Consider the following 57,805-nt stretch of genomic DNA (forward strand, 5'->3'; position numbering starts at 1 on the left):
AACACTTTACATGTTGCGTTTTATATTTTTGTTTAGTGTAGTATAGCTAACTAAGCCCTTGCCTGGAAACCCAAATGAGCGTTTGAATCAGGAAAGTTTCTCTCACAACCTCTACAAGCCGGAATGTTGATTTAAATGATATTTTAACGTACTTTACCGGTCGTCCGGGCGATGAAAGTAGGAATGTGAGACATATCCACAGGAAAGTCTAATTACAAACTTTTCAAAGCTCTGCTAGTGCTTCAGATTTCTATCACCTGAAGCATGCACAGAACCATGTAAACACGTGTACGAGCTCGGCAAGAATGCATGCGTCACGTGCATGCATTTTTATCTTGTGCACATGCTTCAGGTGATAGAAATCTGAACTCAATACCAGTGCTCTGAAAAGTTTATGTAATTATACTGTCCTGTTGATATACACTGAGTGTACTAAACATTAGTAACATCTGCTCTTTCCATGACCGGCTGACCAGGTTAATCCAGGTGAACGCTATGATCTCTTATTGATGTCACTTGTTAAATCCACTTCAATCAGTATAGCTGAGGAGGGAGGAGATGGGTTAAAAAAAAAGATGATTAAGCCTTGAGACAATTGAGACATGGATTGTGTATGTGTGCCATTCAGAGGGTGACGGGGCAAGACAAAAGATTCAAGTGCCTTTGAAAGGGGTATAGTAGTAGGTGCCAGGCACACTGGTTTGAGTGTGTCAGGAGCTGCTGTGTTTTTCACGCTCAACACCAGTCTCAACGTCAACAGTGAAGAGGCGACTCCGGGATGCTGGCCTTCTAGGCAGAGTTGCAAAGGAAAAGCCATATCTCAGACTGGCCAATAAAAAGAAAAGATTAAATTGGGCAATAGAACACAGACACTGGACAGAGGAACTCTGACTAGAAGTTGACATTGAGACTTGTGTTTTGCGCGTACTATTTAATGAAGCTGCCAGTTGACGACTTGTGAGGTGTCTGTTTTTCAAACTAGACACTAATATACTTGTCCTCTTGCTCAGTTGTTCATCGGGGCCTCACACTCCTCTTTCTATTCTGGTTATAGCCGGTTTGCGCTGTTCTGTGAAGGGAGTAGTACACAGCCTTGTACAAGATCTAGTTTCTTGGCAATTTCTCGCATGGAATAGCCTTCACTTCTCAGAACAAGAATAGAATGACGAGTTTCCAAAGAAAGTCCTTTGTTTCTGGCCATTTTGAGCCTGTATTCGAACCCACAAATGCAGATTTTATTTTTTATTTTACCTTTATTTAACTAGGCAAGTCAATTAAGAACAAATTCTTATTTTCAATGATGGCCTAGGAACAGTGGGTTAACTGCCTTGTTCAGGGGCAGAACGACAGATGTGTACCTTGTCAGCTCGGTTACAAGTCCAACGCTCTAACCACTAGGCTACGCTGCCGCCCCAGTTTTATTGCTTCTTTAATCATGACAACAGTTTTCAGCTGTGCTAACATAATTGCAAAAGGGTTTTCTAATGATCAATTAGCCTTTTAAAATGATAAACTTGGATTAGCTAATACAACGTGCCATTGGAACACGGGAGTGATGATTGCTGATAATGGGCGTCTGTAAGCCTATGTTGATAAAAAATCTGCTGTTTCCTGCAACAATAGTCATTTACAACATTAACAATGTCTACACTGTATTTCTGATCAATTTGATGTTATTTTTAATGGACCAAACATGTGCTTTTCTTTCAAAAACAAGGACATTTCTAAGTGACCCTAAACTTTTGAAGAGGAGTTTATGTAGATAATGGTGAATGTAATACAAATACCTAACTTACCCCACTCTCCCTTCAGGGTTAGTGTTTAGGGTAGGTATATGTCCCAAGGATCCCGGATAGCACTAACGTTTTCATTTCCCCTGAACAGTCGCTGAGATTATATTTGGTTGTCAATGCAAAATAGGCTGCTTATTTAATGCTAAGCTAAACCAAGACAGAGCAATGTTGAAGCGATTTTGAAGTTGATTAGTGACAACGGTCCAATTGATATATTTAGAATTATTTTATTTGTGCAAAAAGAGGAACAAAATAAATGTTCCTGGTTCCATTTTCAACCAAAGTGAGTTTGGTCTAAAATACAGAGCTTCATACTGCCCCCGCCGCTGCACAAGGAATTGCGCGGTCCATTTCAATATTTGAGTGAAAGAAAACTCTGTAGGAGGACTATGCAAGCAACGTAGGCAGGACTACGTACAGCAAGGGGCCAGCCATTTTGATTTAATACCACATTCATGTACTCCCTAGACATTTTCTGATTTTAAAACCACCTATACGTACTCCGTTGCGCTGCGTTTGCGTAAGATACACTATACAATTAGCACTCGCCTAGCCACATTAGCGTTGACCTCATGTGGGTGCTAACGTTAACAAGCTAGCAAGCAAACTAGGTAGTGCTACCTATCAACAGCCATTGTCAGCCAAACCATTTGGGGTTGGAGGCTATGGTGTGCTTCGATTGGTCACTTGCACCGCAATATCGGGCAGGATTTGCATAACGTTCAGCTTTCTCCAACTTTAGTCCCGCCCTGTTCAGCTCACTCGCCCATGCTCGCGTCGCTCAACGTTCCCCACCCACTCCATTTCTCTCGCTTTCCTTCCATTGAAAGTGAATGGGTGCATTTGAGCAGAACACTTTTGTCAACTCTTTTCAAAATTCGTCGCTTTATGGGGATGAAAATTGTCCGATCCTACATGTCGACTGCGTGAACTTTAAAAAAAATCGTGATCGAAGATCATGAAGTTTTGACTGCAGTCAACTGCACGTTTTTGCTGTTGCTCTTCACCAACTTCATCTGGCAGCCTTCGCCTGCATTTAGTGAGTGTATGACTACTTGCATTGCCCCTCCCCCCCACGCTGCTGCTACTCTCTGCTATTATCTATGCATAGCCACCTTAATAACTACCTACATGTACATAATTACCTCGTCACCGGAGCCCCCGCACATTGACACATTGACTCTGTACCGGTACCCCGTTTATAGCCCCGCTATTGGTATTTACTGCTGCTCTTTAATTATTTCTTATTCTTATCTCTTCTTTTTTTGTATTTTCTTACAAGCCCTAAACCAACAATGCAGTTAAGTAAGCATTTCACTATAACGTCTACTACACCTGTTGTATTCGGCGCATGTGACAAATACAATTTGATTTGATATGGGGGTTGCACTAGACAACTTTGATAAATCAATGGCAACACTGCCATATTGATCTTGGTCTTGCTGTTCGAAAACATCATTCGTGTTCGATAGCATGAGAATGCCTTTTTCCACCAGAAACAAGACAAGGTTTCCTGTTTCCTGTGGAAAATGTCAATAGTAAGCGAATCATTGGAATCGAATATACCCAGCCCTTGGGTTCTCAACTAAAGGTATGGACCACACTAGCTACGGCTTGTAACGCAGTATGTGATGGCTCCATAGTCAACCTTACTTACGGCTTAGCTAATGGAAAACGCAGATATATACATACATACATACATACATACATACATACATACATACATACATACATACATACATACATACATACATACATACATACATACATACATACATACATACATACATACACACATTGCATTACCAAAGGTATGTGGACACCTGCTTGTTGAACATCTCATTCCAAAATCATTGGCATTAATATGGAGTTGGTTCCCCATTTGCTGCTATAACAGCCTTCACTATTCTGGGATGGCTTTCCACTAGATGTCGGGACATTGCTGCGGATACTTGCTTCGATTCAGCCACGAGCATTAGTGAGGTCAGGGCTCTGTGCAGGCCAGTCAAGTTCTTCCACACCGATCTCGACAAACCATTTCTGTATGGACCTCGCTTTGTGCATAGGAGAATTGTCATGCTGAAACAGGAAAGGGCCTTCCACAAAGTTGGAAGCACAGAATTGTCTAGAATGTCATTGTATGCTGTAGCATTAAGATTTCCCTTCACTGGAAGTAAAGGGCCTAGCCCAGACCATTTTTCCTCCTCCACCAAACTTTACAGTTGGCACTATGTATTAGGGCAGGTAGCATACTCCTGGCATCCGCCAAACCCAGATTTGACCGTCGGACTGCTAGATGGTGAAGCATGATTAATCACTCCAGAGACCGCGTTTACATTGCTCCAGAGTCCAATGGCGGCGAACTTTACGCCACGCCGACGCTTGGCATTGCGCATGGTGATCTTAGGCTTGTGTGTGGCTGCTCGGCCATAGAAACCCATTTTATGAAGCTCTGGACGAACAGTTCTTGTGCTGACGTTGCTTCCAGAGGCAGTTTGGAACTCGGTAGGCACTTCAGCAGTCCCGTTCTGTGAGCTTGTGTGGCCTATCCCTTTGCGGCTGAGCCGTTGTTGCTCCTAGACGTTGCCACTTCACAATAAAAGCGCTTACAGTTGTCCGGGGCAGCTTTAGCAGGGCAGAAATTTGATGAACTAACTTGTTGGAAAGATGGCATCCTATGATGGTGCCACGTTGAAAGTCACTGAGCTCTTCAGTAAGGCCATTCTACTGTCAATGTTTGTCTATGGAGAATGCATGCTCGATTTTATACGCAGCAACTGGTGTCAGCAACTGGTGTGGCTGAAATGGCCAAATCCACTAATTTGAAGGGGTGTCCACATACTTTTGGGTGTATATATAGTGTACATATAACTATACATATGTTGTGAAAATGATACCAATATAGACGTAATTATATGCCTCACATAAAAGTGATCTGGCAGGATGGGGGCGTATTTCTAAAGCATAGGCTACACAGTTGTTACAGCCTTCGTGTTCCTGTAAGATGATGACGCCAAGAAGATCTACAACTACCGCCACTCAAGTTTTTTGGGGGTATATACCAAATCAAATAGCTAAATGGTCCTTGGTATGACCTTCTTAAAACAATTCATATATCTTAGTAGAAACCCCCCTCCCCCGGCATAGGCAGGACTTAGAATCTTTATGGGTTAAACTAACCTGGTCTTGGCGATACTTTCTTCATTCTTGTTTCGAGGAAAAGGTTTGTGTCCAGTTGCAGATTGTAAAAAAAGAAATGGAAAATTCTGAAAGATATTAAATCCCCGTTTTTTTTTTTTACTACACAACAAGATTCCTCGCCATCTTAACTGCCTGCCCGCACGTCTAGCATTTTCCAACATCTTTGCAGGAACTAGTCGTTTCAATGTGACTTGTAGAAGTAGACAGCAAGTCACACAGTGCCAACAAAACAAAGATCAATAGGCATTCCTCACTCGATACAAAACGTGGAATATTTATTGTTCTGAATGTTCTGTTTTTTGTAGAACCACCTGCAACTGGACAAACGTTTATAGCATAATTTTTCTCTCCAAATGGAGATTTCACATATTGCGTTACAAGTCGTAGCTTGTATTTTTCAATTATTTTTATTGGTTGCTTTTCTAAAGTATATCAACCTTGCTAGCAGGCATGCCAGCTCAGATAGTTAGACAAGCTAGCTACTCTAACTTGATTGATAGCCTGAAATGGCTTCTTGGTAGATAGTTATGAGGTTGGCAGACTGGGGAACCTAGCTAAAGCCAACTTTTTACTACGTGACTAGTAGTATTATAGAGAAATATTTGTTTATTTATTTAAAATGTTTAAAACCATAAACAGGACATATTATGGGGGGCACATGCCCCTGTAGGCATGATGCCTCTGCCAGGACTATTCACGGATTGTTGATAAACACTCTTCTCATCTTTCTATCTAAAACATAGTAGGGCAGAGTGGGATAAGTTTAACCATTTTTTTTTACATTCAGCATCACTCCGTCAAGGGAAAAATAAATATATATTATTAAACAAATATAAATGCAACGTGTAAAGTGTTGGTCCCATGTTTCATGAGCTGAAATAAAAGACCCAGAAATGTTCCATACCCACAAAAAGCTTATTTCTCACAAATCTTCTCCACAAATTTGATTACATCCCTGTTAGTGAGCATTTATCCTTTGCCAAGATAATCCATACACCTGACAGGTGTGGCATATCAAGACGCTTATTAAACAGCATGATCATTACACAGGTGCACTTTGTGCTGGGGACAATAAAAAGCCACTCTAAAATGTGCTGTTTTGTCACACAACACAATGCCACAGATGTCCCAAGATTTGAGGGAGTGTGCAATTGCCATTCTGACTGCAGGAATGTTCACAAGAGCTGTTGCCAAAGAATTGAATGTTTTTTTTTCTACCATAAGCTGCCTCCAACGTCATTTTAGAGAATTTGTCCGAGACCATCCACTGGACAGCTGATTTAAAAACATTTTTTTACCTTTATTTAACTAGGCAAGTCAGTTAAGAACAAATTCTTATTTACAATGACGGCCTAGGAACAGTGGGTTAACTGCCTTGTTCAGGGGCAGAACGACAGATTATTACCTGGTCAGCTCGGGGATTCGATCTAACCACTAGGTTACCTGCCGCCCCTGATGAAACTGTAGGTTGGCACAACTGAAGAATTTCTGCACAAACTGCCAGAAACCGTCTCAGGGAAGGAACTCTGCGTGCTCATCGTCCACAACAGGGTCTTAACCTGACTGCATTTGACGTCATAACTTTGATGGCCGCTGGCACGCTGGAGAAGTGTGCTCTTCACGGATGAATCCTGGTTTCAACTGTACCGGCCATGTATGAGATAAATTTCAGCATATATTTTCCAAGAGAATCTTAGCTAGAACACATCATTTTCAAGATATGAACAATTGCTTCAGTAAAAGCCTGAAGAATACATCTCAGAACAAGTTCAACAAATTTGGTGAATGCAAAAACTTCTGAAGCAAAGGTATGATGCATCAAAATGTAATTTTAACATTTTAGTCATTTAGCAGACTCACTTATCCAGAGCGACTTACAGGAGCAATTAGGGTTAAGTGCCTTGCTCAAGAATACATCAAAAGATTTTTAACTTTCCGTCAGCTCGGATTCAAAACAGCAACCTTTTTGTTACTGGCCCAACGCTCTTATCCGCTAGGCTACCTACCTGGATGTTACGGATATCATAACGCTGAAAAAGGATACTGACAATGAAAAGAGAGAAACCAATTGTAGAACTTTCAAAACCTTGAAAGTTAGCTTTACACAGTGAACGTTTCATGATGATCTGATGTAAGGTGCATGTTTTACAAAAACTTTTCCCAAAACATTTTATGGATTACCTGTCCCAGTCACCCCCTATCTTAACAAGACAGTAGAACACGCTAGGCTTGGACAGTATACCGTGTATACTGTACACTGGGGTATTTGGAAAAAGCCACGGGATGTTTTTTTCAATAGCGCTAATACCGTTAACTATTTCTCTACATTTTTATATTTGTAGCTACTTTTTAAGTAAATACCTGCAATCAACTTGTGCAATACATTAGATGCGTTCTTCATTTTACCTGTCACATTGTTTTACATTATGAAGTTTAACGTACAGTAGTCCCACAGAATAGAGCCAGTCACGTGTTTGCTTGTAAATAGCACAACGGGAGAAAGCCGGAACAGTACAGCTGTGTATTGACAGGTGTTGCGTTTTTATACTGTAAGTCAAAAGTTATTTTCTTCTTCAATAGAGTGATCAGGGATGTGCAACTATAGTTTTCCTTCATAGAAAATACATTAGTGCAACACATTTGGCAGAAAATAGCTTCATTGTCATCAGATGACAACGGAAGTGCAACACTATTTGGCTGGCAGCCACACAAGTAAATGAGCTTACAATGAAAAGCAAGGTATTTTTTGCATAAACGATGCATGGCCATCTGATTTCTGAAGCATCCATTTTCTTATGTTTTGCTCTGTGTTAACGTGGCCCCTAAGTTCAACTTGCTAGTTATCTAAGTAAGTGGCTGAATTAATAAGGTGATGGCATCTTATTGTGTTAGCTTTCTGCCTTCAAAGCCCTTTGGATGAGTTATCTGTACTGCTGCCACTGCAACTTGATTTTCTTGCATTTTTTTCTCCTCTGTTCTCGGCCCATCTGCTCCTCTCCCATCTTCTCCGTGCAGGCAGGCCCTTTGCCCTAGCGACTCCAGACTCCACCCAGATACAGCGTGAACACATGCTGCTACAGAGCCAGTACTTGTCTTCCTTAAGACAAGCATGTTTTTGAAACTTAGTTTATTTGCACAATGTCTCTTGTTCACATTTGCTTGTAAATATCCAAACTCACCAAAAATTACATTCGGTAGCTCTTATCTACATATGTATAACTTTATGAGCTGGATTGCCTGTCTTTGCAATTTCTTTATTTTTGTTTGTGCTCGTTAGCATATTTTGCAAGCAGCCTCAATTTGAAATTCACTAATTTTGGTAGAGTTCTGGAAATAGACGCCAAATGGTATCTTGTGCGTTTTTTGCCGCCCCCTTGTGTACTAAGCCGGCCAACCCTAGAACATGCAAAAACTCAAGACACTTTAATTTGGTCTGTATTGCTTCATTACCATCTCCTCTTTATAACTAACACTGGGGGACAGCTGTGAGTGGAAAAACAATCTCTGTGAGCCCATTCTAAAAGTCCAAAATCCATGCAATTTCCTACTTAAACTTTTCAAATAAAGCCTAAACGTATAGGTCTTAAAGGTCCAATGTAGCTGTTTTTATCTGTTGTTGACGTTTTTAGCACAGCATTTTTATTGGATGGGGTTGCTAGCCCCAAGCCCAACTGTCTGCCATTTCTGGTTTTGACATTGATCTGTTAGTCCCCTGCCCTAGCCTTTTGACCTCAATGGTAGTGGATTACAGTCTCATACCACATGAGACCAGACAGGCTTCGGGTTGTGTACAAGCTGCCCTGGCACGTCAAGCTCAACCAAGTCCTGCTACTGCGTAGTAAAGGCTACAACAGAATGCTGTCAGAATATGCTGGTTTTGGAGTTAGCGGTTCATAACAGCAGCCTCAGACGGAGACAGTCGGTAGAGTAAGTTCAAATGAAATGTTATTCAACATTTGCGAGGGACGTGTAGGTTTTCATCAATACAAATATATATATGTGACGATGTTGACCAAGGGACAGCATAGGAATGTCGGGGATAGGAACGGTCTATCTAAGAACAATTTGTCCTTGATTGCGGTACAGTTTTGGAAACTTGGAATGCGCAACTTAATTATCATAAAATAACTTTACAAAGGATTAAATCAAAGTTTGTGTTCCCTACCTTGTTTCCATTAGCTCAGGAAGTGTCGTAGTTCAGGTAAAGGTGCAACGCAAAGCACCTCTATGGGGAGTCAGTGTTAAAACGACACGCAGAAAGTGTATCTTTTTATATTTGGGTGAATATAGTATCCAAACCGTATTGAAAGTCGGGATTATTAACAGTTAGTGTCTGAACTTTTGGTACACATTAGCCATGGTGTGTTTCATAGTAGGCATGTGAACTGGCTATAGGCCTAGGGATTGTGCGACTGAGAGCAAATAGTCCGCTATCTGCCTTCAGGCACATCTAAAGGCTGTATCGATCATAGAGATCTATAATTCACCTGTATGATTCAAGTGTTCTATTTCATTCTGCTCTTCCTCTCCTTCCCTCCAGGCTCCCTGCAGCTCTCTCTTGCTGTCTCTGAAGAGGCGGTTCCCCCTGAGCAGCAGCACTGTGAGCAGGAGTGGAGCCACAGTCTGGGGCAGGAGGACCCAAAGCCCACACAGATTAAAGAGGAACAGGAGGAACTCTGGACCAGTCAGGAGGAAGAGCAGCTTCAAGGGCTGGAGCCTGATATCATAGAGTTCAAATTTACTCCTTCCTGTGTGAAAAGTGAATGTGATCAGGAGGTCTCACTTCAGTCCTTAACTCTTCCCCTAACCCAGACTATGGAGAACAGAGAGCCTGACTCTACACCAGTGGATCTCAAACTTTGTGGCACTGTTACCAACCTAAAGGGTCTTGACATTCCTTGTGACCGTCCAAGTAATCAAAACAATGCCTCCGGCCACAGCTCAGCCGTAAGCAGCCACCCAGTAGGACTTTACAGCAGCTCACCAATGGATGCCAACGCACCATTGGGTGAACACCGTTCTAAACCCAGCACCACATCTATACATATTCACTGCTGCCATGACTGTGGTGAAACATTTGCTCTGAAAGCTGACCTGCAGAGGCATTTGACTCACCCCAAGAAGAGACCCAGTGAATGCCGCTTATGCAAAAAACACTACAACTCCACCTGTAAACTGAAGACCCATATTCGACTCTGTCAGGGTGGGAAACCCTGCCTTGTTTGTGGCGAGACCTTCAAATACAAAGGAGATCTGTCCAGGCACATGAAGACTCACAAAGGAGAGAAACCATTCAGCTGTAGTGACTGTGGGAAATGTTTCAATCGCAAAGAGTACCTAACCGAACATATACGGACTCACACAGGAGAGAAACCATTTAGCTGTGGTGTCTGTGGGAAAACCTTCAGTCAAAGGGGAGCCCTAGGGAGGCATATACGGACTCATACAGGAGAGAAACCGTTTAGCTGTGGTGACTGTGGGAAAAGATTCAGGCAGAAGGGTGACCTAGGGAAGCATATGTTGACTCACACAGGAGAGAAAATATTTAGCTGTGGTGACTGTGGGAAATGTTTCAGTCGCAAGCATACTAACTGATCATATACTGACTCACACAGGAGAGAAATCATTTAACTGTCGAGACTGGAGGGTGACCTAAGGAGGCATATACTGACTCACACTGGTGATAAGCACACGGTTGCTCAGTTTGTGGTAGAACATTCATTCGTAAGGCTCATCTGCTGAAACACGTGAATAACGTCCTCAAAGAAAGAAGTCAGGACAAAAGCGGAAAGAAAGAAGATTAGGACATAACGTCTTCTGTCAGATGGGAATAAAAGTTCAAGTTTAAGTTTTTGTCAAAGAAGAAACCCGCGCACTGCTCTTGCTAGTATCACTGCTCTTTATTAAGCTTTACGTATCGGCCTCAAAGCTCTAACGAAGGGCCTTGACGCCGATACGTAAAGCTTAATAAAGAGCAGTGATACTAGCAGTTTTCCCATCAAGAGAAGAACTGTTCTGTAGCCTAGTATGTATTTAAGTGTTTGTATTATACGTTTTCCACGTGTTATGTATCCTAAGTGTTTTCTCGTGCTATTTTGTATGCTATGTTTGATTTATGCAAAATCTGCATTTCTTCAGTTTGTGTAACTGAACAAGAATGACTAAAGCCAAAGTCAGTCGCTCGCTCGTTCACTCGTTCGCCATTTAGAAAATATCAACGTGACCTAAAAATAGGATATGATAACAATGGTTTTTGTAATTGCTCAACAAACCATTGTAGCCTAATGGCAGCCAGTAATTGGGCTTCAAGTAGGTATACAGATATTCTATAATTAAACATGAAGTAGCAAGTTAAGCGACGTTGTCATAGACCTAATAGGTTGACCTTAAGGTTATTGGTTAAGCTACAGTGAAATGTGTGAGCTTTTAGATAACGGTACACTATAGGCCTAATAGATGCGAATGTTGGAGCGGCTCAGATGTAACCCGATGGCTTAATACTAGGTAGGTCTATTGATGACATCCCTTTCATGCATGTCCAAACGGTCTTAGCTGTTAGCCGTTGTCAGAGATGTATTGTGTTTAGCCTAGCTGTTTGCTAGCCCCATTGAAATGTAGAAACGCAGCCTCTGTTTTCGTTATGCTAGCTAGCTAATAAGTATGTGTTTTGTATGCAAATGTACAGTAAGCTCATAAGTATACTTACACATTCTACTTACCTATTTTGACCTGTTGCGAAGGAGGCCCTCGACATAAGAAGACTAGAGGCCATTGTTGGTAGGATTAACATTGTTTATCATATTTTTTAAATTTCTTATTTGACCTCTGTTAGCAGATCATTGATAATGGCTTATAATTGGTTGTTTCATGTGCATGTCTTTTTTTAATAGAAAATAAAATATAAACTCTGTGGATCTGGAAAGCTGAAGTTCTCCTGAGTAGAATGACACAATGTACAGGAAATTGTGTACGATGCAATATCTATGTCCATTATGAAAAATCTTCTTCATTTAAGCTAAGGGCCGCAGAATGAGCAGTGATGCTCCTTGGGTTGTACACTGTGGATTTGGAAACTAGCGGTGCTCCTGAGTAGAATGGGCCCCTCTTTTACTGCAACACAATGCACAGGAAATTGTGTGCTACGGAGCAGTATGTCCAATATTAAAAACTTACTAAACATCGTACAATGCGAATGGGCTAATTAACAATAGGATTTAAGTGTTTTCCAAAGTTGATTTTTATAATATTGTTATTACTATTATTAATAGTAGCATTAAATGTTTTGTTATTTATATTACCATGATAATTATCTACAATAGAAATCATTACTTTTAATGTTGTTAGTCCTAAAAATGTTAATGCTATATTATTTGTGCTTTAAAGGAGATTCATTTATCATTATTGAACAATATGAAAAATAATTCTTCCCTAAATGTTATACATTTCGACCATTTGTATTTCACCATTGCAGGACTTTTATTTTGGAGGAAAATCGCTGAGGTCATGGTCTTATTATTGCTGGTGAAACGGAGGTGCTATAGAGACTGCTGCAGACTACACCAGAGAACTGTGGAATAGGTGTGTATGTAGATCTACTGATCGCTAGCTATAGTTCTACTCTATTAATAAACTGTTTAGGCTAACAGGGATCACTATTTCATCAATTTTACAGAACAGTTTTTTTAATAACATTTAAATGTCACAAAAAAGATTATTGACATAAAATACACTAGCATGCTGAGAAATCTCAACTCTACACATACAATGGAGAACGTGTGTGTCTTGAACAACAGTGAACAACACTAGTGGAATCAACGGTTCATCTTCAAAATTAAAGTTCCCGATTTGAAATGGATGAAAATAGTGGAATCATGCCACAATTGGACAAGGTTGGAATGTTACATAAATTCAACAAAAGACAATTAGTTAATTGACAACAAAAAAATTCATGTGTTGAAATCGCACTGTGGATGTATAGACTTCAGAATTGCATTGGGGGCATACTTACAGTGCCTTCAGAAAGTATTCACACCCCTTGACTTTTTCCACATTTTGTTGTGTTATAGCCTGAATTTAAAATTGCTTACAATTATATATTTTTTGACTGACCTACACACAATACCCCATAATGTTAAAGTGGAATTATGTTTTTAGAAACGTTTGCAAATTATTAAAATATTAAAAGCTGAAATGTCCTGAGTCAGTAAGTACTCAACCCATTTGTAATGGCAATTCACTGATCGACTTAGGGATCTTTCAGATAATTGGTCAGAAGTAAAAATTTGCTTAACAAGTCACAGAAGTTGCATGGACTGACTCTGTGTGCAATAATAGTATTTAACATGATTTTTTTATGACTACATCATCTCTGTACCCTACACATACAATTATCTGAAAGATCCCTTAGTCGATCAGTGAATTTCAAACACAGATTTAACCACAAAGACCAGGGCAGTTTTCTAATGCCTTGCTAAGAAGGGAACTTACTGGTAGATGAAGAAAAAAAGCACACACTGAATATGCCTTTTGAGAATGGTGAAGTTATTAATTACACTTTGGATGGTGTATCAATACACCAAGTCCCTACAAAGATACATTGCACTTACTCCACAATACTAACCTAATTAACAGAGTGAAAAGAAGGTAGCCTGTATAGAATACAAATATTCCAAAATATGCATCTGTTTGTAAAAAGGCACTAAAGTTATACTGAAAAAAAAATTGGTAAAGCAATTTACTTTATGTCCTGAATACAAAGTAATATGTTTGGGGCAAATCCAATACAACACATTACTGAGAACCATTCTACATATTTTCAACCATAGTGGTGGCTGCATCATGTTATGGGTATGTTTGTAATCATTAAGGACTGGAGTTTTTCAGGATAAAATATTTATGGAATGGAGCAAAGCACACGCAAAATTCACCAAGAAAACCTGGTTCAGTTTGCTTTCCACCAGACACTGGAAGATGAATTCACCTTTCAGCAGGACAATAACCTAAAACACAAAGCCAAATCTACATTGGAGTTGCTTACCAAAAAGACAGTGAATTTTCCTGAGTTACAGTTTTGACATAAATCTGCTTGAGAATCTATGTTAAGACCTGAAAATGGTTGTCCAGCAATGATCAGCAACCAATTTGACAGCTTGAAGAATTTTGAAAAGAAAAATTGGAAAATGTTACACAATACAGGTGTGAAAATCTCTTAGAGACCCAGAAATACTCGCTGCTGTAATCACTGCCAAAGGTGATACTAACATGCATTGACTCAAGGGGTTGAATACTTACCTAATCAATATACACTGCTCAAAAAAATAAAGGGAACACTAAAATAACACATCTAGATCTGAAGGAATGAAATAATCTTAAATACTTTTTTCTTTACATAGTTGAATGTGCTGACAACAAAATCACACAAAAATCATCAATGGAAATCCAATTTATCAACCCATGGAGGTCTGGATTTGGAGTCACACTCAAAATTAAAGTGGAAAACCACACTACAGGCTGATCCAACTTTGATGTAATGTCCTTAAAACAAGTCAAAATGAGGCTCAGTAGTGTGTGTGGCCTCCACGTGCCTGTATGACCTCCCTACAATGCCTGGGCATGCTCCTGATGAGGTGGCGGATGGTCTCCTGAGGGTTCTCCTCCCAGACCTGGACTAAAGCATCCGCCAACTCCTGGACAGTCTGTGGTGCAACGTGGCGTTGGTGGATGGAGCGAGACATGATGTCCCAGATGTGCTCAATTGGATTCAGGTCGGTACCTATTGGCAGTCAGCCTACCTCTGGCGAGCACATGGAGGGCTGTGCGGCCCCCCAAAGAAATGCCACCCCACACCATGACTGACCCACCGCCAAACCGGTCATGCTGGAGGATGTTGCAGGCAGCAGAACGTTCTCCACGGCGTCTCCAGACTCTGTCACGTCTGTCACATGTGCTCATTGTGAACCTGCTTTCATCTGTGAAGAGCACAGGGCGCCAGTGGCGAATTTGCCAATCTTGGTGTTCTCTGGCAAATGCCAAACGTTCTGCACGGTGTTGGGCTGTAAGCACAACCCCCACCTGTGGACGTCGGGCCCTCATACCACCCTCATGGAGTCTGTTTCTGACCGTTTGAGCAGACACATGCACATTTGTGGCCTGCTGGAGGTCATTTTGCAGGGCTCTGGCAGTGCTCCTCCTGCTCCTCCTTGCACAAAGGCGGAGGTAGCGGTCCAATCAGTGTTGCTTCCTAAGTGGACAGTTTGATTTCACAGAAGTATGATTGACTTGGAGTTACATTGTGTTGTTTAAGTGTTCCCTTTATTTTTTTGAGCAGTGTATATTCTTTTTAATTGTCTTTTTTTTTTTTTTTTTTACAAATGTTAGAATCTTTCTTTCCATTTGACAGAGTATTTTGTGTAGATTGCTGATAAAAAAAAGACAATTAAATCCATTAGAATCCCACTTTGTAACACAATAAAATGTGGACAAAGTCAAATGGTATGAATACTTTCTGAAGACACTGTATATTGCAATGTACAGCCTAACCTATGGCGCTTGGGTCCATGAAATGGCATATCAGCCTTCTCTGTGACACCCACAGATTTCAATTCTGAAGAGTTTACAGAAATATTACCGTCATAGCCAGGGTTGCCAGGTCTAGCTAAAATTTCTAGGCCACTGACCTCTGAAAACCCATCCAGAAGGCCTGTAAACTAGCCCCCCAAACATTTGGCAGCAAGAGAGGACTTCCCATACTTTTTCCATAATGTTAGGAATATCAACGTAATTTTTTACAACGTAGGCTAAGAAGCAAAATCCTGTTTTCCATCAAAATAATAATTATTGCGAGTTTAATAATGTAGAAAGAGAAAAGATATATCACCCTTTATTAAACTCTCCATATCATTTTCAATCAACGGATGTCAATCTAAATTGTTTTGACTTCTATGATTAAGCAATAAGGCCAGAGGAGGTGTGGTATATTGCCAATTTACCACAAACCCCTGAGGTGCCTTATTGCTATTATAAACTGGTTACCAACGTAATTAGAGCTGTTTTGTCATATCCGACCCTATACCACGGCTGTCAGACCCTATACCACGGCTGTCAGCCAATCAGCATTCAGGGCTCAAACCACCCAGTTTATATTTGCGCATGTGCATAACTATAGATAAATCCAACAGCAGAGTGTGCGTGATGAAAGTTCGACAGAGGATCTCGAAATCTCTGCGCAAGAACCACTTGGATGAACTTCAAAAATGATTGTTGGGCAATTTTCTGGCAATTGTGCCAGTGTTATGTGCCAGATGTTAAGACTACAAACCCTTATAAATTGCCTATTGGCGAGATTTACTTGTTATTCCAATAGGCATAGGCTATTGACTAAAATCTGGGTTTATAATTGTCATTCAACTTTGCCATGGTTTCTGGGCTAAATAAAGGTAGCCTATAGCCCCTGATAGGCCAACATCTAATTTCAGAGAAAAGTCCACAATGAAACTGACATTAAATGTGGAGAATGATACATTTGTGATAGAGCTGTAAGCATGATCACAATTGATAACTTCCAATTTAATTAACTGAACATGACCATGAATAATTGTATGATAACACAAGGCTACAACAACAAACTTGAGTTATAGGCTATTTATTAAATCTGTTTGCCAGCTCCAGGTAGGCTACACAAGTGGCACAAATTGATTTGCAATGACTCCAGTGATATCGTCATTTCAACATATTTATTGTATCAACCAGCTTCATGAGGTAGTCACCTGGAATGCATTTCAAGGCACATTAGACTGAATTGTGAGGTGATTTTCCACACTAAAAAATCCCACAATAAGAGCTAAGATGCCAATATTTGTGAAAACGCTTTAGAATTGTAATCTGTGGGTGTCACTGAGTAGGCTGAGTACCCCATTTCATTGACCCAATATCCATAGGTAAGGCTGTACATAGAAATATGAATGTTCAACAGACATAGGTTGACTGGTGAGCTTAATGTTGCTCATTTCGTAGTGGATTCAGAGTCCTGCATTAAGAGCCACAACGCTAATATTTGTGTAAACTCTTTAGAATTGTAATATGCGGGTGTCACAGAGTAGGCTGATACCCCATTTCATTGACTTAAGATCCATAGGTAAGGCAGTACATTGCAATATGAATGTCCAATATGCACAATAGACTGAATTGTGAGGTAAAGTCCCACAATAAGAGCTATGACGCTAATATTTCTGAAAACTATTTACAGTTGTGTATTGTTGGTGTTACTGAGTAGGCTGATACCCCATTTAATGGAGATATGATCCATAGGTAAGGCTGTACATTGCAATATACAGTAAGTATGCTTCCATTGCAATTCTGAAGTCTATACATCCACAGTGTGATTTAAACAGATTTTTACTTTGTGTCAAATTAACTAATTATTGTCTTGCTGAATTTATATAACATTCCAACCTTGTTTAGCATTATCTAGTCCAATTGTTATATGATTCCACTATTTTTCTCCGTTTGCAGCAGTTTCAATAGGGGACATATTTCGAAGGCGAACCGCCAGTTCCACTATTGTTGCTCATGCTAATGTTGCTCACAACACACTGGTCAAGGGAGTTGCGTGGCAACGATTGTGGGTGGACTGGATCTCTGACTACATCAAGTCAATTTCAGTCGATGCTTGTAAAAATGTACAATTTTAAACCCTTATCATGTACCTATGTTTGTCCTGTGTAAAGTCTGGCCTTTCTTTGTTTGCTGAAATTCATACTTTTTAAACCTTTAACTACTTTGCTAGCATGTTACCTAACCCTCACCTTAACCCCTAAATCTAACCCTAACCCATAACCTAGCTAACGTTAGCCACCTAGCTAGACTAGCTAACGTTAGCCACAACAAATGTACTGTAATGTGCACGAATGCGTTATGAAGAATGAAAATCCTACAATATACATGAAATGCGTAGTGTATAAAATCGTGTTATACTTCTTGTTTGCCTGTCATGAATTTTGAATAAGTAGGCTAATTCGCGTCAATTTCTCAATAAGCTGTGATGGTGTGAAATATATTTTCACCCCCTGCTTGTACAGCATGTGTGAAATTCACTGCTGTTATCCAATGTATGTGGGTTCATGACCAATTGTTTTCTAGAAAATGTTTCCAATTCATCCATGACTTGACTCATCTCTTCAGTAGGTCCTATGATTGAGTGTAGTCTGGCCCAGGGGTGCGAAGGTGAATGGTAAGGCACTGGAGTGACGAACCACCAATGCTGTCTCTGCCTGCCCGGTTCCCCTTTCTCCACTGGGATTCTCTGCCTCTGACCCTATTACTGAGTCACTGGAGTGCTCATGCTCTCCAATGCCGTCCCTAGGAGGGGTGCATCACGTTGTGCCAAGCTTTTTTTTAGAGCCACTGACGTGATCTTCCTGTCTGGTTTTACGCCCCCCTCGGGCTCGTGCGGTGGGGGAGATCTTCATGGGCTATTCTCGGCCTTGTCTCAGAATAGTACGTTAGTGGTCTGTTGATATCCCTTTGGTGGTGTGCGGGCTGTGCTTTGGCAAAGTGGTAGGGGTTATGTCCTGCCTGGTTGTCCTTTCTGGGGGGGGAACCCCCCGTCTCAGTCTCCGGTATCTGTGCCGCAATAGTCTATCTGCCGGGGGGGGCTATGGTCAGTCTGTCCTATCTGGTGTAATTATCCTGTCTTATCTGGTGTCCTGTGTGATCTTAGGACCATGCCTCAGGAATTCCTGGCCTGAGGACTCCTGGCTGTCCCCATCCCCAGTCCATCTGGTCGTGCTGCTGATCCAGTTTCTGCTGTTCTGTCTGCAGCTATGGAACCCTGACCTGTTCACTGGACGTGCTACCTTGTACCGGACCTGCTTTTTCGACCCTCTCTCTTCCTCCCTGTCTCTCTTTCTCTCTCTACCGTACCTGCTGTCTCGACCGCAATGCTCGGCTATGAAAAGCCAACTGATATTAACTCTTGAGGTGCGGACCTGTTGCATCCTCTATAACCACTGTGATTATTATTTGACCCTGGTGGTCATCTATGAACGTTTGAACATCTTGAAGAACGATCTGGCCTTAATGGCCATGTACTCTTATAATCTCAGCCAGAATAGGACTGGCCACCCTTCAGAGTCTGGTTCCACTCTAGGTGTCTTCCTATGTTCCTGCCTTTCTAGGGAGTTTTTCCAAGCCACTGTGCTTCTACATCTGCATTGCTTGCTCTTCTGGGTTTTAGGCTAGGTGTCTGTATATCACTTTGACAACTGCTTATGCTTAAATGTCTTTCTCTGCCATTTTTTCTGTATTTTTCCAACAATATATGTTTATCTTTGTTTCAATGGGGCCAGACAGATTAATTAAATACAGCTATATTGTATTTTGACAACATATGTTTAAGTTTTGATGATGGGAAATCAGAACTGAAACATGATGTTCACACAGTAGATTATTGGGGAATTGGAATTGGAGTTTAAGGGAATAGACTAGTGAATGAGCGAGAGAGAGAGAAAGACACAAAGGTGAGGAAGAGAATGGAAAGAAAAGTGAGGGCACCACTTAACTATCACTATGAAACAGAGACAGGACTAGGGTAGCAAAATTCCTGGAATGGGATAGGATGAGGGGATGATGACTCATGTAAAGTACCCCCCTCTCACCACAATTTTTTGTCGCCTCTCTCTTGTTAGTGGAAACACATTTTTTAAGTTTTAGATTAACATTTTGTCAAATCAAAGTTTATTTGTCACGTGCGCCGAATACAACAGGTGTAGACCTTACAGTGAAATGCTTACTTACAGGCTCTAACCAATAGTGCAAAAAAGGTATTAGGTGAACAATAGGTAAGTAAAGAAATAAAACAACAGTAAAAAGACAGTGAAAAATAACAGTAGCGAGGCTATATACAGTAGCGAGGCTATAAAAGTAATGAGGCTACATACAGACACCGGTTAGTCAGGCTGATTGAGGTAGTATGTACATGTAGATATGGTTAAAGTGACTATGCATATATGATGAACAGAGAGTTGCAGTAGCGTAAAAGAGGTTGGCGGGTGGTGGGTGGCGGGTGGCGGGACACAATGCAGATGGGCCAGTTAGCCAATGTGTGGGAGCACTGGTTGGTCGGCCCAATTGAGGTAGTATGTACATGAATGTATAGTTAAAGTGACTATGCATATATTATAAACAGAGAGTAGCAGCAGTGTAAAGGAGGGGTTGGGGGGTGGGCACACAATGCAAATAGTCCGAGTAGCCATTTGATTAGGATCCAGTTGCAGAGGGAGGTGTTTAGTCCCAGGATCCTTAGCTTAGTGATGAGCTTTGAGGGTACTATGGTGTTGAATGCTGAGCTGCAGTCAATGAATAGCATTCTCACATAAGTGATCCTTTTGTCCAGGTGGGAAAGGGCAGTGTGGAGTGTAATAGAGATTGCATCATCTGTGGATCTGTTGGTGTGGTATGCAAATTGGAGTGGGTCTAGGGTTTCTGGGATAATGGTGTTGATGTAAGCCATGACCAGTCTTTCAAAGCACTTCAGGGCTACAGACGTGAGTGCTATGGGTCAGTAGTCATTTAGGCAGATTACCTTAGTGTTCTTGGGCACAGGGACTATGGTGGTCTGCTTGAAACATGTTGGTATTACAGACTCAGACAGGGAGAGGTTGAAAATGGCAGTGAAGACACTTGCCAGTTGGTCAGTGTATGCTCGGAGTACACGTCCTGGTAATCCGTCTGGCCCAGCGGCCTTGTGGATGTTGACCTGTTTAAAGGTCTTACTCACATCGGCTGCGGAGAGCGTGATCACACAGTTGTCCGGAACAGCTGATGCTCTCATGCATGTTTCAGTGTTACTTGCCTCGAAGCGAGTATAGAAGTTATTTAGCTCGTCTTAGGCTCGTGTCACTGGGCAGCTCTTGGCTGTGCTTCACTTTGTAGTCTGTAATAGTTTGCAAGCCCTGCCACATCCGAAGAGCGTTGGAGCCAGTGTAGTACTATTCGATCTTAGTCCTGTATTGATGCTTTGCCTCTTTGATGGTTCGTTGAAGGACATAGCGGGATTTCTTATAAGCTTCTGGCTTAGAGTCCCGCTCCTTGAAAGCGGCAGCTCTGGCCTTTAGTTCAGTACGAATGTTGCCTGTAATCCATGGCTTCTGGTTGGGGTATGTACGTACAGTCACTGGGATGGCGTCCTCTATGCACTTATTGATAAAGCCTGTGACTGATGTGGTGTACTCCTCAATGCCATCGGAAGAATCCCAGAACATATTCCAGTCTGTGCCAGCAAAACAGTCCCGTAGTTTAGCATCTGCTTCATTCCTAAACTTGGCACCAAGACACCAAGAACATTCCCCTTTTACAGGTTAAGGATGCAACACTTTACACATATGGAAAATAAATGGATTAAATATATTTTTTCTCACCTATCTACACTCAAATATTCCATAATGACAAAGTGAAAATGTTTCTCAATCTTTACAGTATCTAATTTACATAAGTATTCCCACCCTTGAGTCAATACATGTAAGAATCACCTTTTGGCAGCGATTATAGCTGTGAGTCTTTCTGTGTACCTCTCCAAAATCTTTGCACACCTGGAATGAACAATATTTGCACATTCTTTTTTTCAAAATTCTTCAAGCTCTGTCAAGTTGGTTGTTGATCATTGCTAGACAGCCATTTTCAGGTCTTGCCATAGATTTTCAAGCAGATTTAAGTCACAACTGTAACTCGGCCACTCAGGAACATTCAGTGTAATCTTGGTAAGCAACTCCACTGTATATTTGGCATTTTGTTTTAGGTTATTGTTGTGCTGAAAGGTGAATTTGTCTCCCAGGGTCTGTTGGAAAGAAGACTGAACCAGGTTTCCCTCTAGGATTTTGCCTGTGGTTCGCTCTATTCCATTTCTATTTATCAAAAACAAAAGCATACCCATAACATAATGCAGCCACCACCATACTTGAAAATATGAAGATTGGTACTCAGTGATATGTTGTGTTGGATTTGCCCCAAAATTAAAGCTTTGTATTCAGGACATAAAGTTCATTTCGTTGCCACATTTTACTTTAGTGCCTTATTGCAAACAGGATGCATGTTTTAGAATATTTGTATTCTGTGTAGGCTTCCTTCTTTTCACTCTGTCATTTAGGTCAGTATTGTGGAGTAACTACAATGTTGTTGATCCATCTTCAGTTTTCTCCTATCACAGCCATTAAACTCTGTAACTGTTGTAAAGTCATCATTGGCCTCATGGGGAAATCCCTGAGCGTTTTCCTTCCTCTCTGGCAACTGAGTTAGGAAGAACGCCTGTATCTTTGTAGTGACTTGGTGTATTGATGCAACATCGAAAGTGTAGTTAATAACTTCACCATGCTCAAAGGGATTTTCAATGTCTGCTATTTTAATTTTGACCCATTTACCAATAAGTGCCCTTCTTTGCAAGGCATTGGACAACATCCCTGGTCTTTGTGGTTGAATCTGTGTTTGAAATTCACTGCTCGACTTAGGGACCTTACAGATGGGGTACAGAGACGAGGTAGTCATTCAAAAATCATGAGAGAATGCCAAGAGTTTGCAAAGCTGTCATTAAGGATAAGGGTGGCTACTTTCAAGAATCTCAAATATAAAATATATGTTGATTTGTTTAACACTTTTTTGGTTACTACATGATTCCATGTGTGTTATTTCATAGTTTTAATGTCTTCACTATTATTCTACAATGTAGAAAATAGTAAAAATAAAGAAAACCCTTGAATGTGTAGGTGTGTCCAAACTTTTGACTGGTACTGTATTTTGGACCATTTTCAATGATGTTGACTACTACTCTTCTTCCCTGTAACCGCTCGACCAATCAGCAACAAATTTGGTATATAAAATGTCCCCATGTCTTCTAACGCAATATTTTCCAGCACTCTAGCTCAAACAATATGGCCGCTATGAGCCAATGAGCTTGAATGAATGTTTTTTCCTGTCCAACAACGCCACCATGCGGCCAAACTGAACCATTCTTTACAGGTAATCTGCACTTACATCACTGAGTATGTGTGCCAAATTTCATGACTGAGTCATATCGTGTGGTCGATATGAAGGTGCTTGCATATGTTTAGTCTTGATAGTGTTTGCAACATATGTACCAAGTTTTGTTACAATGTGAATATCCGTGACTGATTTATATGCATTTATATGCCAGACCACTCCCATTAATGCTTATTGATTAATAGTGGCCATGTTGTTATAGGGACTAGTTTGGAAAATATTGCATTGAGAGACCTTTGTCCATACAGTAGATGCCACATATTGTTTTGTGTAGTAGCATTTGAGGAGTAGAGTTTTGAGTGGTTTTCACAAAATTCTAAATGGCAGAAAATCCATCATGGCAGATCTGACTCTTATGCAACTTTTTATTTTCCTTGGCCTTATTATTTGAATTATTTGCCAAATTGTCAGAACCATAATAATAATAATAATGAATGCCAACAAACAGCTTCACTGCTGAACCCCCAAAAATACAATATTTGTATATACATTTCAGGTATGAGTTTCCATGGTTAAGGCTATGCAGCATCACCTATTGAAGAGTTGATTTATATACAGCTATGCCTTTGGTATCCCATCCAAGGCTTTAACCAAGCTCAGCTTTGATATTTGCCGCTGACTACTATCAATGCGTTATTGTGAGAATGATTGTTGAGAAATCTCCACTTAATAACTAAATAGATTCACTGCTGCGATCAGTCCTCCTCCTCCTCCTGTCCTCCTCCTCTCCTTCTTCGCTTCTCTTGTCCTCCTCTCCTCCTCCTCTCCTTCCCCTCCTACTCTTCTCCCCCTCTTTCTTCATTCCCCCTTCATCCTCCATCTGCTCCTCCTCGTGGAGGACTTTGCTTATTTTTTCAATAAGTGTCACATTGCATGTGTCAATGATGTCAGACAGTGGGATGCAAGTGCTTTGACATTCTTATGTCCCATGTATGAGACCTTAGAAAGCTTAGCTTACATGTCTCTTGTATGTTTTTTACACAATGCATGCAACATTTCTGTTATGTCTGAATATTTAACCACCCATGTAAATCAGATATTATAAGAATCTACACTAATTATCTGCCATATATATTACTTACAAGTTTCGTGTAGAATATATAAGAATCTTGTTGAATTCTTCTATATCTTTTACATATGCGCATTGCTGCAAAGTCAATACATACAGTAGCTAAAACATGCAAGGAGACATGCATGGAGACTTTCTTTGCAACTTGCGCTGTTATCGCTGAGACAGACCGTTTCATCTAAAAATGTCTTTATCACAGCACATTGTGGTGCAACCTATAAGCACGTATTAATTAATTATTAGTAGCCATATACACTCTCCACTATGGGACAAACTCTAGACAATGATCTCATGACTTAAGCCATGAATTCATTCATGTTCATTCATAACTTATAAAGTATTTAACCTCTACGGGCCACGGGGGCAGTATTGAGAATTTTGAAAGAAATATGTGCCCATTTTTAACTGCCTCCTACACCAACTCAGAAGCTAGGATATGCATATTATTAACACATTCGGATAGAAAACACTCTGAATTTTCTAAAACAGTTTGAATGGTGTCTGTAAGTATAACAAAACTCATATTGCAGGCAAAAACCTGTGAAAAATAGATTTAAAAAAATGAGAATTTTGTGACTGTACTATTTAGTGTCATTGTTTTAAAGATACCACAGTGAGAAAGGATTCAGTTCGCAACTCCTACGGCTTCCACTAGATGTCAACGATCTTTAGAAAGTTGTTGGAAGCATCTGTCATGAATACAGACCGAATTAGAAAGCTTACAAGTTGACACGTCATCACTTCATTTTTTGCGCCTGCGCATGAATCTGAGAAGAGTGCCTTTGTCATTATCGTTTATTCTAGACACTTGATAGGTTGTGTGAAAATATTACTGATGTTTACTGATGTTTCACGTTAAAAATGGAACAAAAGATTAGTGCTAAACAACGTTTGACATGTTTAAACAAACGTAAATAGATTATTTACTAGGTTTTCTTTAGCTTTTCGACGTGACTTTACACTGCCCACCTCATTTTGTGGGAGCCTACTGAACGCTAACTATTTGGACATAAATATTGAACTTTGTCAAAAGAAACCACATTTGTTCTGGACCTGGGATCGCTGGCAGCGCCTTCTGATGGAGATAATCAAAGGTAAGGGGATATTTAGAATGTTATTATCGATATTAGATGATGCTAATGCTAACGGTATAGCTTAGCTTAGCATATAGCTTATTGTTGTTAGCATAGTACCCAGTTTATGCAAAATGTGATTTCCCAGTAAAGTTATTTTGAGATCTGGCCATTCGGTAGCAATTACGAGATGATAATATATTATTCTTTGAATGACAATATTATAATTTACCAATGTTTTCGAATAGTAATTCCGTGATTTGTAATGCTGGATTCACTGGGTGCATTCGAGCCGAAAAAAATTCTGAATTTCACCGCGACTGTAAATGCTGTTTTTGGATATAAATATGAACTTGATGGAACTAAAAATGCATGTATTGTATAACATAATGTCCTATGAGTGTCATCTGATGCAGATTGTCAAAGGTAAGTGCATAATTCTAGCTAGTTTTCTGTCTGTTGATGCCCTTCTTTGAATTGGCTAAACATTACACGCAGCTATTGTCAATGTACTCTCCTCACATAACCTAACTTTATGCATTCTCCGTAATGCCTCTGAAAATCGGACAGCGTGGTTAGATTTAGGAGATATATCTTTCAAATGGAGGAAAATAGTTGATTATTTGATTTTTTGAAATGATTACTCTTGCAGTTTTGAATTCCCCGCCATGGTCACATGACAATGAATCCCAATACCGGGATAAGATCGGGATAAGATCCTCAACAGGTTTAATAAAGGAAATAAGCACACTATTAAAAGGCTTTATAGATGGCACCTTAACGTAAAGTGTAACCAACATCATGACATCAAGATAAGTGTGACATGTGTCACGTAATTGTGATTAGTTCCAGGTGTTGCCTGTGAGTGTGGGGTTTTGTGTATGCCCAGTGATGGGGTTTTGTGTATGCCCAGTGATGGGTTTTGTGTATAAATGCCCAGTGATGGGGCTTTGTGTATAAATGCCCAGTGATTCCCTGTGTTCGGCAGATCCCTTTTTTTATCCATGTAGCCTTTAGGTTGGTGTGCTCTGGAAGGATGAGAGCAAGGATGGGACAGTGTGGCTTAATCCAAATCCAGTGGAACTTTGTAAGTGTGCTTGTGGAGTGAGTGCCCATCTCCCTCCAGATCCACTCTCTGACTTCCTGAGCAGGCCTTCCTCAACTATGCACTTTTGTAATTGTTATTGAAAGCTGATATTGAATCTAACTATTGGACAGCTTGTTGTTCAAGTGACAGCACTGAAGATCATGTTTGATATGTGCAGACCGCTCCGATTATTGATTGTTGATTATTTATGGTGATATTGACCTCATTGCTGCTTGCTGCAACAGAAAATAAAAATGATAATGTCTTATCATGTCCGTGCTTCAACTTTGATGTGAAGAACCTGTGTTTTGTTAATGTTTAGTTGTATTTAATAGGTATCCGACTACCTCACCTCGTTAAACAACGTGACGTAGCGGCTCCAAATTTCAACCTGTTACACAAAGTCATGAAAATGTTATCCCCAAAACCACACCAAGAGCAATCAAAAGAGCAAAGCAACATGGACCACATATATGGTGGTAATGTAATAATTTGAGTGAGTATTATCAAGTAGTAACTGACAGTAATGACCAGGCTGTAATGTAAAGGGCCAGGGTTAAAATAAGGGTCAACTGTTTTTATTTAAAAAAATGTATAGACTCAATAGGCTGAAGGGTGTAAATGTCCTATTCCTTGTCCTTCACACTCCTCTTTCCTTCCTCCTTGACCCAGATTCCCCAGTGTTTGGCTGTGGAAGAGCAACACAATCCCGCTGACCCTCTAAGCATGCCATACCCCTACTGATCCCCTAGTCACATGCCCCAGAATACATTGGGAGGTGGCGGCCAAGGCCTTGGGATGTCTAGGAGAAGCCTTGGGATTGGAGGAGCTCAGTCAGGCTCTAAGCCTAAAACAATCCCCTTTTTACGGTTCTAGGGTTTTGATCTTCTATGCTTCAAATGTAATACATAGTAAAAAGTACAGGAAAATTATTAAAAACTGTGAGAAATTTGTTGAGAGAACAGGAAATAATGATGGAGGAGAAAAGTGTGTGGGAAAATTATGAAAAGAAAATGGGAGAATGGCAAGATGCAGTCTTGTGTATTCTACTGTAAGACATCTCTCCATCACTAACACAACAATCTATCATATGGTAAAATTGTGGACATTGCCACTCTGAAACCCAAACCCTTTATTATCTATTATAGTTTAGTTCGTACTGTGGAAAGACTTTGAGGAATGAGAACCTGGACCAGAAACAGAGACAATAGTTTACTGTGCGATCTGATCTGTATGACTATGAGTATATATATAGCTGCTTGTTTGGGGATTTATAAAGGGTTCTGTCAAATAGGTGTCAGTACACACAAGTAGAAGGAAGGGGAAGAGGAGACAACAGAGATACCTGACCCTGTATGGAGGGTGGGAGAGAAGACTGCAGTATAAAGATCACACACATTCTACAGCTAAGAGCCACTACAGATGCTTGAACACAGATACGACTGTACTTTTCTGTTGTATTTCTCCACAAAAACCTGTGTCAAGTAAGTAACTTTAGGCTTTTTTTAGTGTGACAACGCATTTTACTGTTTTTTTTGTGGTATTTTTTCCTAGATTTATTGGTAAGCTGTAGGTAGGGAGACTGTTGGACATTTGTTGACATAAGCGATGGCTTTAGCTGGATCAAGCTTCCAAGGGGGCTTGGAAACTCTATGGAGACAAGATAAAGAGTTGACGGGGGAAGGGCACAATATAGAGGCAGATCGAGAGGGAAAAGGGCATGCAGGGGAGTCAGTACAGTAAGATAGATCTAGAGAGAGGCCTAGCTGAAAAAGAGGATAATAAGATTCAAGAAGTGAAAGAAGTGAAAGAAGAGTGGGCAGTTGATGGAGAGCAGAAAGGGGTGATAGATGATGTGGATACAACAAGGGTATACAGCAGAGACTCATATGCTAGAGAAACGTTCAAAGCCCTGGAGCAGCTCAGGGACTCGTCTCTCCTCACTGACCTGACTCTGAGCACTGAGAATGGACAGCGTCTCCACGCACACTCCCTTGTCCTGGCTGCTGTCAGCTCCCTGGTACATCACGCCCTAACACACCAGAGGCTGCCCAAGTGGGATGAAGAGATGGAGAAGATGAGGGAGAGGAGAGAGTTTGACATGAACATACAGACAGAGATATTCATCAGTCTGGGTTTTGAGGTGAGGTGTGTAGGGCTGGCAGGGGTGACTGAGTTTGCCTACACTGGTGCCATATCAGCTCTGAACAGAGATTCACTGGCCCAGATACAGACTGCAGCTAAAACACTAGGGGTCCCCAGAGTTCTAGAACTCTGCAGTAAAGAGGAGGGGAAGATGAAGAAGGGAGTAGAGAAGAGGGCTGAAGAAAAGAAGATATCTGCTGAAGAACAGATGAAGCTCACTCTTCAGTCAATCAGACAGCTGTGGAAAGAGGGAGTGGGCTGTGATGTGGAGCTGGAGGTTGATGGGACATCATTCCATGGTTAGTAAACTGGTGTCAAAATACATCATGACTATGTACTGTACAATGATTGTAATGTGGGTCGTCTAATGGGGACCAAGACGCGGCATGTGACGTGCTCATATTCACTTTTATTTAACTCTACATCAACAAAATGACCGTAAACAGTCCCGTCAGGTGCAACATACACAAAACAGGAAACAACCACCCACAAAACACAGGAAAAAACACACCTACTAAATAGGACCTTCAATTAGAGGCAACGAGGAACAGCTGCCTCCAATTGAAGGTCAACCCAAGAAACTTAAACATAGAAATAGACACACTAGAATAAACATAGACATATACTAACATAGAACATAAACCAAAAACCCCAAAACACATAAAACAAACACCCCCTGCCACGCACTGACCAAACTACAATAACAAATAACCCCCTTTTCTGGTCAGGACGTGACAATGATAGTGAAGACAATTCATTTATTTTTAGTTGGGAGCATCCAAGATCAAGCTAAATAACCCGTTGTAACGGCTGTCGGAAGAGAGAGTAGACCAAAGTGCTGCGGAGTTAGTGTTCATCTTGAAATTTAATTTGGACAAAGAGAACACTACAAAAATGAACAAAACACGACAGCAAAACAGTCCTGTTAGGAAACACTCTAAACAGAAACAATCCCCCACAAAACCCAAAGGAAAAACAGGCTCCTAATGTGTGACTCCCAATCAGCAACAACGAACTACAGCTGTGCCTGATTGGGAGCCACACACGGCCCAAAACAAAGAAATACAAAAACATAGAAAAATTAACATTTGTAACCCAATGTAACACCCTGGCCTAACCAAAAATAAAGAACAAAAACCCCTCTCTATGGCCAGGGCGTTACACCCGTGCATGCTTATGATGGTAATAATATTGATTTTTAGCATATTTTAGCAATAATAGGATGATATATAATATATTAATATTACTAATATATTAATATATAACAACATGATGTTATAATGAGAAAATATATAAATGAAATATAAATTGTGTTTATATTTTTGTAATAATTGTTGGGGACTCGTCCGGGATCAACAAAATAAAATGATGTTAACTTCAAATATTCTGACTTTCTGTCTTAAATCTGAATTCATAAGAGTCACGATAAACCAGATGGGGAAGTAGTCTATTTATGAGCTACCTGATTATAATAAGGATGATAACATCAATAATCCATTTCCTCTTCTCTCTCCTGTCTCCTCCAAGTCCACAGAGTGCTCCTGGCTGCCAGTAGTGACTTCTTCCGGGGAATGTTCACCAGCGGGATGAAGGAATCCCAGCAGCCCTGTGTGGCGCTTCCCTTCCTGGAGGCTGCTGAGCTGGAGGCCATAATTGGCTGCTCCTACAGTGGGTCCCTCCCCCTCAGCTGGGGACGTGTCTTTGAGATTACCTGCACCGCCCTCCAGCTCCAGTTCCAGCCCGCCCTCTCGCTGTGCCTCAACTTCCTGGAACAGGAAATCGATGCTCACTCCTGCCTGGACGTGGCCTCCTTCGCTGAGGCTTATGGGATGCCGGAACTCCTCGAAGTGGCAAACAGTTTTGTCCTGAGACACTTCCAAAACGTGGCAGCCACCCCTAAATTTCAAGACCTGCCAGCCAAGAAGCTTAGAAGATATCTGAAAAGCGATTCCCTCTTTGTGCCCTCTGAGCTTGTCGTCTTCAAGGCTGTGGTGGTTTGGATTGAGGCGTGTCCCAGCAAAAGGCTTAAACTCACCAAAGAGCTGATGAAGAAAGTCCACTTTCCCCTCATGAACGTCAAGGAGTTCAATGAAGTTAAAACCACAAAACTGTGGTCTGAACGCAACACGGAAGGTCTCTACCTGACTATACTGGAGGACTATCATTCCCATCACGTTGCACCTCGGACCCTGTGCAGGGTCTACTTGCCGAAGGACAGTCTAGTCTTGGTGGGTGGAGATCAGATCTCTGCCGACTTTAGCCGGCGATCTCCCAGCCGAGAACTGTGGTTCGGAAACTCTCTGAGGAACTACACAGGCATTGTAAAGAATGTGGAATGGAGATTGCTTGGAGAGATGCCAAAGCCACCAAGGCTAAGTCACGAGGTGGCGGTACTCACAGGGAAGTTGTACGTGGTCGGGGGACAGAGTTATGAAGGCATGCTTGACGTTTTCAACTCGACCTACAGGTGAGATAAGACGCTTTGGGTTTGTATCTACTAACCAATGAGTCCTTTAGGTATGACATGTTTTATATATTTATGTTTTTACATGATTTTCTCCTTCATCTCTCATTCTTTATTGTCTTTCAGATATGATCCGCTTCAGAACCTCTGGGAGAGATTGGCTGACTTGCATAAGACAAGGTGCAACTTTTCCATGGTTGTTCTGGACATGATGATATATGCCATTGGAGGGGACATTGATCCAGAAACTAACCTGGATAGTGTGGAGCGCTACTGTCCAAACACAGATTCCTGGAGGTAGGTTTTTTTTTGGTAACTCAAAAAGGAATGGTAACACAGAATTGCTTGCAGTAGTTAATGGTTCCATTGGAGATTTAAGTAAAACGTTGTTACTTTGTTGCTATCATTACCAACTTTGGCCTTCCCTGTTAGCTTTGCCCGACCCTTGGATATGACTTTGAGCTGCCATGCTGCCACAATTTTGGATGGAAAGATTTTCATCTCAGGGGGGTTGGACTGCAGGCACCACTGTCTAGTATCCATGTTTCTGTACCACCCTGAGAGAGGAACCACTTACCTGGCCGAGATGAGCCAACCTCGAGCCCGTCACTGCATGGAGACTTTAAACGGCCATCTTTACGTGGCAGGAGGAGTCACTGTTGATGAAAACATGACATCTATTGACCAGCTGGCCTGTGAGGTCTATGACTCGGTTAGTGAACTTTGGAGTGCTCTCACACCCCTGGCTGTCCCCCATGTTGGAGCAGCCTCTGTGGTTCTGGAGGGTATGCTCTATGTGCTGGGAGGATACTGCCAAGAGGACTACAGGGAGACCAGACTGGTTCATCGTTATGATCCCACCATCCAACTTTGGGAGAATATGGGCGAGATGCCAGGACCCAACACTGGCATACGAGCCTGTTTGCTGCACCTGCCCAACCACTTAAGACAATGACACATCACTATAAATCCCATAAGACTACACTACATTTGTCAGGGAACAGAAACGGAACTGGGAATGAAAGTGAGCCATATTGTTCTGGAACAGAAGCTTTATTTTAAAAGCATGGGGCTGGATAATAATGTTATTTTATGTTCCAGGCATTTTTTTCAAGTCCTACAAAAATATGCAACAAAGCATGTTTTGAATCCTTGTGCTGATGTGAACACAGAAGCTTGTTAGCTAGCTTGCTAGCTCAAAGGACATGCAAAGTTCCTTCATAGAAGCCGCTCCTCCTAGGTATAATTCTGTGGACCTAATTCAGCTAAGGTATATCATAAGATTTCTAGCACTTCAAGCCTCCTCCTCAACCATCTCTCGCTCTCGCTCTACCCGCAAACTTTCAGTCACAACTTACACCATAGGCTGCACTTGTCTGTCCATCACGCATGTAAACAACTAGCTTGCCTGCTCTATCTGCACTGATTGCTGAAGTAATTTAATGAGCTAAAATTGTTAATTTCACTGGTTGAAAAAGGAACAGAAAAGAACGATATGAACCGGTACTTTTTTGGGGGTTCGAACCAGTTCATAACTTCCTTTTGCTGGTCGGAACAGTGGAAAGGAATGAACAAAAATAGTGGTTCTGTTCAAAACAAAATGAATGTAAAATTATTTTGGTCCCAACACCACTTGTAAGTATAATACCCATCTATCTAACACCAAGCTATATTTACATAGATTAAGTTTATATTTTCATCAAATGAATAAAAATTGCATATACAGTATATGTTCTCTACTGGCTTACAGCTAACTGAGCTAGCTGTCGGGAAATTCAAAGTAGTATACAGTTGTTATTTCCTAGTTGTGATGTCAGAAATACAACTTTGTTTCATTCATGTGCTTTTTGGTCGGAACAATTCTTTAACCAACAAGATTTTAGCTAACTTGCTTAAAGGCCCCCACCAGAGGGAAATACCACCCCTATTTCGACATAATTCCTATCCTTGAGTGAAAATGCTCATTTAGGTTCCACCTCCAAGTGTGACCTAGGCTCCTAATACATATTCATGAATTGGGGGTGTGAAACAAGGTTATTATTAGTTTTGTGTTTTTATTTCTATTAGTTTTAATATATATATTTAGTTTAAGTTTAAAAAATAATTTATATTTCTTTTTTATATTATTTAGTTTCAGTTTTAGTTTTAGTGTTAGGGACAGAAGGTAGCCTATGCGTGGGAGTCTAGGAGCCATTTATGTTTTGTGTAGTTTTAGTGTTTTTTGGGATGTCACTTCTTGCCACTGTGGGGCAGTAATGCATAAGGTGATGGGTCAGGGCATAGATTAATTTAGGTTAAATGTAGACTCAGCGAGATGACAGATGCAAAAACCAGGAGTGTTAAAGCGCGAGGCTAAACTTTTAAACTGTTTTGGTCCCATAGCTAACACGTTGTAGCAGCATGAAGCGTACCCGTGCACATATACTCTGTGTGACTGTGTGAGAGCAAAGTCTTGTATCACGCTCATCTCATTGGGTGTGTTCGAAAAGTAAGGCTAAGGAAGCAGACTAGACGAAAGTCGACGAGTGAAGTTGGGGGAGGTGCATATGCAACAGCCGGAAGTCGAACACTGTAGTGGTTTTCAAACAGTAAGACTCAGATCAACATGGCAGTGTCAACATAGCTGCTATTGTTTATAAAAGTGTTTCTTTATAAATGTCCAAATAAACTTTTCTAAACCCCCATATTACGCACTCAGAAACTGAAAAAATAACGTGTGTACAATTAATTGGTTAGAGAGCGGTCTCAAATCACTTTCCTTTGTATCACAGGGTTCTGCCTGTACCTTTAGAATTTTTTAAAAACTTTTCGAACATACCCAACCTTTACAATTTTGGCAAAGTTGGTTCCTGTTTCAGTCACGTCTATGGTTACGTTCGTGTAGGTCAACCAAAAACCCACTAATGATTGGTTGACAAATAGTGCCTCCCACTAGCCAGGCGTTGGCTGCATGGTGCAGTTGGTGAGAAGCAACTGCAGCAACTTGAAGGCGACTTCTTAAAAAACTGCATTACCTTTGATCACATAGTTTTTGTAAAAATCATGCAGTTGACATGTAGGCGCAAGTTGGACAATTTTTATCCCCATAATGCAACACACTTTGAAAGGCGGGGATCAACGATGGTCACCGATTAGAAAAAATGGATCAGCTCTCATCTTTCTGAGTCTACCTTTAAATTATCATGCCAATGAGAGTGTTCGAGCAGATCACTTATGTCAAGTTGGTGACCATCGTTGGTCATCACTTTCAAAGTGTCTAGAATTATTGGGATTAAAACTGCAGTTGACTGCCAGTTTCTGCAGTTGCTCTTCACCAACTTCATCCTGCAGCCATGGCCTGCATTGTGGGAGATTCTATTGTCAACAAATCCTTCGTTTTTCTTTTGTTTGACTCATGCTAACGTGATCAAAGACATGACCGAAACAGGAAACAACTTTTCTGCGTTTCGTGTATATAGTGGGGCCCAATCCCAAATGAACCCCTAAACCCTACACACTTGTGAAGATTGGAGAGGATTTAACAGATTTAAGCAATATTGTAATAGCTCCACCTTGTAATAGCGCCCTCTGATAGGCTATGTGGAATTTTCATCATGTTGTTTATACCATTCAAATCCTCTTAGATCCCCACGTGCATGGGGAGTCCATTTGGGATTGGGCCTGATATATACAAATAAATGTGATATCTGAGGCTCTTTCTCCCAGTAATTGATTGTACAATATACATACATATTATTTCAGTTTGTGTGTGATATGGGGCTTGGAGACATAGAAAGAAAACTTTATGAACAATGGCAACACTGCCATGTTGATCTGAGCCTTACTGCTGGAAAACCACATTAGTGTAGCAACTTATAGCTGTCGCAGTTGCACCTCCCCTGACTTTACTCCTCGAATTTCATCAGAATGTCTCATATAGATGAAAACCTCTTTTAAAAAAAGCGTATAATCCCCATTTAATTTTTGCCCCAAAATAAGAGAAAAATAACTAAAACTGAACATAATTCATGATGGTTTTTATTTTATTTTATTTCGTTTTTTTTGGAGTCAAAGATAATGTTTTTTGTATAGTTTTAGTTTTTCAAACAGGTTTGTTAATCATTTTATTTCAGTTTACAAAATATTTTTTTCATGATTAGTTTTAGTTTTCTATAATAACCTTAGTGTGAACGTTGAGGTGAATTCCGCATGGAGTGGAGAAACAACAACATTGACAGCTGACAGTGTAGCTATGACAGCTGTCAGTGTAGCTAGCTAAGGTCATAATCCTCTAGCTTCTGACACCATGTAGATGTGTATAAAGATAAACACACATTGTAACTTAACTTGCCGAAGTCTGGTTTATTCACATACAGCTAGCTAGCATACAGTGGTACCGGCACAGATAGAACAATGAGACAGGTTTTTCACCGGATGTATAGAAGGGAAGCATCCAGTTGGCGTTTCCACTCACAACCTAATATGGCCGTGAGAGGAAGCCCAGTGGCCGGCAGTGGGAGAAGATGTAGCGAGATAGATTTTTGCTGACATTCTGATAATTTTCTCATTGATGTAACATTTGATCTCAATACAGTTTTCTGATCCCAAAACTAGAATCTGTTACGAACAGAGTGGACTAAGTTTAGTAGACTTTACCTTTTTCCAAAGTTTATATATTTTTTAAAGTTGTTTAGAAGGAGTGCAAGGGTGAATTGAGCTATTGCACACGTGCACTTCCCAGAGTAGGTGTTCCATAACGGAAATATGCAAATGCATGCTAGAATGTGCCAATAGGACCTCACTAGCTCATGCTTGGTTCTGCCCCCCTCCTTGCTTGTTCTGCCCACTATGACTCATTTGTTCCCATTGGAAATGACAGACTGTGGTCTATCTTGGGTTAGTAAAAATCATATCAATCTTTGGTAATACTGTAGGTAGATATGTTGTCAATTGCATTTCATATCAGTACATAGTAAGTCTCAAGTAAGTCTCAAGTCTTAGCACTCAAGTCCCAAGTGTATTCCCAAGTCAAGACAGGCAAGTCCGAGTCAAGTCTCAAGTCAAGACCGTCAAGTATCAAGTCAAGTCTCTAGTCCTAAACTTTGAGTTTCGAGTCCTAAACAAGTCATAATGTGCTCTTCACCAAATGTAATACCATTTCATAGTAATAGAGTAATAGTTTCAGAGTAATAGTTAGTATATTACATTTACGCAAATCATGAATGCTTTTAAAAATATCTATATGTTTATTACTTTCCAAATAAACGTTATATTTCATGGAAATACATGGGTAGCCATGAGAAAGACCCCTCCCCCCAATAGTAATCGACTATCGAGGATCAATATGGGGCGCAATCGGGCGATGTAGGCTTGTACACAATCTCCCACCCTTAACACACACACACACACACACACACACACACACACACACACACACACACACACACACACACACATACACTCTCTCTGTGTGTGTGGTTACAGTAGGCTAATGTATGTCAATGGTTTTCGGAATAGCAGTAACAGGCAGGATTTAGGCTACCAACTGAATAGCCAGTTGTAGCTCAATCTTGGGTGCAATGATCACATTCCCGCACTGACTGACTGTGTGGAGGCTCATTGATTTAACGTTACGTTAGCCTACATGCAACACTAGCAAAGTTATAAATTATATAGCTGAGTTACCGATCGTTGTGCAGATTCAAATGTCAAACAAAGTTGGAAATTGTTGCGCCTCCGTCTGTAATTTTCTTCCCGTATGTTTTGCAAGTTGCAATCCGTTTTTTGTTGATACAGCGTCGTCTTTATATCCGAAAATAATAATTTTGGGTATCATCTTTCCAAGGGCTCCATCTGAATTCACCCGCCGACGTTCCTCTGTACTGTCACGCACAACTTTTTCTCAGCTGGCACAATTTGATTGGCTGCTGTCCGAATCAAACTGTAATCCGTTAAATGAAGAGTTGATGCCCTGCAGACTTTTTTTAATAGCATCATTTTTTATATTTGGGCTTGGGGAGGGTATCAAGTCAAGTCGAGTCATAAGGCTGAAGTCCAAGTCAAGTCACGAGTCATTGGTATTAAAGTCAAAGTCGAGTTGCAAGTCATCATATTTGTGACTCGAGTCTGACTTGAGTCCAAGTCATGTGACTTGAGTCCACACCTCTGGTGCATAGTCATTGATCATGCAAGGACAAATTACTCACACAAATTGTGTGATTGTTATGAGCCCTCTTAAGGATTGTATCATTTTCTTTGAAATGCAAGAGAAAGGCCATAATATAATAGCTTCCATACAGAAAAGACACTAACCATCACACATCTAGATGGCCAAGCGGGTGGGTGTAGAGCCAGAAACAGCAGGGGTTCAAACTTTAGATCCCAGTTCCTACATTTGAATGTAATGGATTTTATCAAACAAAACTATGCTACATTTTATCTCTGGGACCCTCAGGATAACAAATCAGAGCAAGATTACTGAATGTAAGTACATTATTTACCTTCAGAGGTGTATGTATGAAACCAAGTGCCATAATAGAAGTTTGTTGTTGTGCACTCTCCTCAAACAATAGCATGGTATTTTTTCACTGTAATAGCTACTGTAAATTGGACACTGAATTTAAGCTTTGTGCATGTATAAGACATGTCTATGTCGTGGAAAGTTTGCTGTTACTTACAACGTTATTCTAGTCACATTAGCGCATGTTAGCAACAACCGTTCCGGTATAGGGACACCGATCCCACAGAGGTTATGAGCCCTTTTTACACACAATAAACCTCTTTAGAATGATATAGCTACCATCCCACAACATAAACGAAAGGGTACAGGATTAGTTATCATAATCTTTGATCACAGTGTTAATGTAAATCCACATTATTAGTTGGCTAACTAGAGTTCTACAAAGAAATAGCACTAGTGATCTTGTAGCCGAATGTGTATGCACTGTACAGGTGATGGCCAAGTGCAGGAACATGGGTTGGTGGCATGTTACTGACCACCCAGGTTTTACCCTGTATGCCTCAACCCATTGTAAATGTATAAAAAAAATGAAATAATTTATTTACATAAGTATTCAGACCCTTTGCTATGAGACTCGAAATTGAGCTCAGGTGTATCCTGTTTCCATTTATCATCTTTGAGACGTTTCTACACCTTGATTGGAGTCCACCTGTGGTACATAAGGTCCCACAGTTGACAGTGCATGTCAGAGCAAAAACCAAGCTATGAGGTCGAAGGAATTGTTCTTAGAGCTCTGAGACAGGATTGGGCCGAGGCACAGATCTGGGGAAGGGTACCAACAAATGTCTGCAGCATTCTTAAAATGATTTTAAATTTTTTTCCCATCATCTTTGAAATGCAAGACAAAGGCCATAATGTATTATTCCAGCCAAGGTGCAATTTAGATTTTGGCCACAAGATGGCAGCAGTGTATGTGCAACGTTTTAGACTGATCCAATGAACCATTGCATTTCTGTTCAAAATGTTGTATCAAGACTGCCCAAATGTGCCTAATTTGTTTATTAATAACTTTTCATGTTCAAAATTGTGCACTCTCCTCAAACAATAGCATGGTAATATTCCACTGTAATAGCTACTGTAAATTGGACAGTGCAGTTAGATTAACAAGAAGTTAAGCTTTCTGCCAATATCAGATATGTCTATGTCCTGGGAAATGTTCTTGTTACTTACAACCTCATGCTAATCACATTAGCACACGTTGACATCACCCTGAGCGGGGTGAACCTCAGTAGGGGAAAAAAGGGAAAACACCATATTTTAAACTGAGTGTGTTACTTGCAAATTACTGTAAGTGAATACTCCGGGTTGCAATCCGGCTTGCAATCCTTATTAAACATACTAACCTCTGATCAAGGAAGTTTCCTGTGGTCTCTTGTATGAACAATGGGCAGAATCCCCTCACAGATGATCTTTTAGGCCTTCCTGTGACATCGGGTGCTGTAGGCGTCCTGGAGGACAGGTAGTTTGCCCCCGGTGATGCGTTGCTCCGACCTCACCTTATTACACTTTTTGCACATTATTACTATAGTACAAGCACAGAAAATGAGGCATATAACAATCCCAACTGGAAGGAGGATTTGGAGGAGCATAGTTCTCCACAGGCCTAATGTATCGTGGAACCATGATGTTTCTGAAGTACCTGCACTATTGGAGGGGGCAAATTAGTGCACCAATGTGTCAAGCCCGTCCATTAATGCTGTTAAGTTATCATGTGGGTCAGGCAGCAGAGTACAGCATGCCCCTCCTGTGAGATTTAGAGCACCACATATTCCGCCTTGCCAAGATATAGTCGAGTGCCATTTGGTGCTGTTGAAACATCATTCGGTAGTTCTGCTGGGCATTTTATAAAGTTTTAAATGTTTGTACAGTGAGGTTAGAAAACTGGCACATAGATTAAGGAATATTATCAATATGTTCAGCTAAGCACACAGTTCCATACCATGGGAAAATGCTGATACCCCACTTCTCTCCGAGGGACATACACCAATGGAAAGATTGGAGGTTGTTAAACTGTGCCATGTCCTCCTCCTCGAGGGACGACCCTTGGCGCTCCTCTGCCGCTTGGTCCACCCTTGCCCTCTTGGTCCCCCCTTCCCCTCAACTGCTGGGCTTGATTGCATTGTGCAGCAAAATGGCCAGGCTTGCCACAGGTGAAGCAACTTCCAAGTTTGGGTTTCCCTCCACTTGCACCACCTCCCACTCCAGCAGGCACCTGCCCTGGAAGACTGTCAACTGGGAAGTTGCTTCAATATATCCACATAATTCTCCTCCTCATGATGCCATCTATTTTGTGAAGTGCACCAGTCCCTCCTGCAGCAAAGCACCCCCACAACATGATGGTGCCACTCCCGTGCTTCACGGTTGAGATGGTGTTCTTCGGCTTGCAAGCCTCCCCTTTTTCCTCCAAACGTAACGATGGTCATTACGGCCAAACAGTTGTATTTTTGTTTCATCAGACCAGAGGACATTTCTCCCAAAAGTACGATCTTTGTCCCCATGTGCAGTTGCAACCGTAGTCTGGCTTTTTTATGGCAGTTTTGGAGCTGTGGCTTCTTCCTTGCTGAGCGGGCTTTCAGGTTAGGTCGATATAGGACTTGTTATACTGTGGATATAGATACTTTTGTACCTGTTTCCTCCAGCATCTTCACAAGGTCCTTTGCTGTTGTTCTGGGATTGACTTGCACTTTTCACACCAAAGTACGTTCATCTCTAGGAGACAGAACGCATCTCCTTCCTGAGCAGTATGACGGCTGCAAGGTCCCATGGTGTTTATACTTGCGTACTATTGTTTGTACAGATGAACGTGGTACCTTCAGGCGTTTGGAAATTGCTCTCAAGGATGAACCAGACTTGTGGTCTACAATTTCTTTCTGAGGACTTGTCTGATTTCTTTTGATTTTTCCATGATGTCAAGCAAAGAGGCACTGAGTTTGAAGGTAGGCCTTGAAATACATCCACAGGTACACCTCCAATTGAGTCAAATTTTGTCAATTAGCCTATCAGAAGCTTCTAAAGCCATGACATAATTTTCTGGCATTTTCCAAGCTGTTTAAAGGCACAGTCAACTTAGTGTATGTAAACTTCTGACCCACTGGAATTGTGAAACAGTGAATTACAATTGAAATAATCTGTCTGTAAACAATTGTTGGAAAAATTACTTGTGTCATGCACAAAGTACATTTCCTAACCGACTTGCCAAAACTATAGTTTGTTAACAAGAAATGTGTGGAGTGGTTGAAAAACGAGTTTTAATGACTCCAACCTAAGTGTATGTAAACTTCCGGCTTCAACTGTATAACTTTGGTGTCAGTATGATATCTTATGGACTGATGGCTTATTTGATGGCAGTATAATATACTGCTCAAAAAAATACAACACAATGTAACTCCAGGTCAATCACACTTCTGTGAAATTAAACTGTCCACTTAGGAAGCAACACTGATTGACAATACATTTCACATGCTGTTGTGCAAATGGAATAGAAAACAGGTGGAAATTATAGGCAATTAGCAAGACACCCCCAATAAAGGAGTGGTTCTGCAGGTGGTGACCACAGACCACTTCTCAGTTCCTATGCTTCCTGGCTGATGTTTTGGTCACTTTTGAATGCTGGCGGTGCTTTCACTCTAGTGGTAGCATGAGATGGAGTCTACAACCCACACAAGTGGCACAGGTAGTGCAGCTCATCCAGGATGGCACATCAATGCAAGCTGTGGCAAGAAGGTTTGCTGTGTCTGTCAGCGTAGTGTCAAGAGCATGGAGGCGCTACCAGGAGACAGGCCAGTACATCAGGAGATGTGGAGGAGGCCGTAGGAGGGCAACAACCCAGCAGCAGGACCGCTACCTCCGCCTTTGTGCAAGGAGGAGCAGGAGGAGCACTGCCAGAGCCCTGCAAAATGACCTCCAGCAGGCCACAAATGTGCATGTGTCTGCTCAAACGGTCAGAAACAGACTCCATGAGGGTTGTATGAGGGCCCGACATCCACAGGTGGTGGTTGTGCTTAAAGCCCAACACCGTGCAGGACATTTGGCATTTGCCAGAGAACACCAAGATTGGCAAATTCGCCACAGGCGCCCTGTGCTCTTCACAGATGAAAGCAGGTTCACACTTAGCACATGTGACAGACGTGACAGAGTCTGGAGACGCCGTGGAGAACGTTCTGCGGCCTGCAACATCCTCCAGCATGACCGGTTTGGCGGTGGGTCAGTCATGGTATGGGGTGGCATTTCTTTGGGGGGCCGCACAGCCCTCCATGTGCTCGCCAGAGGTAGCCTGACTGCCATTAGGTACCGAGATGAGATCCTCAGACCCCTTGTGAGACCATATGCTGGTGCGGTTGGTCCTGGGTTCCTCCTAATGCAAGACAATGCTAGACTTCATGTGGCTGGAGTGTGTCAGCAGTTCCTGCAAGAGGAAGGCATTGATGCTATGGACTGGCCCGCCCGTTCCCCAGACCTGAATCCAATTGAGCACATCTGGGACATCATGTCTCGCTCCATCCACCAACGCCACGTTGCACCACAGACTGTCCAGGAGTTGGTGGATGCTTTAGTCCAGGTCTGGGAGGAGATCCCTCAGGAGACCATCCGCCACCTCATCAGGAGCATGCCCAGGCATTGTCGGGAGGTCATACAGGCACGTGGAGGCCACACACACTACTGAGCCTCATTTTGACTTGTTTTAAGGACATTACATCAAAGTTGGATCAGCCTGTAGTGTGGTTTTCCACTTTAATTTTGAGTGTGACTCCAAATCCAGACCTCCATGGGTTGATAAATTGGATTTCCATTGATTATTTTTGTGTGATTTTGTTGTCAGCACATTCAACTATGTAAAGAAAAAAGTATTTAATAAGATTATTTCATTCCTTCAGATCTAGATGTGTTATTTTAGTGTTCCCTTTATTTTTTTGAGCAGTGTATATTGGCATTGTTCATTTTATTTTGCAAATGGACAGTGTACGTTTCCAACACATTTAAATAGGGATTTGCCATCACCAAATGGACTGGCTGAAGTCAACACCAACAAGCGAGATAGAGGAACCACTATCACTGCTAGGCCATCCCGAGTTCAACGAACCAGACAATTGGGCAATTCAGCAATATATTAGAGCATGTCCAATTCGTGATTGGTAAATGCCCATTCTAATACATTGCAAATGGACAGTGTATATTTGTACATTTCCAATGTATTTAATGAGCGATTTACCATCACCAAATGGTCAGGCTTAAATCAACACCAACGAGCGAGGGAGAGGAACCACTATCACTGCTAGGCCATCTCGAGTTCAACAAGCCAGACAATTGGGCATTTCAGCAATATATAACAGCATGTCCAATTTGTGATGGTAAATGCCCATTGTAATGTGTTGCTAATGGACAGTGTCCAATACACATAATACATTGCCAGTCTTAACATGTTATACTGCAGTTGAACAGTGTCCATTGCTAATATATAGCTATTGGAAAGTGTCCATTACACATATGCTATATTGATAAGTACTTCCCATTACAAAATGGACATGCTGAATCAACACCAACGAGAATTTCTGACTTCCTATGACTTCCTATGATCAAACTTGACAAATATACCTTCTAGGTTGATTAAGGGCTTAACATAGTGATATATCTCATTTGGCCAGTATATAGGGCATCTCGATATTATATATGCCATTTGCACAAGGTTCACTGAAAGCCAACTTCCTATGATAATATATGGCAAATGGACATAAACTCCTGAATTAGTACTTCCAATACTTATGTATGCCATTTCAACATTTCCTGTGCCATTTGGACATGGTTCACTGACTTTTGGGTTCGGAAGCCAACTTCCTATTGGGCATATATGGCAAATGGACATAACATCCTGAATTAGTACTTTCAAAACGTATATATGTCACTTGGGGGCGGCAGGTAGCCTAGTGGTTAGAATGTTTGGCAAGTAATCGAAAAGGTTGCTGGATTGAATCCCCGAGCTGACAAGGTAAAAATATGTTGTTCTGCCCCTGAACAAGGCAGTTAATCCACTGTCCCCCGGTAGGCTGTCATTGTAAAGAAGAATTTGTTCTTAACTGACTTGCATAGTTAACCTCTCTAGGGCAGGTGGCACCAAATCGTCCCACCTATGTAACAGCCAGTTGAATCCTGTGGCGCGATTTTCAAATACCTTAGAAATGCTATTACTTCAATTTCTCAAACATATGACTATTTTACAGCTATTTAAAGACAAGACTCTCGTTAATCTAACCACACTGTCTGATTTCAAAAAGGCTTTACAACGAAAGCAAAACATTAGGTTATGTCAGCAGAGTACCCAGCCAGAAATAATCAGACACCCATTTTTCAAGCTAGCATATAATGTCACAAAAACCCAGAAGACAGCTAAATGCAGCACTAACCTTTGATGATCTTCATCAGATGACACACCTAGGACATTATGTTATACAATACATGCATGTTTTGTTCAATCAAGTTCATATTTATATCAAAAACCAGCTTTTTACATTAGCATGTGATGTTCAGAACTAGCATACCCCCCGCAAACTTCCGGGGAATTTACTAACAATTTACTAAATTACTCACGATAAACGTTCACAAAAAGCATATCAATTATTTTAAGAATTATAGATACAGAACTCCTCTATGCACTCGATATGTCCGATTTTAAAATAGCTTTTTGGTGAAAGCACATTTTGCAATATTCTAAGTACATAGCCCAGCCATCACGGGCTAGCTATTTAGACACCCAGCAAGTTTAGCCTTCACCAAAATCAGATTTACTATAACAAAAATGTTATTACCTTTCCTGTTCTTCGTCAGAATGCACTCCCAGGACTTCTACTTCAATAACAAATGTTGGTTTGGTCCCAAATAATCCATCGTTATATCCAAACAGCGGCGTTTTGTTCGTGCGTTCACGACACTATCCGAAATGGTAAATAAGGGTCACGAGCATGGCGCATTTCGTGACAAAAAAATTGTAAATATTCCATTACCGTACTTCGAAGCATGTCAACCGCTGTTTAAAATCAATTTTTATGCAATTTATCTCGTAAAAAAGCGATAATATTCCGACCGGGAATATGCGTTTAGCTAAATAGAGGAAAAAAAAGAAAGACGGGGGCGACCAGTGCACGCGCCTAATGCCCATTGTCTACTGATCGGCCACTTGACAAAGGCGATAATGTGTTTCAGCCTGGGGCTGGAATGACAACATTCAGCTTTTTCCCGGGCTCTGAGAGCCTATGGGAGCCGTGGGAAGTGTCACGTTACCGCAGAGATCCTTTGTTTTGGAAAGAGATGTCAAAGAAAGCCAATAAATGGTCAGACAGGCCACTTCCTGTAAAGGAATCTCTCAGGTTTTTGCCTGCCATATGAGTTCTGTTATACTCACAGACACCATTCAAACAGTTTTAGAAACTTTAGGGTGTTTTCTATCCATACCTAATAAGTATATGCATATTCTAGTTACTGGGTAGGAGTAGTAACCAGATTAAATCGGGTACATTTTTTATCCGGCCGTGTAAATACTGCCCCCTAGCCCTAACAGGTTAAATAAAAATTGACATTTATTATGTCATTTGGACATGGTTCACTGACTTTTGGGTTCGGAGGCCAACTTCCTATGATCATATATGGAAAATGGACAAAACATAGGCCTTATGGACGAACTAGCATACAATCTATGTACATACAGTTCCTACATATGTATAATTGACAAAACATTTTTTTTTCGAAAACGCAGTCTTTACGAGGTTTAAAAATGTTGAAAAAAAATCTGATTTTGAAGATTTCACCCTTGAGACCTGACTTTCTGACCATTTCCCATATAGAATCCTGCGGTGAAGCGCGCTCGCCCCCTTTGGGATTTTTGGTTTATTGCACCTGACATTTGCCATGTTCCACTTGCAACATGTTTTGGACCAATTGCCACCCAATTGAGTGGTATTTGCTATTGTGTGTATGTTTCGCCCAATGCCAATAAGTAGCCATTCATTTTTGTCCATTTCATGGGGGTCCTCCCTTATAATTGAACTTCACCAAGCCAGAGGCCCTCGCAAGGCATCACCTGCGCTCTAGTCCCTCGTTCTACACATTAACCTCACCAGTCCTACTATAATAGGAGCAGACAGGTACTGGGTTGCAATACCACAGATCTGGACTTTTGGTTGCCCGCAACTGGCTACTTAACAATTATGTCCAAGGATACCTCACTTAAGAACACTCTTATCAACTCAACTCAGTCCTGCTAGTTACCTCAGCTGTGGCTGTCTTAAGAAGACCTCGCTCTAGGCGTACCCGCAACAGGGGCTTTTGATATTTTCATCTCTTATTGATAGAATAGATTGTCCAAGCTCACCTCTCTCAGTACTATGTTCCCTGCCAGATGGCACCGACAGAGAGGGCCGCCTCTCTTCTAGTCCTTAGGAAACTTTGCAGTATTATGTTTTTTTAATGTATTATTTCTTACATTGTTAGCCCAGAAAATCTTAACCGTTATGAACTCATTACCCAACATTGGGAGAATTAGGGCAAGATGCCCGGACACAACACGGACATATGAGCCTGTCTGCTCCGCCTGCCCAACCACTTAAGACAATGAGAAAGGGAACTTTAGAGGGTGAGAAAGAGGTTGGGGTCCAATTTAATTTATAATTCCAAATTAGATTCCGGAAATCAAGCAGGAAGTGGAGAATTTACTTGGAATGCAATTGAAATTGCAGCAATTTTCAGAAAACGTAATTGCAATTGAATTGGAATTGAGGCTGTCTGAAATGGAATTGAATTGAAGAAGAAAATCATCCTTGGAATGGAATTGGAATTTGTGGAATTGATCCCAACCCTTGTTATGACTGTACAACACAACAACACAGAGAAGGAGCTTGGCTGCCATTAAATCTACAGGTGATAAAAAATGTATTGTATGCCAGAAATTAGTCTAATTCTTTAACATTGATAGAATTTTTTGACTGAAAAATGTATGTATGTGTGTTGATATTATTAAATACCTTATGACCTTACAAATAGCCAGATGTGCGTTCAGAATTAAATACTGTACACTGTAATATTATTCTGCTTATGTAATTGTAGGCATTTATTAGTTCTTAAACTTGTTCTTACAGTGATGAAATCATGAACAGAATTTGGAAAAGCCTGAATTTAGAAACAAATGAAAGTCCAATAGGAGAGAGAGAGACAGCGAGAGCCAGCCAGCCAATGTGCACCAATATCCATGTGTCTGGCGTTAATGATCAACAGTAGCCCTATTCACTCAGTATTTACAAAGCTTCTCAGAGTAGGAGTACTGAGCAAGAATTGAGCAAGGGTTGGTTTTCCCTCTTATATCATAGCGAATAAGCTTACTAAGGAAACGCTGAAAATGATGATGAAGAGGACGGCTACTGGCTGGCTGGTCTTGCTGGTCTTGCTGGGCTACATGTGTCTGGCTCAAGAAGCGGAGGTCTTGGGTTCTGTGGTGAACATCTACACTGAACTGAAGGAGCTTAGGTCTTTGGTGGGAGAGCTGAGTACTAAGCTCCATACAGCAGAAGCAGACCTGAAAGAGCAGAGAGCTATGGTGGATAAACTGAATAAAGAGAGAGAAGGTACAGTAAATTGTAAATATCAATTAATGAGTATTTATAAGCAGACATTTCTAAAGCATTCATAAACATGTATTCAATGAAATCAATCCAATTTATTTCTAAAGCTCTTTTTACATCAGCAGATGTCATCAAAGTGCAATACAGAAACCCAGCCTAACACCCCTAGAAAGGCAGGAATTTAGGAAGAAACCTAGAGGCTCTGAGGAGAGGCCAGTCCTCTTCTGGCTGTGCCGGGTGGAGATTATAAGAGTACATGGCCATTTAAGGCCAGATTGTTCTTCAAGATGTTCAAATGTTCATAGATGACCAGCAGGGTCAAATAATAATCAGTGGTTGTAGAGGGTGCAACAGGTCAGTACCTCAGGAGTAAATGTCAGTTGGCTTTTCATAGCCGAGCATTCAGATGTCGAGACAGCGGGTGCGGTAGAGAGAGCGAGAGAGTTGAAAACAGCAAGTCCAGGACAAGGTATCACATCCGGTTAAAAGGTCAGGGTTCCCTAGCCGCAGGCAGAACAGTTGAAACTGGAGCAGCAGCACGACCAAGTGGACTGGGGACAGCCAGGAGTCATCAGGCCATGTAGTCCGGAGGCATGATCCTAGGGCTCAGGTCCTCAGGATTAGCTTATTATCATGAAAATGCATATAAAGTGTTACCCAATACTTTACAGGTCAATGTATATAAATGTATATAAGTGTATATAAAGTATTACCCAATGCTTTACAGGTCAATAATGCTCACAAATAAGAAAGTCCTCTTCTTGCTCCTCCCCTTACTCCTTTTTTCCTACCAATGCGCAAGTTTATTTTGCATCGGGTGGGCGGAGTTTGCTCATTTTAGGCCATTCCATTAGCCCTAAAGTGAAATCTCCCCCCACCTGGGGCACCAGGCCATGCAAAACGAACTCGCCCGTTGTTAGGGATGATGATGTTCTCATTTCTGTGTTGTTGTTGATTGATGCTGTTGTTGGTGTTGCTACTATCTTTGCATGCAGAGCAACCCAAGGTAGCCTTCTCAGCAGCCTTGCTGTCATCTGAAAGTAAACACCATGGGCCCATCGACGCAGAGACTAACCTCATTTTCGGAAAAGTCCTCACCAACATTGGCAGTGCATACAACCCAATCACAGGTCTCACACTGAACATACTGTATCTATATCATTATTTATAGCAGGGATGGTCGAAAAGGGCCAGTGAGGTGCAGGATCTTTCCCCAGCCATTCATGACACATCTCATTCAACTAATCAACTATTTTCAATAAATACTTTTGATTAGTTGAATCAGGTGTGTTACTGCTTGGCTAGAACAAAAGCCTGCACCATTAGCGTTCCTTTGTGCATATGACTGGTCCACCTGATTTAAGCCTCTAGTAGCAATGGCTAAATGCCACCACTATTTATCGACTCCTTCTATGCCTCAGGTGTCTTCACAGCGCCAGTGAGAGGGGTCTACTACTTCAGATTTTCTGGAAATGGCTTTGCAGGCCATGACATGGGTCTGAGCATATTCAAGGATGGCCAAAGGATGATGTCTGTGTACGAATACCAATCCAGTGGAGAACAGAATGACCATGCGTCCAATGGAGTCACACTGCAGTTGGAGAAGGGAGAAGTGGTCTACATGCGTCTCTGGATCAACACATGGGTCTTCATCGATGGGCGATATGATTACTGCTCCTTCAGTGGGTTCCTGCTCTTTCCTATGTGAAGCAGACAGCACAATGTCACAATGTGAGTGAAGACATTCTCTGGTACTCTGGTTAGAGTACCAGAGAATCATCTTTTCACCAATGGTCATATCATCCTAGTACAATGTCAATTCTAAAAACACATCAAGCACAGGAGTATAAGCAGAGTTTACAGCATGAACAGGACTATAGGTTGATGTTTAAAATGCTAAACAGGTGTTAAAGATTGCAACATGTTTAGATAACTGGCTAGACTAACTTACCAATACAAAAATGTGCTAATTGAGTGACTTTCAGTGACTGACAAAACAAGAGATAAACTGCTGATGCACAATCAAATTTCGAACTTGCACCTTCTGTATTTTACTATTCTAACTTTCAACAGTAATTTGAAACCCTGACTGAGTAAAAAAAAAATAACACAATAATTAAAATAATAATAATAACATTTATTATTATTATTATTTCTTTTTGTCGGGGGCCCCCTAGCGGCTGCTTATGTCGCTTACGCCTGGAGAATGTATAATGTAATAAAAATAAGTCCGAATTTTATCAACAATAAAAACATATCAATCCGTATTTGCACTCTCCACTCGCTTCATCTCATAGGTATGACCCGTTGGTGTCCAGGTTTACAGTGACTTTGCCCCCATCCATGCCCTCAACCTCTACTGAAATGTTTCCTCTCAAGTGTGCCTGCCCTAGAAGGTAGTTGGCATGCAGCCCCAGCTCCATGCACAGATGCACATCGACCACTGGACACTGAGGGCTACAAGGGCCTCATTGCTCACATTCAGCTCACTACGGAGAGCGCCACTGGCCCCCTCACGTTGTCCGTCCCGTGCCCCACCACGCTCAGCACCGCTGGGGAAGGCCTCCAGGGGGTGATGGTGAGGCCTGGAGGGGCAGAGGGAGGAAGGTGAGAGCCATGCCAGGGGGAGGAAAGGGAGGAGGGGGAAGAGATTATCCTTTGTGTCTTTTTCAATGTTTGTTGGGTTCTCTCCCCATCCAACTTGGCAGAGCTTGAGAGGATCTGCAGAGAAGAATGGGAGAAACTCCCCAAATATAGGTGTGCCAAGCTTGTAGCGTCATACCAAATAAGACTCAAGGCTGTAATCGCTGCTTTCATGACGTGACTATCATTCATGTGATGACTGCTATTCATCGAATAATTACCTACTACGTTTAATTATTACTCTATTGAATGAATCATGTAACAAGTAACTCAACAGGAATTTGGGGCACCACGGGAAAAGTTTCCAGAATGAACTCAAGAATATATTGATATCATACCAGTCATCAATCAATCATTTCCTCATATCAGTCTCATTCTGAACATTGTTGACTTCATAAATCTGTACGAACCCTAACCTAAGTGTTGATTCAGCAATATACAAACTGACGAGCCAAAGGGAGAGTTTCTGCAAGGTATTTACGACCGGTCGTTAAGTCATAACACAGGCACAACCCCCCCCCCTCCTCTCATGTGGGAGAGAGGGGGGGGGGGGCTGCTTATCTGTCGGCCATGGCCCGAGCTGATCTGGTGCCTTTGATTCTCACCAAAGAGAGAGAGTCATGACACTGCCAAAGGTGCTTCAACAATGTACTGAGTAAAGGGTCTGAATACTTATGTAAATTTTTTGCTCTGTTTTTGCTTTGTCATTATAAGGTATTGTGTCTAGATTGATGAGTTTTTTATATTTTAAATCCATTTTAGAATAAGGCTGTAACATAACAAAATGTGGAAAAAGTCAAAGGGTCTGAATACTTTCCGAATGCACACCCCTTGCACAGTTTTCACATTTTGCTGCCTTAAAATTTCATCTAAAAAGGGATTCAATTATATTTTATTTCCTACTTATCTACACAACCTGCTCCATCCTTTCAAAGTGAAATAAACATTATAGAAATGTTCTAAATGATAAAAAAAATTATAAATGAAGATGTCTTGATTGCGTATATATCTTTACACCACAGAGCTAATACTTGATGAAAGCCCCTTTGGTAGCACAACAGTTTCTCGTGTGTTTCAATAGTGGTCCACCACCCAAAGGACATCCAGCCAACTTGACACACCTGTGAAAGCATTGGAGTCAACACCTTGTAGAGTCCATTCCTCAATGAATTTAGGCTTTTCTGGTGTTTTGTACACTAAGTGCATGTTGCACTAAGAGTTGTGCAGAGTTGGTAAAATCTTACTTAAAATTATTCACAGCTGTAATTGAAGCCAAATGTGCTCCTACCAAGTATTGAAACTTAGCCGGGCTGGACATGCCGAGAGATGAGTTCGGATTGGTCTGCCATGTAGCACACTTCTGTCTGTAACATGAGCTGGTCAGTAAGTGTAGGTACTCCTTTCTAACGCAGGATTTTTGAAAGATATCACGTAATAGAACTGCAAAAGTGTTGCTCTCCACTTTCTGGAGGACCGAGTTTTGAAATCAGTGGAATTACTGGTGGAATATTAGTATGATAGCTAAGGAGATGGAGAAAATGCTGGTGTTTGATTGCAAATATGCAGAGGGAGTGGAAAAGAGAACACACAGAAGGTTGTTGTATAAAACACCTGTCTCCGGATTACATCAACTTTAAACTAAAGGCAACCATGGCATCCGTGACAGAGAGGGAGAAGCGTCCATCCATGTATGCGGGTAAAATAGTCTAGCTTGCTACATTTTCAGATATTATACGTTTCTAATTTTGTCAGAAAGTCATTTTCATTCCAAGTTAAAGTGTACTGTTAGCTAGCTAGCTAGCTAATGTTAGCTGGCTGGCTCGCTAGCTAAAATTATGTGTGTGATCTGTGTAGTAATTTTATTCATATTTCAGAGCCATTTGCGTTCCAAGTTATAGCCTAATGTTGGCTAGTGTCATGTCTTTGGCATCATTAAAATGAAGACTTACGTTATCAAATCAATTCTCTGTAATTATTATTACGTGATTATTCTAATCATGTAAATGTAATTAACTAGGAAGTCGGGGCACCAAAGAAAATTTTCAGATTACAAAGTTATAATTTTCCTAATTTAGCTTTCAGATATTTTAATATCTGATCAATTAGTCTTCCAATTAATGAATTATTATTTACCTCACGTTAGTCTCATTCCAAACGTCGTAAATTGTTGGTTATCTGCACGAACCCAGTCTTCCATACATCAATTGTCTCAATCATTTATTTATTAACTAACTAAATAATCACAGAAATGTACATACAAACAAACAAAGTAGATATTGTTACAAGGAAATGATAGGGGATGTGCCCTAGTGGGCTAAACCGGAATGGCGGCTTGGTAGACAAAGGGACTGACAAGGGCGTGAAAGAAAAAAAGACACTACACCGTTGATAATTATAACAATTGAAATGCTAATCCTTTGCACATGAATGCTCACTCATTCGGAAATAATTGCAATCAATATATATATATTTACGCTCAGTGTGTCGTGATCTCTGTTGGAATTGTCCTTCTTTCTGTTGGAAGTTCATCAGCCTGTCTTTCGTGGTTAGGATGGGTACTTCAGAGTCCCATTCAGAAATATTCTTATAGAATAGATGTTTCGGCGGTTGTCGGTCCTCGCATTCACGGATACATAATTTCTAGCTGCAGACAAGTGATTAGTATCAAAGAGTAGCTCTTATTCTGTTGGATCGATAGTCTCAGAGTTTAACCACGTGGTGTGGCAAAAAGTTTCAGCAATCTACTCAAACCTTAGCTCCCTCTGTGATGAGGTACTAGTCTCTACTCAAACCTTAGCCCTCTCGTGGTAATCGAGGTAAGCTGGTCTGAAGGGAATTCCTCCAGGTGGGGCTTATATTCGTAACAGTAGAAAGGGGCTGTCCCATGACGCCAGATCAATGTCTGTGCTCATGGGGCGGGCCAATGATTTAGTTAAACTTTAAAGGGAATTGAATTCTCTTTCATTAAACAGTTTAAAATCACCTTACATAATTTCACAAATAGTTTCATCTTTCCTCATTCATTTTATACAACAATTAGACGCAAGCCTCACAACGGAGACTCTTGTATAAACAGAGTTATTGTAATCGGCCTGTGTGTCGCTGGTGTGGAGGAGTCAGGCGCAGGACAGCAGAAATGAGTAAGGAATGTAATTTACTCAAGGAATCAATAAATACAACACAATAAACTAGCCCACAATAACGGACCGTATACATACAAACAATCACTCACAAAAAAAACATGGGGGAACAGAGGGTTAAATAATGAACAAGTAATTGGGGGATTGAAACCAGGTGTGTAAAACAAAGACAAAACAAATGGAAAATGAAAAGTGGATCGGCGATGGCTAGAAGGCCGGTGACGTCGACCGCCGAACGCCACCCGAACAAGGAGAGGGACCGACTTCGGCGGAAGTCGTGACAGTTATGGTAACGTGGCTGTATTGTCTCTCATGAGTTTCATAAAATTTTACAAAACGGACCAGTTCGTAGCTGGATTCTTCCCCGACCGTGTACACATTCTCCAAAACATGGACATTGTTCAGTTCTCAAGTTCTGTGATGTGGAAGAGGTTCCTTTGTTCTCCCGCGAAACTCACTTTATACTCTGGCCATGAAGAGAGAAACTCCTCTAGTAATTTATGACCTGCCTAACAGAGCCTGGGTGTAAGGGGAAGAGAGAGAGGTGGTAAGAGAGAGAGAGAGGGGGGGGATGGTGCTCGCTATACCCAAAGAGGGCCACGTCATGACACTAGCTAACACTGATCCTGGTTGGTTAGCTACCTGCAGATTCATGCAGGGTTGTAACATTATGAGTTGGGATTATGGTTCATTGTTTAGCTAGCTATCTACATGTCTAAACAAAAGACTCCACTATGCAAGTAACCATTTCACAACACCTTCTGTATCCTGTGCATGTGACAAATAAACTTAGATTTTATTTGATATAGTATGTGTTTACCAGAGACGGTAATGTGAAGAACATGACCTGCACCAAAATCAAATCAGGATATAATGTTAGGCCAACGACAAAGTGTCCAAATTCTAACATTATCCGGTAGAATGCCCTGCTTTTATTTCGTCACACTCACAACCGTCAGCTACTTTCTGTAATTTGCTTGCCATTAACTTGTAAATAATGATCTTGTTGTGAGTTTATTTTCCTGTAATAATGAAGACAGTTGAGCTAAAGTGAAGTGGTTCTTCCTGTAAAAGTTGCATCATACTGCAGCACACCATGCGGGCTGCTTCAGAATTCTATGGCACGTAATTTAATTGTCAGCCATTGTTGCCATTAATGCTAATTAGTGCTATTTTGACAACCAAAGGGAATCTTTGAGAAGCATTTGATAGTCTTCAATATCAAGCAAAGAGGCACTGCGTTAGAAGGTAGGCCTTGAAATACATCCACAGGTACACCTCCAATTGACTCAAATTATGTCAATTAGCCTATCAGAAGCTTCCAAAGCCAAGACATCATTTTCTGGAATTTTTTTTGTAAACTTCTGACCCACTGGAATTGTGATACAGTGAATTATAAGTGAAATAATTTGTCTGTAAACAATTGTTGGAAAAATGACTTGTGTCATGCACAAAGTAGATGTCCTAACCGACTTGCCAAAACTATACTTGGTTAACAAGAAATTTGTGGAGTGGTTGAAAAACAAGTTTTAGCGACTCCAACCTTAGTGTATGTAATCTTATGACTTCAACTGTATATCTCCCTCACTAACTTTAAGCGTCAGCCCATCTGTAAATAGCCCATCCAACCAACTACCTACCTCATCCCCATATTAGTTTCTGTTTTTCTGCTCTTTTGCACACAAGTTTTTCTGCTTGCACACCCTCATCTGCACATATATTACTCCATTGTAAATTGCTAAATTGTAATTACCTCGCCACTATTGGCCTTAATTTGCACATACTGTATACAGCTTTTTCTATTGTGTTATTGACTGTACGTTTGTTTATCCTATGTGTAACTCTGTGTTGCATTTGTCACACTGCTTTGCTTTATCTTGGCCAGGTCGCAGTTGTAAATGAGAACTTGTTCTCAACTGGCCTACCTGGTTAAATAAAGGTGAACATTTTTTTTTATAAATATAAATAAAATGGTAAAGAAAATATATTTTCACCAAATCAAATGAATGTATTGTGTTAGAGGTTTCATGATGCTTGTATCTAAACCAAAGTAGATTGTTTTTTACATCAGTTGGGGTCTCTATTAGCTACAATAGGGGGTCCTAAACCTAGCATGAAAGTGCATCCTTGTAGCTATGTGAAAGTGCACCCCTTTGCTAAATTGAGCTCAGGTGTATCCAATTTCCTTTGATCATCCTTGAGATGTCGCTACAACATGATTTGAGTCCACCTGTGGCCAATTCAATTGTTTGGACATTATTTAGAAAGAAACACACCCGTGTACTGTATAGAAGGTCGCACAGCTGACAGTGTATGTCAGAGCAAAAACTCTACCATGAAGTCCAAGGAACTATCCGTAGAGCTCAGCCGTAAATCTGGGGAAGGGCATAAAACCATTTCTAGAGTGTTGAACGTTTCCAAGAGCACCGTTGTCTCCATCATTCGGAAATTGAAAAAATATGGAACTACTCAGACTCTGCCTAGAGCTGGCCTTCAGACCAAATTGATCAACCAGGCAAGAAAGACCTTGGTCAGGGAGGTGACCAGGAACCCAATGACCACTCTGACAGAACTACAAAGTTCCTTAGCTGAAATGGGAGAGCCTGCCGGAAGGGCAATAGTCTCTACAGCACTTCACCAATCTGGGCTTTATTGGAGAGTGGCCAGGCGGAAGCCATTCCTGAGAAAAAGGCACATGACAGCACGCCTGGAGTTTGCAAATAGCACGTGAAAGATTCAGAGCATAAGGCAAAAGATTATGTGGTCTGATGAGACAGAAATGTCACTATTTGGTCTGAATGCAAAGCGCAATGTCTGGAGAAAACCAAGCACAACTTATCACCTGTCTAACACCATCTTACCATGAAGCATGATGTTGGCAGCATCATGCTATGGGAATGCTTTTCAGAGGGAGGGACTGGGAGACTGGTGAGGATAAAGGGAACAATGAATGAAGCCAAATACATGCAAATCCCTGATGAGAACCTGCTTCAGAGTGCAAACAACCTTAAACTAGGGTGAAGATTTATGTTCCAACAGGACAATAACCCCAAGCATACAGCCAAAGCAATGCTGGAATGGCTTCAGAATAAGAATGTGAAAGTCATGGAGTGGCCCAGCCAAAGCCCAGATTTGAATCCCATTGAAAATCGGTGGAAGGACTCGAAGATTGCTGTTCACCGCCACTTCCCATCTACAGTAACTTAATAGACCTTGAGAAAATCTGCAAGAAAGAATGGGAGAAAATCCCCAAATCTACATGTGTAAAGCTGACCCAGACATACCCATGACGACTCAAAGCTGTAATTGCCACCAAAGGTGCTTCTATAAAGTATTGACTAGGGTTGTGAATACTTTTGTAAATTAGATATTTATCTATTTCATTTTCAATAAATTTGCAAAAATGTCTAAAAACATGTTTTCACTTTCTCATTATGGGATATTGTGTGTAGATGTGTGTGACAAATCTACTTTATCTATTTTGAATTCAGGCTGTAACATAATAATTTTTTGAATTAGTCAATGGATATGAATTTGTGATGTGAAGCTCAGCTGTTTATTCACCCGCTCACCAATAATGTCATAAGTCGATAGAATTAATTCAATCTACACTGAACAAAAATATAAACGCAACATGTAAAGTGTTGGTCCCATGTTTCATGAGCTGAAACAAAATATCCCAGAAATGTTTCAGAAATGTTCCATATGCACTTTTCTCTCAAATGTTGTGCACAAATTTGTTTACATCCCTGTTAGTGAGCATTTTTCCTTTGCCAAGATAATCCATTCACCTGACAGGTGTTGCATATCAAGAAGCTGATTAAACAGCATGATCAATACACAGGTGCACCTTGTGCTGGGGACAATAAAAGGCCACTAAAATGTGCAGTTTTGTCACAGAATGCCACAGATGTCTCAAGTTTTGAGGGAGCATGCAATTGGCATGCTGACTGCAGGAATGTCCACCAGAGCTGTTGCCAGAGAATTTCATGTTTATTTCTCTGTCGTTTTAGAGAATTTGGCAGTACGTCCAACCAGCCTCACAACCACAAACTACATGTAACCACGCCAGCCCAGGACCTCCACATCGTCTTCTTCACCTGTGGGATCGTCTGAGACCAGCCACCCGGACAGCTGATGAAACTGTGGGTTTGCAAAACCAAATAATTTCTGCACAAACTGTCAGAAACGGTCTCAGCGAATCTCTACTGCGTGCTCATCATCCTCACAAGGGTCTTGACCTGACTGCAGTTTGGCGTCGTAAACAACTTGAAATGCTCATATTCGATGGACACTGGCACATTGGAGAAGTGTGCTCTTCACAGTTGAATCCCGATTTTAACTGTACCGAGCACATAGCTATGAGATTTAATCAGATTTTAAAAAAGCACTAAATGGCGCGTGAGCAAGATGAAACATCATTGCGTGAGCAAACACTGAGTCGAGAGAGAAGAAAATGCTTGAGCGAACAGAGGACGGGTCCCACAAGTGCACAGGCCAGCCAAGATTGCAAATTAAACTTCAGAGCTTGCAAGTGTGACTTTGAGTGAGCAGAACATCATTGGGACAGCAGTGGAGAAGGTGGAAAGGTTTAAGTTCCCGGGCGTAACCATCACAGACAAACTGAAATGGTCCACCCACACAGACAGTGTGGTGAAGAAGGTGCAACACATTTCTTCAACCTCAGGAGGCTGAAGAAATTTGGCTTATCACACAAAATCCTGACAAACTTTTACAGATGCACAAATCGAGAGCATCCTGTCAGGCTGTATCACAGCCTGGTACGGCAACTGCACCGCCCTTAACCGCAAGGCTCTCCAGAGGGTGGTACGTTCTGCACAACGCATCACCGGGGGCAAACTAGCTGCCCTCCATGACACCTACAGCACCCGATGTCACAGGAAGGCCAAAAAGATCATCAAGGACAACAACCACTCGAGCCACTGCCTGTTCACACCACTATCATCCAGAAGGCGAGGTCAGTACAGGTCTATCAAAGCTGGGATCGAGAGATTGAGAAACAGCTTCTATCTCAAGGCCATCAGACTGGTAAACAGCAATC

The 57,805-nt window shown here is 41.2% G+C and overlaps 3 protein-coding genes across 3 annotated transcripts in view; all 3 read left to right on the forward strand.

Annotated features, from left to right (window-relative positions):
- The window catches only part of LOC115198478 (oocyte zinc finger protein XlCOF8.4), a 13,324-nt gene extending 1,408 nt beyond the window's left edge, over positions 1-11,916 (forward strand). Inside the window, exon 2 of the mRNA XM_029760446.1 lies at positions 9,535-11,916. Within this exon, the coding sequence (XP_029616306.1) occupies positions 9,535-10,589 (1,055 nt within the window). The 3' untranslated portion in view covers positions 10,590-11,916. The remainder of the gene's footprint in view (positions 1-9,534) is intronic.
- A 16,054-nt stretch (positions 11,917-27,970) lies between these two features.
- Positions 27,971-31,814, forward strand: LOC115199257 (kelch-like protein 33). The gene is made up of 4 exons (XM_029761876.1): positions 27,971-28,694; positions 29,923-30,862; positions 30,986-31,156; positions 31,292-31,814. Exons 1-4 carry the CDS (start codon positions 27,971-27,973, stop codon positions 31,812-31,814), a joined length of 2,358 nt encoding a protein of 785 aa, XP_029617736.1.
- A 14,817-nt stretch (positions 31,815-46,631) lies between these two features.
- On the forward strand, positions 46,632-49,227 carry LOC115198492 (complement C1q-like protein 2). The gene is made up of 3 exons (XM_029760466.1): positions 46,632-46,963; positions 47,956-48,090; positions 48,382-49,227. Exons 1-3 carry the CDS (start codon positions 46,738-46,740, stop codon positions 48,666-48,668), a joined length of 648 nt encoding a protein of 215 aa, XP_029616326.1. The 5' UTR covers positions 46,632-46,737; the 3' UTR covers positions 48,669-49,227.
- The last annotated feature ends 8,578 nt before the right edge of the window (positions 49,228-57,805 follow it).

The sequence above is a fragment of the Salmo trutta genome, chromosome 8 (genome assembly GCF_901001165.1).
Source record: "Salmo trutta chromosome 8, fSalTru1.1, whole genome shotgun sequence".
NCBI lineage: Eukaryota > Metazoa > Chordata > Actinopteri > Salmoniformes > Salmonidae > Salmo > Salmo trutta.

Bases quoted from the DNA above. Each gene is read 5' to 3' on its own strand.
- LOC115199257 (XM_029761876.1), top strand. From the start codon at position 27,971: ATGCAGGGGAGTCAGTACAGTAAGATAGATCTAGAGAGAGGCCTAGCT. The intron at 28,695-29,922 runs GTTAGTAAACTG...GTCTCCTCCAAG, and splicing joins TGATGGGACATCATTCCATG to TCCACAGAGTGCTCCTGGCT. The intron at 30,863-30,985 runs GTGAGATAAGAC...ATTGTCTTTCAG, and splicing joins GTTTTCAACTCGACCTACAG to ATATGATCCGCTTCAGAACC.
- LOC115198492 (XM_029760466.1), top strand. From the start codon at position 46,738: ATGATGATGAAGAGGACGGCTACTGGCTGGCTGGTCTTGCTGGTCTTG. The intron at 46,964-47,955 runs GTACAGTAAATT...CTTTGCATGCAG, and splicing joins ACTGAATAAAGAGAGAGAAG to AGCAACCCAAGGTAGCCTTC. The intron at 48,091-48,381 runs GTCTCACACTGA...TCTATGCCTCAG, and splicing joins TGCATACAACCCAATCACAG to GTGTCTTCACAGCGCCAGTG.